The following is a 68,631-nucleotide window of genomic DNA, read 5'->3' as shown; positions in this document are numbered from 1 at the left end:
TATAAAACACTTAGAGCAGACCGCGATAGTCAGCCTCCAAGATGGCTCCCAGTAATTCTTGCCTGCTGGTATTCATGTCCCTGTGTGGTCCCCTCCCACACCCTATCATGGTTGGTCTGCGTGACCAGTAGAATATAGTGGAAATGATAGTGTGTGATGTCTGGGGCTAGGTCATAAAAGACTGTTTGCTCTTTTGGATCTCTCTGTCTGGGGGAAGTCAGCCACCATGCTCTGAGGATGCTCAAGCAGCCCGGTGGAGAGGTACCCATGCTAAGGAACTGAGGCTTCGCACCAACTTGCCAACCATGTGAGTGAGCCATCTTGGAGGTGGACCCTCTAGCTCCAGGCAAGTCTTTTTTTTTTTTTTTAATATTTTATTTATTTGAGAGAGAGAGAGAGCGCGCGCACATGAGCAAGGGGTAGGGGCAGAGGGAGAGAGAGAAGCAGGCTCCCCGCTGAGCAGGGAGCCCGATGTGGGACTCGATCCCAGGACCCTGAGATCATGACCCAAGCTGAAGACAGATGCTTAACTGACTGAGCCACCCAGGTGTCCCTCCAGGCAAGTCTTAAGATAAACTGCACTGCAGCCCCAGCCAACATCCTCACTACCACCTCCTTACAAGTACTGAGCCACAACCACCCGGCTTAGCTGCTCTTGAATTCCTGATGCACAGAAACTATTTGAGATAATCAACATTTAGTATTGTTTTAAGCTGCTAAGTTCTGGGAAAATCTGTTCTGCAGCAATAAATAATACACAGACCATGGGGTTATTCATAGTAACTGTTCAGTAAATGCCAGCCCATATTATTCCCCTGACTGTGAAAATATTAGCAACAGTGTTTTTCAAGTGTCTGTCATGTGCCAAATATGTGCCACACGCTGGCAAGTGGACTCCTACCTCTGTGCCATTGATTTTCAGCGAGCCATAGAGTTGGGGGGGCAGTCACCCAGAATCCTAGACTCTTGGGTTAAAAGACTAGAGATATCATTACTTGATCCAACTCTCATTTTACAATCGAGTAAACTGAGACACAGAGGTTATGTAATCCACTCAAGGTGACAGAGCTGATATATAGAGGAGCCTGAACTTGAACTCAGATCCACCGGTGCCTGGGCAGCCTCTCTGTAGTTGCTCTGCTCTCAAGGGCCTTATAATTAGGGACAATTGCATCTCACAGTGTATAAAGCACTTTCAATACTTTATTTTGGGATCATCAGTGCAGAGCCCCTCCAGACCCTCTAGGTGTCCCATATCCCCTGGGGCAGTCCATTTCTCTAAAGGCCATCCACACCCCAGAGCCCTCATAGCTGCCCACAGTGGTGGTCTGGACCTGAGGCCAGTGGAAGAGGTGTGTGGGGCTCCCGGCCCTGAGTGGTGAGAGCCCAGAACACTCTGCTCTCCTCCCACGGCACGTGGGCCAGGCCCAGTGGGCTTTGCCCTGGCACCTGGGGCGCTGCATCACACCCCAGACCCCACCGACCTGCTTCTGCCAACTGTTCTGTCTTTAGCTTCTGGATGAAGGACCTATCAGTTTGATCCTGTGATTTGGGATGATTCTTTGTTGAGGATGACACTGAAGCTTGTGACAGAGATCTCAAGCTGTAAGAAAAACAGTCTTTGTCCTCCCCCCGTCCTCTTCTGAGGGCGCTCAGGCACCACAGAGCCTCGCGGGGACATCCACGGGAAGAGGCAGGGCAGCGCCCACCCTCCTGGGAAGGTCATGGGGGCCGGGGCGAGAACAGCACACACGTGGAGGGGATCCGATCCACGATGTACCAAGGAAACAATGAAGCAAGCCCCAAGCTATGTGGAAATGAAAGGGGAGATGGAGGGTGGTTTCCTCTCCAGCATCACCGCCCCCAGGCTGCGTCAGCCAGTCATCCATCCCTGGAAGAGCTCCTCCGAGAACCCAGCCACTGGGGACACGGAGGGACCCTCAGGGAGCATTTCTTAATGGTCACTCCAGCTGGCAAACAAGAAACTGAAGGTGGGTGTGGCTGGTTGGGCATCACATTGCCAGTCTCTGGCGGAGTCTTCTCCAACCAACAGGCCTCAAAATCTCAGGTTTCCAAAAAGTCCTCTCTCTGGTGACAATCAAAAACAGGATAGAAGGTGGAGGTAAATCGGCCACTTTCAGCTCTGCCTACACTAGCCGTGGAACTTGTGGCAATTCCATATGCCAATCTGTGCGTCAGTTTTCCTCAAGTGTAAAATGGGGATAAGTATGACCTACTGATGGTTGTTGTGAGGACTGAATGAAATAGTGCCATGAAGCTCTTAGTAGAGGCCCAGCCACGAGCAATCAATCAATCAAAAATAATAGTGCCATAATTATTATTATCTTTCAACTCTCCTTTTCCTCTCCAGGCCCAGCCCATTGCCCCCACCGCTTTGCCTGGCCCCTACCCAGCTGGGACCCCCTTGGGCATTAAGCTCCTCCTGTGAGTAACAGACTTTGGGGGTAGTCCCAAATGACGTCTGTCTCTCAGCAGGGTGATGTTCTACAAGTCACTTGATTTCTCTGAACTTCAGTTCCCGATGTGTCCAAATGAGAATCATAACACCCTGAATCATTCTCTGACAAATTAATGGCACAGAGGAATGGGAGGGAAGGCAATTACTATAGATTAAAAGTGATCAATGAGATAAATTCACCAAAATGCCATGTATAAGACCTTATTTGGATCTCATTTGTACAAACGAACTGTAAAAAGACGTTTGAGGTAATCTGCGTCCCCTGAAAATGGTTTGGAAACTAGATAATATTAAGAAATTCTTGTTATTTTTGTTAGCTATGATAACAGCATTGTGATTATGTACAAAAAAATCCTTATCGGTTAGAAATGCTTACTGAAGTATTTATGGATGAAATTACTTGATGTCTAAGATTTGCTTTAAGTTATTTCAGACAAGGGGCACCTGGGTGGCTCAGTCAGTTGTGTCTGCCTTCAACTCAGGTCACGATCCTAGGGTCCTGGGATTGTGCCCCACGTTGGGCTCCCTGCTCAGAGGGGAGTCTGCTTCTCCCTCTGTCTCTCTCTCTGCCAGTTCCCCTGCTTGTGCTCTCTGGCGCTCTGTATCTCTCTGTCAAATAAATAAGTAAAATGTTTAAAAAAATATTTCAGACAAAAGAAGTGTGTGAGGGTGTAGATGAAGTAAGATTGGGGAACTGTTGGTAACAGTTGAAGCTGGGTTTGGTTACATGAGTTCATTATACTATTCTCTCTACTTCTGGGTGTTTGAAATTTTCATTAATAAAGAGTAAAACTGAAAAAAATTTTAAAAAAAGTAAATATTGGGGCAGCTGGGTGGCTCAGTCAATTAAGTGTTTGCCTTCAGCTCAGATCGTGATCCCAGGGTCCTGGGATTGAGCCCCACATTGGGCTCCCTGCTCAGAGGGAGGTTCTCTCTCTTCCTCTGCCCCTTCCCCTGCTCATACTCTCTCTCTCTCATTCACTCACTCTCTCTCTCAAATAAATTAAAGCTTAATAATAAATAAATAAGCAAGGAGATGTGCAAAGAGGGAAGCAGTAAAATGTAGTAGTCAAAAGCTCTGGATCAGATGCACCGCTGACACTCCTTGTTTGTCTCTTCATCTGTCAGTCCATAGCTTTCTAGTATGTTCCAGCAACTGGTAATGATACTAGTTTATAACTTCCTGGCTCTGATCCTGGCTCTGCCACTTACTGGCTGGGTACTTTGCCAAGTGACTTAACCTCTCTGAGCCTCTTTGCTCAGCTGCAAAACAGGGAAAATCATGACGTGTGCCTGAATTATTTTGATGACTGAACAGGAGAGGATGGATGGGAAGGGCTTAGCACAATGCCTGGCCCGCAATAAGCACTCAATAAATGCTTCAGCGTGAGGAGCACTGGGTTAGGAGGCAGGCCACCTTGGATGTGAACCCCAGCTCTTTTCTGCTGCTTGGGCTGTGTGACTTTGGCCAGGCCAATTAACTCTCTGAATCTTGTTTCCCCCGGGGAAAAAATGGAGATCATAATACCACCCTCGCAGAGCTGTGGGGAGGATTAAGTGACAAGACATGTTTTGATGCCCAGCATGGCCCACGTGGGAATTCCCCTTTCCTCACCTCTTGACTTTCAGCAGCGCTGGCCTGGCTGAGGCCCAGGATGGAGCGGATCCCACTGTCCATTTGTGTGGCTTTTGCACCCGGACTGCCAAGTGTGGCTGGACAAAGTCAACACAACCATGTGAATGGCTCCTCACAAATAGAAGGCTGTGGTTATGAAACACCAGTGAGGCACAGCCCTTCCAGCCCTCTCTAGGGCACTTCCTCCTGCACTGGCTGGTCCGCCCACTCATGCTCCCCGTCCCCCTGCTGAGCCTCAGAAGTTGGCCTCAACTCCCTCTTGACCGAGGTCATCAACCTTTCTCTCCACTTCCCAGCACCTGATTCTCACCTCCATCCTCTCCTCTTTCCTGTCCTCCCAACTCAAGACATAGAGTGTCCTTCTCCTTTTTGAGGCCTGAATTGTTCACTCCATCACCCCCCTTCCAATCTTCCAGTACTTTCTCTCCAATGTGTCAGCCAAAACAAACTCGCTCAGGTACCTTAATCTTTCCCAAGTCTGACAGTGACCCTATTTCTCCCTCATTCACTAGTCCACTCATTGAAGAAGTATTTGTTGAGGGCGCCTGGGTGGCTCAGTCGTTAAGCGTCTGCCTTCGGCTCAGGTCATGATCCCAGGGTCCTGGGATCGAGCCCCACATCGGGCTCCCTGCTCAGCGGGAAGCCTGCTTCTCCCTCTCCCACTCCCCCTGCTTGTGTTCCTGCTCTCGCTGTCTCTCCCTGTCAAATAAATAAAATCTTAAAAAAAAAAAAAAGAAGTATTTGTTGAGGGTGCCTGGGTGGCTCAGATGGTTGAGCGTCTGCCTTCGGCTCAGGTCATGATCCCAGGGTCCTGGGATCGAGTCCCGCATCGGGCTCCCTGCTCCTTGGGAGCCTGCTTCTCCCTCTGCCTCTCTTTCTCTCTCTGTCTCTCATGAATAAATAAATAAAATCTTTAAAAAAAAAAAAAAGAAGTATTTGTTGAGGGGCGCCTGGGTGGCTCAGTCATTAAGCCTCTGCCTTTGGCTCAGGTCATGATCCCAGGGTCCTGGGATCGAGCCCTGCATGGGGCTCTCTGCTCAGTGGGAAGCCTGCTTCTCCTCTCCCACTCCCCCTGCTTGTGTTCCCTCTCTCACTGTGTCTCCCTCTGTCAAATAAATAAAATATTTATTTTTTTAAAGATTTTATTTATTTATTTGAGAGAGAGAAAATGAGAGATAGAGAGCACGAGAGGGAAGAGGGTCAGAGGGAGAAGCAGACTCCCCGCTGAGCAGGGAGCCCGATGCGGGACTCGATCCCGGGACTCCAGGATCATGACCTGAGCCGAAGGCAGTCGCCTAACCAACTGAGCCACCCAGGCGCTGTAAATAAAATCTTTAAAAAAAAAAAAAAAGAAGAAGTATTTGTTGAGTGCTTACTGTGTGCCAGGTACTGGGGGTACAGAATCAACAGAGACAGTCTTTACCCTCAAAGTCTTCAAGGTCCAAAGGGAGAATCAGACTCACAAACAGATGATGATAAGATGACAGGTGGGAAGAAAAGATGGACCCATGTTTGATGCAGAGATTGACTAGGTGTGCAATTGGGGGGGGGGACGGGGAGCCCAAGGTGAGCTCTCAGCTTTTTGGTCTGTGCAAAATGGATGAATGGTGGCGTTGTTGGCTGAGACACGAGGCAAGGAAAATGCAAGGAGGAGCTAGGTGTTGGGGGAAGATGGTGCGTTCTGTTTGCGGGTATGAGGAGTTCGAGGTGCTGTTGGGACATCCCAGGAAGGATCTCCAACAAATTTTCCGCTTAAGGGAGAGAGAGGTCTGAACTGGAATTAGAGCTGTGAGAATCATCGGCATCTAGGAGGTGGAGTCTTGAATGTATACAGAGTGTTCTCTGCTGCAAGTAACAGAGTAATTACACTATGATGACATTTGTTATCGCAGATCTTAGATAGTCAGGAGGGGGGCAGGTCCAGGGATGGGCAAATCAGTAGCACAGTGACTGCATCAATGTCACCTGTGCTTTCTACAGGCTCTCCTTGCTGTTTTCAGGGAGTGGATGTCTCCCTGAGACTTGTCCCCCCTTGGCTGCAAGCTAGCTGCCCCACCCTCTCACAGCTCCATTCAAAGGCAAGAATGAAGCTTTCCTTTTGCACTGCACTTTTTATGAGGGAGGAAATCCTTTATCTTTAGCCCACTTCCATGAACCTTGGGTCTCCCAGGCCATACCTATATCACTTAGGCAAAAGGCAATGGGATTACCATGATAGGTTTAAGCTTTAGTCTCGTGTGGCCTTGGAGAGGTCCACCTGCCTGGAGAACGGTGCTGTCTGATATCTGAACAAAACTGAGGTGTGAGCAAGGAAGAAGGGATGGCCTTTTTTCAACCCTCCCCCTCTTCCAACCCCTAGCTGGCCTGGCAGCGTTGACCTGAAGTTCAGTAGAGATAGGAGGAGCTTGGGGGACACCGGGGTGGTTCAGTGGGTTGAGCTTCAGACTCTTGATTTCGGCTTGATCCTGATCTCGGGGTTGTGGGATCGAGCCCCACATCTCGCTGGGCTCTGCGCTCTGCAGGGAGTCTGTTCCTCTCTTTCTCCTTCTCCTTCTGCCCCTCCCCCTGCTTACAGGCTCTCTCTCTCTCTAAAAATAAATAAATAAATCTTTATTAAAAAAAAAAAAAAGGAGCTTGGGCTCCTGAGTCAAGCAAGCCTGGGTTCATGTCCTAGAGCCATTTCTTGCAAGCTGTGTTACTTCATGCCAGTTATTTTATGCTCTGTACTGGAGTTTCCTCATCTGTGGAATGGGGATAAAACAGTTCTTACGTTGTGGGCTTTTGCAGTGATAAAATGAAATAACTCGCACGAAGCACTTTGCACGGTGCCTGGCACTGGGTAAGTGCTCAGCAAAAACTAGCCATTAGCATTTTGGCGGGGACCACCCTCTCCTTAAAGTTCCCCAGCCTCATGGGGCACCTGGCTGGCTCAGCTGGAAGAGCGTGCGACTCTTGATCTCGGGGTTGTGAGTTTGAGCCCCACGTTGGGTGTAGAGATTACCTAAAAATAAAACCTTAAAAAAAAAAAATTCCCGGGGCGCCTGGGTGGCTCAGTTGGTTAGGCGACTGCCTTCGGCTCGGGTCATGATCCTGGAGTCCAGGGATCGAGTCCCACATCGGGCTCCCTGCTCAGCGGGGAGTCTGCTTCTCCCTCTGACCCTCTTCCCTCTCGTGCTCTCTGTCTCTCATTCTCTCTCTCTCAAATAAATAAATAAAATCTTTAAAAAAAAAAAATTCCCCAGCCTCTTGCCCTCTGGGCCTCCTCCTCTTTCTATGACTGGTTCTTGCCCCCATTTCCTCCCCTCACCCCTTACTCACTAGATGATGGCTTTAACCATCAACTCTTCTTCGGGCTGAGGTGATCTAACTTTCTCTCCTACTGCTCTCCTTCTGTGAGACCCCGATACTCTTGTATGCTCCACAGTCCCTTAGGCCCATCCTTGAGGCCCGCTGTCACTGCTCCCACCTTGCCCCAGCACCCGACAGTGGCTGGACCCTATAACCTTTTGCCTGAGATTCTACCTCAAAAATAGCCATCAGAACTACTCTAGTGACTTCTACCTGCCAACACAGAAGATGTCCAGAAGAACATAGAGAAACATTTAAAATTTGTGCAGAGAGCAGAGGGGAACATCTGGAAAACCTCTAAGTGTCCAGATAAGGCTTCATGGCACCCCATAAGAGCTATTTCTGTTTGCCTCCCTCCCTGGGCTGTGAGCTTCTCAGGGTAGGGAAAAGGATTACTCACTTATCGGTCACCTGGTGCCTGATGTATGGTTAGTACTCAGAGAAAGGTCCAATGAATGAAAAAGATTCCTGGCTTTGCCACTGGCTTTCCAAGTGACTTTGAATAAGGTCCTTTCCTTCTCTGGACCGCAGGGTCAAAATCTATAAAACAAGTATTATGTCTCAAGGAAACCCTTTCAACGTTAGAGTGAACTTAGTGGCCAGGGATGCAGGAGGGATGGGCTACCTGGGGTGGGGTCTCAAGGTCTCTAGCAATATTCTGTGCTCAAGGATGGGCTCAGAGAGAGGGGTTGCCCTGACCCCTCTTCTTGGGAGCTACTCGGTCGGTACTCTAGAGGAGGGGGTTTAGGTCAGTGAGGGATCACGGCCTATTAATCCTGCAAATCCTAGTGGCTCACTCTTGGGGCCCCTAGCTGGCTTACCAGCCTGGTATGGGAGACCAGTTTCTGGGGAAAACTCGGGTACCCTGTCCTCCCCGCCACGCCTGCCCACGAACAGGCTGTTCTTGTTTACGACCCTCCTTCGGGAGAACAGCCATTGCTCATCCCTACATGTGATTTGAGAGGGCCTGTCTTTCAGGCCTGGAGGAAACTCAAGCCCCAGCCAGCCACTTGGCATCGGAATGTTCAGCTGGTCCCCTCCTGGGGCTCATGTGACCGAGACCCAGCTATAAATATCAGAGGGGCCTCAGACCAAGACAGAATTCGGGCACCAGGAGAAGACAAAGAGGCTCTGGGTGGGTATTTTGTGACAAAGGCAAGAACCCAGGTCTACGTAGAGCGAGGCAGGTGAAGGAGGCAGCCAGGTGAACCCCCACACCTCCTGACAATATGGATTATAAATCAAGCCTGATCCAGGATGGGAACCCCATGGAGAACCTGGAGAAGCAGCTGATCTGTCCTATCTGCCTGGAGATGTTTACCAAGCCGGTGGTCATCTTGCCTTGTCAGCACAACCTCTGCCGGAAGTGTGCCAATGACATCTTCCAGGTCAGTGCCGGGCAGCGCCAGGTCCTGGGCCCCAGGTGGCCGCTCAGTATTCCTGGGGTGAAAGCCATTGTCTCTTAGTCCAGGACTTCTAAACCAGGGCTGGCTTTCTCCCGTCCAGAGCGAAGCCCCTGCAGAGGCCTCTGGGCTGAAGGGGGCTCAGGGGCGGCGGCTCTGGCTGCCCCATTCCTCCTCCAGGACGCCTGTTTCCCATTCCCACCCTGCCCATAGCTCCCCCACCGCTGCCCTGAGCCCGCAGTCGACTCTCCAATCAGGAGTCAAATGCCTCAAGCGATAAGTGGGAGAGGCAGGCGGAGAGGAGAGAGAAACCAGACCTCTGGGGCTGGAGCCAGCTCCCTGGTGGCAGGCGGCCCAGAGCTTTAGGAGGAGGAGGGAGGCCAGGAAGCCCTGGGCAGTAGAGGCATCTTCCCTCTTTGAGGCTGGTTCCCTATAATATGGGGCTGGAGGGGATCCATCTCCTTGACAAAGGAATGGGAGGAGTGGCCTGGCAGGGAGGCAGGACTCAAGGTTCCCAGAAGCACTTTACAAAATGTTGTCTCACAATTTTATCTTTGAATTAGCAGCCCTATGAGCTAGGTCTAATAATAATGCCCGTTGAGTGAATGGGTTGGAGGCTTGGGGCAACAAGGTCATTCAGAGGATAACCGTGACTTGAACCTATGTCTGACTCCGAAACTTGCTTAGGTGTTTCTCAGGTGCTCCCCGTTGTAAGTGGGCTGGCTCTCATCTCAGGATGGGGAGCTCCAGGTCAAATGGTTTGACATGAATGGTTGGTGGAAGCAGGAAGAAGGACAATTGGAGACTGTCCCAGGCCTCACCTCTGCCCTTGCCACCTGCAGGCCGCAAATCCTTTCTGGACCAACCGGGTTGGCTCCGTGTCCATGTCTGGAGGCCGTTTCCGCTGCCCCTCCTGCCGTCACGAGGTGATCATGGATCGTCATGGAGTGTACGGCCTGCAGAGGAATCTGCTGGTGGAGAACATCATTGATATCTACAAGCAGGAGTGCTCCAGGTCAGTCCGCCCGGCTGCCGGGAGCCCATCCTTCCTCCCCAGCCGGTCTGGGCCCAGCTCTCCCAGGCTTCTTCCCATCTGCCAGGGATCCAGTGCTCTGGCTGCAAGAGCTACACTCCCCAGTCCAGAGAGCCATCTCTCTCTTCCTTGGGCAGAGCAGAGGCTCATCTCTATCCCCCAGCACGGGCTCTCAGTGTCACTCAGTGAACAGGAAGAGCCCACACATTAGGTTGCCCTCCCAGGAGAGACTGAGACAGGAACCAGGGGAAGGGTGAGATGTGACAGGGAGAGGGACGCACTGGGGCCAGCTAAGTGGCCGCGACAAGCAGAGAAAAGCACCCAGAGAGAACACAGCAGGGTCTCTCTATAGTGAAGGTAATAGCTGTCATCACGGGCCCTGGGGAAGCTTCCTCCTGCTGATCCACAGCAATCCTGTGGACCAGTCACGACCTTCATCATCCCCATTTCACGGTTGAGGAAGCTGAGACTCAAAGAGGTGATGTCAATTGCCCAAGCTTTCCCAGCCGGGAAGAGAAATGGCAGAGAACAGCCTCATAGATCTGGCCCCAAGCCTCCCTGTTTGTGAAATAGCAGCTCCATCCTGGGTAGAACTTGTGGGAACGCAATTTGTGCAGTGTGGCCTCAACCCGGGGAGAGACACGGCCACCAGGGGGCTCTTTACTAATCCGGACAAGACTTCCAGGCTCCTGCCCTCAGGCCCTTTGGTCTGAAACCGTCACCCAGTGCTGCCTGCAGGCAGTGTCCTGCCCAAGCACAAGGGACAGACCAGTCTTAGGGAGAAAAATCCCTCACCGGGCGAACCGTTGGTGAGTCCGACTGTCACTAAGACACTGTGGGAACTTGAGTGAATCTTTGGGACTTCATTTTCCCTGTCTGCAGAAGAGGACGGTAAGGTTTGTTATTGTGACTCTCAAATAGGGTTTTGATGGGAAATGTTAAACGTATCAAATATTTATGGAGCACCTCCTGTGTCTCAGCGCCGTACTAAGCATTTTCCGTGCATGACCCCCGTTTAATTCTCACAGTAATCCATTTGGCATTCTTACCCTCATTTTCCAGTGAGGAAATGGAGGCGCAGAGAGGGTCAGAGGTTTGCCCAGGGCTACTCAGCAAGCAGTGAAGCTGGGAGGGAGCCTGTCTAACTACTCCATGGTGAACGTTCTGAACTGGTATTGCCTCTGTGTTGCTAGAGTTCAACATTACAAAAGTGCAGATAGAGTGCTGATCATTCTTTTTTTTTTATGATTTTATTTATTTATTTGACAGAGAGAGACACAGCGAGAGAGGGAACACAAGCAGGGGGAGTGGGAGAGGGAGAAGCAGGCTTCCCGCGGAGCAGGGAGCGCGATGTGGGGCTCGATCCCGGGACCCTGGGATCATGACCTGAGCCGAAGGCAGACGCCCAATGACTGAGCCACCCAGGCGCCCCTGATCATTCTCATAATAATAAAATCAATATGGCCCCTAAGTATGGCAGCCCCCAGCCCCGAAGGGTCGACCTATGAAGAGCATGTTATGTCTGAACACTTCGGGGCCTTTCCTCATAGTCGAATGGCAGGGAGAGCTGCCCTTTTTGGAGGGTCTCCTCTGTGCTAAGCTCTACACACATCCCAGTAGCTTTGGGATAAAACCAAGGCTCAGAGAGGTGAAATCACTTGCCCAAGGTCACAAAATGAGTGAGTGGCAGAACAGTCTGGATTTGAACCCAGGTGCTGATGCCTGGGCTTGGGAGAATGGGCATCGGGGATGGCAGTGGGCATGGGCACCAGACCCTCAGGATCTTACCTCACCTCTGCAGTTACTGCCATTCCGGACCTCCCCTCCCCGGGCGGGGGTAGAGCCAGGTGGCAAAGGGAGACCCCTTGCCAGCGGGAGGGGCCCTGGGCTCAAAGATGAAAGCTAAGTCTGGAAAGGGACTTATTTAAGAACCTGGAGAGGTAATAATGCCTGGGGTGTGACCAGTTGTGCAAGGCTGTTCAGAGGTGAGGCGTTGACATGGGCGGGGTACAGTCATCACTGACATTTGTGAGATGCTTGCTGGGTTAGGGGCTGGGAAAGCAGCAGCAGTGTAGACATGGGGTTGGCTCTAAATGAGTGTAGAGTCTAGCTGGGGAGGGAGGACTTAGCCCCCCAAAACTGAGCCTCAGATGGGAAGTAACTGATGCCCCGAGAGAAACACAACATACCGGAGTCCCTAAGTAGAGAATGCGACCGAGGGAGAAAAACATTCTAAGAATGTGTGTTTAGGAAGGGAAAAAAACCTTCTCGACTTTAAGTCAAGGCTTAGGGCTGAGCTGTTAGCCATCCCTGGGCTGCCCGGGTTCTGGTCGTGTGACTTGGGGCCCACACATTTCTTCTTTCTCGGAGCCTGGGGCCGCCCTCATGGCATGCTTACTGATGTATTCTCTCCACCTGCACTGAATCACCACCTCCTCCCTGCCACACATACACAGCAGAGATGAGAAGAACCAGCAAGTTTCCCTGCTTCGATGGTGGTTACAGCCTGGTGGATTAAATATAGAAATCAGTGAGGCCATGAGTATAAATTACTTTGCTCAGAGTCCGGCCTGCCGTAACCAAGCGCTATGGGGACTATAATTAGAGCAAGTGCGCTCTTGCCCCCCCACCCCGCCCTGACTTAATGGGTGACCTTGGGCAAGTCAATTCACCTTTCTGGGGTGTAGTTTCCTCTTCTCAAAAATGTCTCCCGTCCCAACCCTGGGATTCTATAAGCTTTCCCATGTTCGGCTCTGGTGGGGCCGAAGGCCAACTCTATCACTGGCCTCGGAGTCCGAGGATTTGAGGACAGTCTTGGTGTCGCTGGCTTTCCTGCTTCTGGGTCTCCAGAAAATGAAAAGGACTGGGGAAGCCAGTCACTGAGGGCTCAGGCTCTAGATCCGGGGTGGTCCCCTGGAGCTGGAGAGGAGACAGGGACTCTGGACACCGCCCCCGCCCCCGGTCTGATTTGCGATTCTTCTCCACTGCAGTCGGCCCCTGCAGAAGGGCAGCCACCCCATGTGCAAGGAGCACGAAGACGAGAAAATCAACATCTACTGCCTCACGTGTGAGATGCCCACGTGCTCCATGTGCAAGGTGTTTGGGGCTCACCAGGCCTGTGAGGTGGCCCCGCTGCAGAGCGTCTTCCAGGGACAGAAGGTACTGGCCAGTGCTGCCTCTACCCCCAGCCTGGGCCTGTGGGGCACGGCCAGATGATTCAGGATGTGGATTTGATCCCTGTCCCTCTGCTGAGCCGGCCTTTCAGGAATAGTCCCTCTGGAGGGACTTCCCAGGCCACAGAGGGAGGTGGCTGAGCTCATGGGTTATACTTATACCACTTGAGAGCACCTGGGTGTGGCCACAGGGGAGAGAACAGACCCCTGGGTCAGGCCACCAGGGTCCTCTCAGGCCACGACTTCTAAATCCCAGGGTGCCTCGGGCCCCAGATACCTCTTCCTGTGCTGATTACCTCTCCTGCGGCAGAAAGTGGCCGAGAACCTTCCCCCGGGGCCCCCAGGCCTGTGGGAGTCCCATCATCCTGCCCATGCAGTAAGCGGTGGCCCCTCTTTCCGTACATTTTTCCCTGCCTCCCACTCTTCTCTTGATCTCTCTCTTCTAGAACTCTCCAACTCTATTTCTTTTCTGCATCCCTTCTTTCCTAGAAACAAACTCCTCCTCTGACAGTACGTTGCTGTTGTATTTTGCTCATGTCCACTTTTCTGGGCCTCATTTGTAATATCAGGGATGCAGTATCTCCCTGATGTTCTCTGCTCTGGACCTGAGCAGCACCTCAGAAAGAGGCTCTTTCTAGCAGAGAGGGGAAGGAGGGTGCCACTCCCGAGAAGACAGGCCCTGAGACTATTTCTGTTTCTCCTTCTCTTGATCCGACCCCCCCCCCTCGCCCCGCCCCACCATCTAGACTGAGCTAAGTAACTGTATCTCCATGCTGGTGGCGGGGAACGACCGTGTGCAGACCATCATCACTCAGCTGGAGGACTCCTGTCGAGTGACCAAGGTGAGGGGGAAAAGAGCTCTGTCTGTGGTCCGAAGCCTCTCGGTGCAGCCTGGTCTCTGGAGTGAAGGCTCACCTGGGAGTGGTAGCTACTGGTTGGGGCCTGGAGGCTGGGGTGTTCAAGAGGGGATGGTGGAGTGAGGACCAACTAATCCATTCATCCACTCATTTACCAAATGCTTCTGGAACACAGCTGTGTGTCAAGCCCCATCAAAGGCTCTGGGGATGGGGTGGTGACCAAGACAGACCTGATTCCTGACTTCAAGGAGCATCCCAGCAATAATTCTTAGTATTTCTTCAGCACTGGCAGATTTCAGAGCATTGTCTTCAGGGTGTGGTAGACTAAAGCTTTTCAAACTTTAAAGTGCATTCAGATCACCCCGGGATCCTGTTAAAATTCAAGTTCTGATTCAGTAGGTCTGGAGGGAGGCATGAGGTTTTGCATTTCTTTCTAACAAACTCGCGGGATTTGCCCAGCTTGCTGGTCCAGGGACCACACTGTGAGTAGATAGACTGCGGAGGCAGAAGGAAACTTTTCTATCTCCGCAAAAGCATCCATAATTTTCCATCTCCACTTGGGGTGGGGCCTGGAGATGAGATTGGGGGGAAAGGATCATCATACTCCTGGTGGATGGAGAGTTGTGTGAAGGATGGTTTCAAAGGAAGGAGGGATGCATAGTTACTACTCATGAGATGCTTCCAGTCTGATGAGATACTATTATTATGCCTATTCTACAGGTAAGGAAACTAAGATGCAGTGTCTGTGTTGGAGAGAAGGGAGCCTCAAGGAGGAGGAGCTGTTTCTCCGCCCCTGCTAGGACGAACTGAGGCAGAGCTTCCTGAATCCAGTCTTGATCCTAAAATGGGGGCCGGGGGGAGGGACAGAGTGACTTGGGAGCACACAGGGGGCCCAGAATCAATCACCCCATCTGACCCTGGAGTCTCTAATTTTGAGGAGGGGGCTAGCTTTCTCCATGACACCAGCCTCCAAACGTTACTGGTCTGCTAAGGAGCTATGAGACCTCAGCAAGTGCTTTCTTTTTCTAAGCCTTCATCTCGCCTTCTGTAAAATGGAGGTGTAGCAAGGTATCTTCCAGCTTCAGACCTGTGACTCCTAGCACACCCGGGGATAGGGAGGAGGACCCCACAGGGTGTGACTCTGAGATTTCTGTCCCCAGGAGAACAGTCACCAGGTAAAGGAAGAGCTGAGCCAGAAGTTTGATGTACTGTATGCCATTTTGGATGAGAAGAAGAGTGAGCTGCTGCAGCGGATCACGCGAGAGCAGGAGGAAAAGCTCAGCTTCATCGAGGCCCTCATCCAGCAGTACCAGGAACAGCTGGACAAGTCCACTAAGCTGGTGGAGACGGCCATCCAGTCCCTGGACGAGCCTGGCGGGGCCATCTTCCTCATGGTGAGCAGGATGAGGAGGCTGTGGGCAGTCACTTCAACTCACCGGCTCTGACTAAAGTGCAAGTCATGCTCCATCAAGCCATTTAAAGCTCTAAGCCTCAGTGTCCTCATCTATAAAATGGGCATGCAATGATTCCTCCCTTCTTTCCTCTTAACTGATTTTGTGAGGATCCCATAAGAGATGTTTGTGAAATGGCATTGTAAGGTGCAAAATGCAGTGTCCACATAGAGCCTATTCACTGAGCACATTCTATTAGTCAGCCACAGAGGCAGAGGTGATAGAGATGAATGGGACACAGCCCTGCCCTAGAAAAGCTTGCTGGGTTGGGGGGGGGTACATAAGAGGATCAATGATAAGATTTCACAGCTCAATAAAAATTTCCTAAGCATATACTGTGGACCAGGCTTTGGGCTAGAGACTGGGTATAAAAAGGTGATTAGGGTATGATTCTCATCTTGGAGATTGGGGGGTTTAAGAGTGTTTAGAATGATACCCAGAAAATCCAAGCATCCTGCCATGACAATGGAAGGGTTCTAGAGTGATGCCCAAAACCTGTGCAGTCCATGAACAGAAGGAAAAGACCCAAGTGCTGTTCAACTCAGGGCAGGGAGCAGGTCCCAATGAGGCTAGGGAATGGCACCAAGGGCCCATCTGTGGCACCATCACTGGTTTTGCTGATTTCTTGGGGCCACTTCTTCTGTACTCCTAACCCTTTGCTCTCTCTTTCTCCCCACAGAGTGCTAAGCAACTCATCAAAAGGTCAGTGTCTCTCCAGGACTATGATCCAAGGCCCCAGCTCCCACCAGGGCCTCTGATCTCTGTCCAGTGGGCCTCCCCCTTTGCATTAGGTTGGCTGGGAGGGTCTTGGCCCAGGCTAGCTTTCCTGGCCTTTGCATCCCCTGCCTTCTTGCCCCCCCCCATTCTGCCTGTGACTGGAGAGGCAATACCCCACCCTCCAGGGGGAGCATCTAGGTGCAAGGCAAGGGTGTGGGCACACATACGTGCACTGATATGAATTGGAGCTAAGACACCCCTTCTTTCACTGAGGCCCAGAAATCTCATCCTGCCCCCCTCTTTCTCTCTTCCTCCCCCACAGCATTGTGGAAGCTTCCAAGGGTTGCCAGCTGGGGAAGACAGAACAGGGCTTTGAAAATATGGACTACTTCACTTTGGACTTAGAGCACATAGCAGACGCCCTGAAGGCCATCGACTTTGGGACAGGTAAGGGAGGTGGTGGTGGCATACGTCTGTTTCCCTCCTTCACCCCTGGCAATCTGCTTCCCTGCCGCTGAGCCCCACCTGGAGGCAGGTACAATAGCAAACAGCCAAACTCATATGGCCAACTTCAGCATGAGCCCAGAGCCCGCACAATACCTGGCACATAATTTTGCTCAGTAAATTATGTACGGATCCACTGCAGGGAGGCATGGGGCAACAGAGCATATGGCAACTGGAGTCAGGCAGATTGAGTTCACATATTGGCTCTACCACTTGTTATCTGTGTGAACTTTGGTGAGCCCCTCTCCCTCTCTGAGCTGCATTTTCTTTTTCTTTTGTAATTTTTATTTATTTTAACTAATCTCTACACCCGACATGGGGCTCAAACTCATGACCCTGAGAGCGAGAGTTGCATGTTCCTCCGCCTGAGTCAGCCAGGTGCCCGTGAACTGCATTTTCTACCTTTAAAAATTAGAGGTGGTCCTATTAATAATGACCACATCATGGTGCTCTGGCAAAAAGTGAGAGAGAGAGCGATGCAGAGGAGTTTGTCAGGTACTAGACAACAACTAGTTGTTACTGCCTCAGGCTGGTCTTAGCTTCAGCTTCTTAATGTTGCCATCTCTGATACTCGGGCACCTTAATTTACCTGTATCATGTCCTCATTTCTGTTTGCAATTACTCTATCATAGAGTACCTATAATAATTATAACAACACAACCATAACAATAATAAGGGAAAAGTAATAAGGGGAAATGAGGAAACCAGATGAAGAGCAAAGATTTAATAATTTGCTCAAGGGCACACAGTTGCGAGGTAGCTATTTGGCAACAGAGAGAGAGCAGATCCAATTTTGCTAGGTGTTGTATTGCTTTGAGAGGAGATGCTCCGAGGACCAGCTGAGAAAGACAGAACTGGCACGTCTCGTGTTGTGTCCCATAAGCTTTCCGAATCTGGTGTTGAAGCTATGCTCAGAGCTCCAAAATACCCTGCTCGTTATATTCTGTCATTTAACTTTATGAGGTAGTTTCTATCGTCATTTCCATTGTGTAGTTAGGGAAGTAAAGCCAAGAGAGGGTCAGTAATTTGCTGGAGGCCACACAGCTAGTAAGTAGCCCACGAGGACTCCACCAAGGGCCATCCGGCTCCCAAGACCCTGAGGTGGATTCCATGAGACAATGCATGTAAGACGTTTGGTGCACGCACACACACGCACGCAGACACACACGCACACGCAGACATACATACACAGATACACACACGCACGCACACACACGCACACAGACACACACACGTGCAGACACACACGCGCGCACACACACAGACACACACACGCAGACACACACACAAAAGACACTTGGCACAACACTTGGCACATAGTAAGTGCTCGGCAGATGCTGCTAAGAGCAGTTAATTGTGATAATAATTAAACAACAACAACAAAAAACCCTGAGTTACGCACAGGTCCCAGCTATGTAGCTGGAAATTGAGCTGACATTTTGGAGGCATGAACTCTTTCAAACCTCTCCCTACACACTCTTGACAAATGCCCTGGCTCTCTGGTGACCCCCTCAGGGGCCCAAAGCATTAAGGAAGAGGCTTGGGAGAGGGTGGGGGATGGAGAACAGACAAGTTCCCTGTTAGTGGAGCTTGAAGGTGATGTCCCAGGATGGGAAGGTGAGGACACAGGTCGCCGTCTGTCAGCTTCAGAGAGCTATCAAGGAGATGGCCCCAGGAGTGGCCCCCACCCCACAGCCACCCCTTTGTAGGCTGTGGAATGAGGAAAACTGGACAAGGAGTGCTAGGCAAGCAGATTTCAAAGGCTGAGCAAATTCCTCCAAGACAAGGACTCTGATCCCTGAGAACCAGGGAGTCCATTCTTCCCAGGTGAGGTGTCTCTGTCTAACTGGGGGATGTGCAGAAGCACCAAGTGTGCTTCCCCCAAAGTCCCCTCTGGTTACTGGCAAGTCAAGTGATAGATGCTGCTGTTGCTACTAGAACAAATGGGTGTGTTGAACCTCCCTCCTTTGGAGGGGTGTGGGAAGGAAGGAGGAGGCCAGTGGGAGGAGGGAGAGGACCTCTGTGCAGCTTAGGTATGGCAAGCTCATCACCTCCGGGGCCACAGATGTCACCGCATGGCCATGTGGTCCCAACTGGGTGTGGGAAGGGTTTTGGATGAATGCTGTCTCCAGCCTGGTGCCCCTTGGAGCAGCTCCTCTGAGGAACTGGCCCCATCCTAACACAGTTGTTCTTTGTCACACAGATGAGGAAGAGGAAGAGTTCATTGAAGAAGAAGAAGATCAGGAAGAGTCCACAGAGAGAAAGGAAGAAGGTAAGAAATTCATCTACCTTCATTTGTTCGTTCGTTCGTTCAGTCATTCAACAACATGAAATCCTGGCTGTGGGCAAAGTCCTGTGCTGGACTGTGGGGGTGATGCCGATCTGTGGTGATGGTCCTAATATGTGTTTTATACCTTTTGAGGGTAAAGTCCCGTTCCCTTTATCCTTAGAGAAAACAAAACAAAACAAAACCCAAACTATTTATAATAAAAAGCTCTCATTTTATATCTAAATGACCTTCCTGAGTGGAAGGCAAAATACAGTATAACAGACATAAAAGACAAGGGACTTAGGAGCCAGGCTTGGCCCACTGAGATCTTTTGTTTGGCCAACACAACATTTAAAATTTTTGAAATTAGGGCGCCTGGGTGGCTCAGATGGTTAAGCGTCTGCCTTCAGCTCAGGTCATGATCCCAGGGTCCTGGGATCGAGTCCTGCATCGGGCTCCCTGCTCCTTGGGAGCTTGCTTCTCCCTCTGCCTCTCTCTCTCTCTCTCTCTCTCTCTCTCTCTCTGTCTCTCATGAATAAATAAATAAAATCTTTAAAAAAAATTTTTTTTTTTGAAATTAATTGCCAACATTTTAAAAATTAGGAGATGGGGGCGGGCAGGTTTTTTGTTTTTTTAAGAGAGAAAAAGAGAGAGAGAAAGAATCCCAAGCAGGCTCCAGGCCCAGTCTCACAACCCTGAGATCCTGACCTGAGCCAAAATCAAGAGTTGGAGGCTTAACCGGCTGCACCACCCAGGCACCCCTGTTTTTGTTTTTTTTTTTAAGGAAATTTCAACTAAGAATCTGGATTTCCACCTTCTTGTGAAAATTTGGGAAGAACAATGCTCGCCCCCCTCCCTAATCCTAGAGAGCTGGCTCCGGGCAAGGGCCGCCCCCTTTGCCAGTTTGCTCCGCCCACCGCAGTTAGCCTGCAGGCTTTACTCCGTCACGGCCTCCGCGGGCCCCTGGGGGCATCTGATCACCCACGTGCCCTCGGGCAAGTCATTTAGAAAACTCTCTGAGCTGCAGAGCGTGGTTAAGAGCCTGGGTTCTGAATCGCAGCTTTCCCACAGACGAATGGTATAATCTTGGGCTGTTCACAACTTTTCTGAGTCTGGGGCTGCTCATCTGTACATGGGGGCATGATATTACTGACTTCAAAGGATTCTAGGGAAGAGTAAATGAGATCATCATTTAGCACAGCGGCGCATAGAAAGGACGTGTTTGCTAATTAGCACGTTTGCTAATATCATTTTTCAAGCCAAGTTACTATTGGAACTAAATTCCAATCCAGTTGAAAAATACAGGATACTCTTTTGGAGTTTCGTATTGGATGTGCAATCCATGGTGTTTTGACAACTAAATTCTATTTTGGTTTAAAAAGGCAGAGGCCAGGCAGGAACTGGAGTCTGATAATTTTGTCACTGGGGCTTGGTAAGCCCTGGATTCCACTCCCCCCGCCCCCCCCCCCCCCCCCCCCGGGCCCGGTCTCACCTTGTGTTTCTTTGTCTTTTTCTTGTAGGACACCAGTAAGGAGCTGGATGAAGGAGAGACCTTCTGGATGCAAAGAGACTGGGGAGGGTGGGGATGGGCCCAGCTGCCTTGATGACAGGCCCAGGGTGGGAGGGGTCGGGGCCCCTGGAGGGGCAATGGGAAGGCGTGTCTTCTCTCTGCTGGGAGAGAGCAGGGACTAGTAGTAGGACCCCCACTGCTGTATCCAGCAGCCACTGAACCAGAATTGGAAACATGCTTGAAACAACCACACAGGACACTTTTCTACGTTGGTGCAAAATGGAATATTTTGTACATTTTTTAAATGTGATTTTTTTTGTATATACTTGTATATGTATGCCAATTGGTGCTTTTTGTAAAGGAACTTTTGTATGATAATGCCTGGTCATTGTGTGACCGGCTGGTGTTAGAAAGAGGGGAGGGAAGCCAGGCTGACAAAGCTGCCCTCTTCCTTTCCCGGGAGGGAGAGCTGGGTAGCACTGACAGGCCTAGAAAGTGCTGTACCGGTGTCAATGCCCATCCCTGACATAGTGGATGGCAACTGAGTTTGTGTTACATGTTGTTTCAATAAATGCACAGTGCTCTCTTTCTGTTATTACCAAAAGAGCTGGGGGTTTCATTCAGCCTGTTGTTCTGGAGAGAAGAGCTCAGAGAGGGGGTGGACGGGGGGCGTTGGGTGGGGGTCAGAGGGCCTGACCGGATGTGTGCTGCAGGCTCAGTCGGTTTCCATCCCATCAAAGAAGAAATTCTTTAAACTAGCATTTCCCAATGGGAGCGCCATGGAAAACTGGCCCTGAGAGGGGGTCCTCAAGAAGCTGGTTCAATGCCTTGTTCTCTGGTTCTCCAGAACACTGAGACTGAAGCAAAGCCTCAATGCTGAAGCCTGGGTGCGACCCCAGGGGGCAGCCAGAGTGAAGGGAAGTGGCAGCGGGATAGGAAAGGAGTGAAGCACATGCGGGACATTACTGAGCTGGCCACAGCTTCACCAAGAGCCCCCCACCCGCCACCGCGGTTCGCTCAGTCACGTGAGATGTTTCTAGCAGGTCATAAAGAACACAGCACGGCTCAAAGCAGTGCATCAGAGGGAAGGGGGAGGGAATTTCGTCTCTGTCTCAGGATGGAAGTCGGCCTCCCAGAGTGTTAATTCCCTTGCACCTGCCAGGTGGCACCACCTGACCCCTTGGGGCAGCTGCAGCGGGGGAAGGGGGAGGCTCGAAGGCCCACCCGACTGCAGGTGGAGGGAGCAGAGCCTCCGGGGCGCAGTTAGGTTGGAGCTGTTGCTGCTACCACCACAGGGGGCGCAACAGCGGCTCGGCGGGAGCCCAGACTTAATGCAGGGAACGCCAGCCACCCAGCCACCAGAGCTAGGGGATGGATGAGGCCATGACCAAAGCCGAAGTAGCATCCGGGGTCTCCGTGAACAAGGAGCCAAGGGGCCAGCAGAGAGGTCAGGCTGAGAGGATCCGAGGAGGCACATTACTGGGTCTGAGTCACTGCAACTTATACATTTGAGGAACACCGCAGAGTCTGCCCCATTTTTTCAACATTCAGCAAGGTAAGGGCTCTGAGCAGTCCTGCCATAAAGAAAACTGTTTAACCTTAGACAATGATCAGAACATCTAGTTCATGGTGTTTGAAATGCTGCCTCTTGATATTTCCTGGTGGACTGAGTATTTAACCCAGCATTTCCCAGCTTATTCGTTCATGTGACATTGTCCAGAACTAGTGTCCTGTGGAGCTCCCTGTATGAAAGTGCTTTAAACCCATCACACCTCTGGGGCGCCTGGGTGGCTCAGCTGGTTGAGCGTCTGCCTTCCGCTCAGGTCATGATCCCGGGGTCCTGGGATCAAGCCCCACATCGGGCTCCCTGCTCTGCGGGAAGCCTGCTTCTCCCTCTCCCACTCCCCCTGCTTGTGTTCCATCTCTCGCTGTGTCTCTCTCTGTCAAATAAATAAATAAAATCTTTAAAAAATAAAAAAAATAAAATAAACCCATCACGCCTCTGCCCATTTTCACTTCTGGGAGTTTTTCCAAGGCTAACTCAGTCCCTAATTTTGAATTTTCAAAATTTTCTCTCATTTCCAGTCCTTTCTCAAGTTATTATTATTATTTTTTAATCAATTGTGGTGTCTAAATGGGGTGTCTCTCCTGAGAGGATGAGGACCCCCAAATGTGGGGTGACTGACAGGGTGGAAGTCGGTGGTGCGGGTGGTGACAAGAATTCACCTGAGGCGGGACGCCTGGCTGGCTCAGTTTATAGAACATGTGACTCTTCTTCTTCTTTTTTAAAGATTTTATTTATCTGAGAGAGAGGAGAGAGCACGAGCAGGGGGCAGTGACAAGAGGGAGAGGGAGAAGCAGACTCCCCACTGAGCAGGGAGCCCAACATGGTCTGCATCCCAGGGCCCCAAGATCATGACCTGAGCTGAAGGCAGGCTCTTTTTTTTTTTTTTTAAAGATTTTATTTACTTATTTGACAGAGAGGGACACAGCAAGAGAGGGAACACCAGCAGGGGGAGTGGGAGAGGGAGAAGCAGGCTTTCCGCAGAGCAGGGAGCCTGATACGGGGTTCCATCCCAGGACCCTGGGATCATGACCTGAGCTGAAGGCAGATGCTTGACGACTGAGCCACCCAGGCACCCCTGAAGGCAGACTTCTAACAGACTAAACCACCCAGGCACCCTGAGCATGCAACTCTTGATCTCAGGGTTGTGAGTTCAAGCCCCACATTGGGCATGGAGCTTACTTAAAAAAAAAAAAAAAAAAGAAACCAGAAGAGACCCTGAATAGCCAGAGGAATATTGAAAAAGAAAAGCAAAGCTGGCGGCATCACAATTCCGGACTTCCAGCTCTATTACAAAGCTGTCATCATCAAGACAGTATGGTACTGGCACAAAAACAGACACATAGATCAATGGAACAGAATCGAGAGCCCAGAAATGGACCCTCAACTCTATGGTCAACTTATCTTTGACAAAGCAGGAAAGAATGTCCAATGGAAAAAAGACAGTCTCTTCAACAAATGGTGTTGGGAAAATTGGACAGCCACATGCAGAAGAATGAAACTGGACCATTTCCTTACACCACACACAAAAATAGACTCCAAATGGTTGAAAGACCTAAACGTGAGACAGGAGTCCATCAAAATCCTAAAGGAGAACACAGGTAGCAACCTCTTCGACCTCAGCCGCAGCAACTTCTTCCTAGAAACATCGCCAAAGGCACGGGAAGCCAGGGCAAAAATGAACTATTGGGATTTCATCAAGATAAAAAGCTTTTGCACAGCAAAAGAAACAGTCCACAAAACCAAAAGACAACCGACAGAATGGGAGAAAATATTTGCAAATGACATATCAGATAAAGGGCTAGTATCCAAAATCTATAAAGAACTTATCAAACTCAACACCCAAAGAACAAATAATCTAATCAAGAAATGGGCAGAAGACATGAACAGACATTTTTCCAAAGAAGACATCCAAATGGCCAACAGGCACATGAAAAAGTGCTCAACATTGCTCGGCATCAGGGAAATCCAAATCAAAACCTCAATGAGATACCACCTCACACCAGTCAGCATGGCTAAAATTAACAAGTCAGGGAACGACAGATGTTGGCGGGGATGTGGAGAAAGGGGAACCCTCCTACACTGTTGGTGGGAATGCAAGCTGGTGCAACCACTCTGGAAAACAGTATGGAGGTTCCTCAAACAGTTGAAATTAGAGCTACCATTCGATCCAGCAATTGCACTACTGGGTATTTACCCCAAAGATACAAATGTGGGGACCCGAAGGGGTACGTGCACCCCGATGTTTATAGCAGCAATGTCCACAATAGCCAAACTGTGGAAAGAGCCAAGATGTCCATCGACAGATGAATGGATAAAGAAGATGTGGTATATATACACAATGGAATATTATGCAGCCATCAAAAGGAATGAGATCTTGACATTTGCAACGACGTGGATGGAACTGGAGGGTGTTATGCTGAGTGAAATAAGTCAATCAGAGAAAGACATGTATCATACGACCTCACTGATAGGAGGAATTCTTAATCTCAGGAACAAAGTGAGTGTTACTGGAGTGGTTGGGGGTGGGAGGGATGGGGTGGCTGGGTGATAGACATTGGGGAGGGTATGTGCTACGGTGAGTGCTGTGAATTGTGCAAGACTGTTGAATCACAGATCTGTACTTCTGAAACAAATAACACAACATATTTTAAGAAAAAAGAAAAAGAAGAAGATAGCAGGAGAGGAAGAATGAAGGGGAGTAAGTCAGAGGGGGAGACGAACCATGAGAGATGATGGACTCTGAAAAACAAACTGAGGGTTCTAGAGGGGAGGAGGGTAGGGGGATGGGTTAGCCTGGTGATGGGTATTAAAGAGGGCACATTCTCCATGGAGCACTGGGTGTTATGAACAAACAATGAATCATGGAACACTACATCAAAAACAAATGATGTAATACATGGTGATTAACATAACAATAAAAAATTTAAAAAAAGAATGGAAAAAAAAATTCACCTGTCGCAGAACAAAGGAGATAGAAGTTTACTGATTACTGAATACAAGGGAGCAGAGGTGAGGCTGTCTGCAAGGGGGCAGTGGGTGGTAGCTGTTTATAAAGGGGGAGATGAGGAGGTGTGGTGATGTATGGACTCTTCCCCCTTTTTGGTAGCTGTGTCTCGTTGTAAGTAGCGCATTGGCTAGTTCGGGCCTATGGGTATTTTGAGGTGGGTCGCCTGATGAGCCTGTCTGTATTCAGCCAGGTGGTTGCTGTGAGCCCTTTCGACATTCCATCGCTCAAGCCCATTTGCCTAAAAGCGGCCTCTACCCCCATCCCCGACCCCGACAGATGGACAATGACAAATCTTTGGCATTTAGGTGGAGGTCTCATCTTCAGTAGCTTCTTCCTGCTGAATGAGGGGCATAAAGATGTCCTTACCTAAACTTGTCAGTCCATCAGGGGGTCTGTGCAGTTATATACCAGAGCATGGTATTATCTTAATGTGCGGATAGGCGATTTGAGTGAAATTCCTTGGCGGCCAGGTCCATGAGATTTGGGGAGGGGACCCTCCTATGGTAGGGGTTGGAATCCCTGTTGAGCCATCAACGGGGGAATTGTTGGATTCTAGAAGAGACAAATTTAACAAAGAGATTAAAGAGAGGGGGACCAATAATTAGGAGTAGGGGTATTGAGGCCAGGGGTCCTAAGAAGGGAAGGAGTTAGAGTAGTCATGAGGAGGTTTCTTTCCAGGAAAACCATCCTTGCGTTGCATGGCCCCAGAAGGAGGAAACCAAAAGAAGGTTATGATGAGAAAGACAAAGCTTAGCCCCAAAAGGGGTGAGGACTGTATTGTGAGAGCAGAACACCAAGGGAGGGGAGAGCTCCAGGTAAGTTATGATTTCTGACCAAGTAAATTTGGAGAGGTCACCCTGAGGGAAAAGGTCAAGAATAAAGTCTTGGAATTGGAAAGGAGAAATGGTGAGAGTTTCAGGAGGAAAGTATTTAGGGAGTTTTCTAAGACAATATCATAGAATGATTGAATGGAAGAGAGTAGGGATTAGCAATGGGCCAGATTCATGGGTCTCTAAGCCTCTAGGTGTGTCATTTGAATAACAGGTGTAGATCTCCAACAGTGTACTTAGAGGAGGGCTCCTTATCCAGGGCTGGAGCAGTCTTGATTCTGGAAAGATGGATCCACGGGGAGAAGCCGTGATGTTTTTCTGCTATTAGAGCGGTCAAGTGAATTTGATGGGGCCAGGCCCACACAGGTTCAAGTGGCTTTTTGTCCTGCAAAGAGTGTTAAGGTATGTATACTCAATCCCTGGAAGTAAGTTTTGGATGTATGTTACCTGAGAAAGAGGGGTCAGGTTTTGGATTGTACTGGTTTTGATGGTCATTAATGGCGGAGACAGTTTGCCCTAGGGATATAACATACTGTGTAATTAGAATAACAAAAAGAAAAAGAAGCCCAACTAAGAGTCCTTTGATAGTTGACAAGAATCTTCCTCAAGTCCAGTAGTTTAACCAATCATTAAAGGAGAGAGAGAGATCTTTTAAAGCACCAATTTGAGTATTTTTTTAAAAAAGATTTTTATTTATTTGACAGAGAGAGACACAGCAAGAGAGGGAACACAAGCAGGGGGAGTGGGAGAGGGAGAAGCAGGCTTCCCGTGGAGCAGGGAGCCCGATGTGGGGCTCGATCCCAGGACCCTGGGATCATGACCTGAGCCGAAGGCAGACGTTTAACGTCTGAGCCATCTAGGCGCCCCCCATTTTGAGTATTTATGTCAGTTAGTAACCCTGTCACATTTTGTCCTTTGGAGTATATACATAACACTCTGTTTTAGTAAAGTATGTTCCTCCTTGAGCTGCAGTCAGGATATCAAGGGCCATTAAGTTTTGGAGGGCTACCTTTTGAATTTGTGGGTGACTATAAGTTGGGTTTGGTTAAAGGTGGCTGTTGTATGCTTGGCTAAAGCCTCCATTTACAATTTTATATTGTTAGACGTAGTTCTTGGGACAAATATGGCTAAGGGATAAAACCATCAGGAAGCCCTCTTTATTTGAGGTCTAGCCTTAACAATATCCTAATTATGAGGAATCCCTGTCAAATGGTAGAACATTTGTCCGGCGTATGGGCATCCAGAAGTGTATCATCCAGTCCAATCATAAGGAAAGTGGGGCCATCTATTTTCTCTACAAGTCCATAGTTAACCACATGGAGTGGGGTACACTCTGGCTTTTAGGGAGCCATTTTGTCATCCCAGCCACACAGAATTGGTCAAGGTGCTAGTTGGGTTATACGATTGTTGGGGAATCCATTCCATTTTCCAGTTGTTCAAATAATCATATGTCCATGGGGTCCTGTTATTATCCCCACAGGATAACAAGCACAGAGATTGTCTATACATGAGCTACTGTGGCAATTTCTCTGAAGTTTACCTCAAGTTGTCTAGCTCAGGCAAACAGCAAACATCCAGAGACAGGCAGAGCTAGGATTTAACATCCACAAAGGTGTGCTATGGAATCATTATTTTTCTCTCTGAAATCACCCTTATTTCCAGAGATAAGCAAATCAAGAATAACTCATTTGGACAAACCATGAGAGACGATGGACTCTGACAAACAAACCGAGGGTTCTAGAGGGGAGGGGGGTGGGGGGACGGGTCAGCCCGGTGATGGGTATTAAGGAGGACACGTTCTGCGTGGAGCACTGGGTGTTATGCACGAACAATGAGTCGTGGAACACGACGTCAAGAACTGATGGTGCGATGTATGGTGATGAACATAACAATAAAAAATTTAAAAAAAGAGAGAAACTCATTTGAAAAACAAGTCCAATTTTAACAAACTTGACCTAATCATTTACAGAAGCTTAGCAAGAGTAGTGATTGATCATTTAGATCTTTTAAAATTTGCTTTGCTGGGGCGCCTGGGTGGCTCAGTTGGTTAAGTGACTGCCTTCGGCTCAGGTCATGATCCTGGAGTCCTGGGATCGAGTCCAGCATCAGGCTCCCTGCTCAGCAGGGAGTCTACTTCTCCCTCGGACCCGCCCCCCTCTCATGTGCTCTCTCTCTCTCAAATAAATAAATAAAATCTTAAAAAAATTTTTGCTTTGCTGGAACTCTTTATAAGGAACCTCAATTGAACTTTTAGTAGCCTCTCTAGGCCAGAAGCCAAGACCAAATACTTGCCATCAGTCATGCTTGTGATACCTGTGGATTTGGGCAAATTCCTCTTCTCGAGGTCCCCAAAATATCCTGAGGTTCCTGCACCTACCAGGAAGTGACATTCTTTACTCACCTGGTAAGGTTTCTGAGAACCCTGTAAGCAGGTATCAGGTCAAATTTTCAAGGGGTTTTTTTGGCTTCATGTTTCATAAAGTCAGCCTTACTTCCTTAGAGCTGTCTGGTGATATCTGAGTCTATTCAGGTCTCTCTCAAAAATGACACTCCAGTTAACGCCTTTGTAAAATAACCAATGTTCCCAATGGTGTCCTGTTACAAGGAGAAGAGATTTTTATTGAACTTAGGAAAATAACTATGATTGCCATGAATGAAAGAATACTCACTGAGACTTTTTGAATTTCAGAAGGTTCAGATAGAGAAGTTAAGTGCTTCAGGGCACCCGGTGGCTCAGTCGGTTGAGCTTCTGACTCTCGATTTCAGCTCAGGTCATGATCTTGGGGACGTGAGATCGAGCCCCACATCAGATCAGGTCTGCTTATGATTCTCTCCCTCTGCCCCCCACCCCCTGCTTGCATGTGTGCATGCGTGTGCGTGTATATGCGTGCATGTGCGCTTTCTCTATCTAAAAAAAACAAACAGGGCGCCTGGGTGGCTCAGTTGGTTAAGCGACTGCCTTCGGCTCAGGTCATGATCCTGGAGTCCCGGGATCGAGTCCCGCATCGGGCTCCCTGCTCAGCGGGGAGTCTGCTCCTCCCTCTGACCCTCTTCCCTCTCATGCTCTCTCTCTCTCTCATTCTCTCTCTCAAATGAATAAATAAAATCTTTAAAAAAAATAAAAATAAAAAATAAAAAAACAAACAAACAAAATTTAAATATCTTAGGAGGAAGTTTCCTTAATCTGGAAGAGCAAACATTAGAGAGCCAACAATGTTTTGTTTTGTTTTTTCAAGATCTTATTTATTTGAGAGAGAGGGAGAGAGCATGAGCAGGGGGAGGGGCAGAGGGAGAGGGAGACAAGCTGACTGCACTGAGCAGGGAGCTCTACTAACCCAGGACCCTGGGATCATGACCTGAGCCAAAGGCAGACACTTAACCCTACTGAGCCACCCAGGTGCCCCAAGAAAGCCAGCAATATTTTAATTTTTTTTAAAAGATTTTATTTATTTATTTGACAGAGAGAGACACAGCGAGAGAGGGAACACAAGCAGGGGGAGTGGGGAGAGGGAGAAGCAGGCTTCCCACGGAGCAGGGAGCATGTGGGGCTCAATCCCAGGATCCTGGGACCATGACCTGAGCCCAAGGCAGACACTTAACGACTGAGCCACCCAGGTGCCTCCGAGCCAGCAATATTTTATTATTTTTTATTATTTTTTAATTTTTTTTAAAGATTTTATTTATTTGACAGAGAGAGATAGCGAGAGCAGGAACACAAGCAGGGGGAGTGGGAGAGGGAGAAGCAGGCTTCCCGCTGAGCAGGGAGCCCGATGTGGGACTCGATTCCAGGATCCTGGGATCATGACCTGAGCCGAAGGCAGACGCTTAACGACTGAGCCACCCAGGCGCCCGAGCCAGCAATATTTTAAAGAGGAGTCACAAAAACTATAATCATTTTCCTCAGTTCATTTAGTTCTATGTTACTAATTTTTGTTCAGTTTGAATGCAGCTTTTTAGTTCTGGAAATTCTTACCCATTTCAGTTTTATGATCTTAAAGATATCAAATACCTGTATTTGTCAAAAGCCCTTTTTATGAATCTCCTTGAATATGAAACACATTTTGCAAAAGCATCAGAACAATAACTATAAATGACAAAGAACTCAGAAATGGACATTGTTAATGACCTGATATGAGAGTTCATTATGATGCAGTTGACAAGGAAATTCAGTTATTTCTGTGACACATCAAATCTCAGTGAAGTTTGTTAAAAACTGTAGAAAGTTTCAAAGCACCTGTCTAAATAGGATTTCAGATCATCAAAGACCTGCTAGAGACAAAACATAGAAACTGGTTTTTCTGGGCAGACAAAGGAAAGAAAAAACTTTGTTTACATTTTCTTATCAAGAACAGACCAACAATCCAAGAAAACTTAGTCTCTTTAAAAGAGAGAAAGCAGAATTTCAATCTTATACCAGTGTACTTTTAAAATTCACTCATTTCGGGGCGCCTGGGTGGCTCAGTCGTTAAGCGTCTGCCTTCGGCTCAGGTAATGATCCCGGGGTCCTGGGATCGAGCCCCACATCGGGCTCCCTGCTCCGTGGGAAGCCTGCTTCTCCCTCTCCCACTCCCCCTGCTTTGTGTTCCGTCTCTCGCTGTGTCTCTCTCTGTCAAATAAATAAATAAAATCTTTAAAAAATAAAATAAAATTCACTCATTTCAATCTTAGTTTGTCCTGACCACACATAAAATTCCTCTCCAAAGATTTCCCTTCATAAACCTTCCACAACTTTCTTTTGCATTCGGATTTTGTCCCAAGCCATTTCTCTCCAAACAACGGGTTTCATTTTAGGACAAAATTACTTTCTTTTTCCCTTCAACAAAAATGTATTTCCGTTCCTTACATCTTTCTTACACATCTCTTACTTTCCTGCTTACAGAGTTGCTTCCCTTATTTCCATCAGTCTTAATTACATTTAGCAGAATTTTGAACTGTTAGGATCCTTAGCCTCCAGCAAAAGCTAAGTAGTAGCCAATTGTGAACTGCTACATCAGAATTCTTTAGATGGCAAATTTATGAATCAATTAAGCACAAAGCCTATTCTTCAAATATCCTTAGTTCCTCTGCAATAAGAAGTCAAAACCACAAACCTACATTCAGTAATCAATGCTTTAGCACTCCATTCTATTTGGAAAAGACCTAGATGTCCGATGAATTCAATCCAATCTATCATCCAAGCAAAACTTTAAAGTTTCAGGTTACCAAAGACTATCTTAACAATTACCCATGAAAACTTTGAGACAGAAAAATTAACCATCATTTTAAGTCATCATTTTTCTGACAAATTGCAACAGAGATAACACAAGCTTATTTGACCTTCAGCAAAACTTGGTAGAATAAAGGTTCTAATTAATTTAAATACCGACTTACGTTCCACTTGGGTTCACTTAAAAGTCAGTCAATTTGTTCCCCATTGCCAGTTTTTAACTGGGGCACTGGTGGGGAAATCTGAAGTGGGCGGTTTAAGTCTGAGGGGGTGCTCTTCACTCCTTGACAGCGACGGTAGAAGGAGGAGCCGGTGGATGGTATAGGAACCAGTTATGCAGGCGGCACCCAAGGTGGTGCTGAAACAGGAGGAGAAGGAGGCAGAAGAGATGATGTGCTGCCAGAGGGCAGAAAAAGAGGGTTCCTGGTTCTAAAGCTCACCAGTTCGGACAGATGAGCAAACGCCATGTTTTTTCACCAACAAGAGGGAATAGGCAGTCCCTGTCAGGCCGGAGAAGACAGGAAGCATCCCTGAAACAGAAGGAGTTTTGACAGCTGCTTGGGAATATTCCTTAAAGTCCTTGTTTGGAGGTAGACTAACCACAGTTGGCTCCAATTATTATAGCCATGAACACAGGAAACGAATGAGGGAGAAGCCCCCACAGACAGCAAGAGGAACCTGGGTCTATTGGGAGGAGGAACAGTGAGAAGAGTCAGCATCCAATATGTCAGGAGGTGGCTGGTTAGCAGTCAAACACATTCTGTAAGAGGCTCTTAGGTCAAGGTCCTGATTTAGGGCTATGAAACTGAACAAGACCTATATGGGACTTCCCACCATTTAAGTTCAGCAAAGGAGGTCAAGCTGGAAAATAGTATTATAAGAAAGAGGTCCGTGAGAGGGTCATATCTCTTGATCTGGGAGTTTGTCAAATTTGGTCCAGCTTTTAAGAACACAGCCCAAGGTGAGTCCAAAGGAAGAGAGGGGGTCCCATTGTGAGAAAGACTGGCTGCCGATCCCCGAAGGGGTGCCCTCACCAAAGAGAATGGAGAGCCCACTCGTGGTCACCATTTCATTCAGGAGCTCTGCTGAGCTGAGAACGGACCAGACCTATATGAGGCAACTGATCCTCCTGGTGGTGTCCTACCACAGAAAGGGGTAGTGGCAAACGGCATGGCACTTCCTGTGGCGGTGTCCCCTGGCAGCAGGTAGAGCCTGATGCTATTTGGCCAGACCGGGTGGGAAAAAGGAGGGGGAGGACTGACCACTCAGATGCATGGGAACACGTTTGCCCGCTGATCAAGATGGCAGCTGGGCCCTAGCAAACAGAGGAAAAGGGGCAGAGGCTGAAAGAGGCGAGGTGGCTTAGAGCCAGCCAGCATCAGGAAAAGGTCCCAACCGAGTCCCTAACATGGGGGGTTCTCTGGGGGAGCAGCCAATTGTGCTGGACTTTGGGAGCAGACCTCGGGAGGGAGTGAGAAAGCAGAGGAAAGGGGTCCTTCCTCACAGGCCCGACAGTCTGACCTGTTCGACCTTAGACCTTCAGACCACACCAGGGAGCCATCCTGGCCGCAGGGCTTCAGTTATCTGGGAGGTACCAGGGTTACCAGGGTTAGACTGAAGCGGGCCTGAAAAGAGAAAGGAGAGGGAGAGAAGGGTCCCTCCCAAGGGCAGAAGGGGCAATCTCTCACCCTTCAGGCCACGGGTGGTCCAACTGGTTCCCCCTCGGGGCTTTGGATCTCCTTAAGCAGGAACCTCAGAAACAAGTTCAGTTCCCCAAGGAGTGCTAGGGTTGGTCCACTGAGGGAAAGTCCTGAGAGATTCCCAGAGAATCCGGGGAGAGTCCCAGACCAGCAAACGCTCCTCATGCAGTGTTCCCCCAGATGTGTGTTGGGTGGGGAGGCCACCAAGTCTCTCCATATGGGCCACCAAATGTGGTATGTAAACGGGGTGTCTCTCCTGATCAGATGAGAGCCCCCAAATTTGAGGCGACTGATGTGGGGGGTAGCTGGTGGTGCAGGCGATGACAAGAATTCACCTGTAGCAGAACAAAGGAGATAGAAGTATACTGATTACTGAATACAAGGGAGCAGAGGTAAGGCTGTCTGCAAGGGGGCAGTGGGTGGAAGCTGTTTATAAAGGGGGAGATGAGGAGGTGTGGTGATGTATGGAATCTTCCCCTCTTTGGTAGCTGTGTCTCGTTGTAAGTAGCGCATTGGCTAGTTCGGGCCTATGGGTATTTTGAGGTGGGTCGCCTGATGGGCCTGTCTGTATTCAGCCAGGTGGTTGCTGTGAGCCCTTTCGACATTCCATCGCTCAAGCCTGTTTGCCTAAAAGCGGCCTCTACACAAATTGTGTATTACACACAAGTAAACAAAACAAGCTGTAGAGTTTAAGAAACTGCTGCATAAAAGAAAGAAAGAAAGAAAAAGAGAAAGAAGAAAGAAAAGAAGAAAGAAAGAAAAGAAAGAAAGAAAGAAAGAAGGAAGGAAGGAAGGAAGGAAGGAAGGAAGGAAGGAAGGAAGGAAAGAAAGAAAGAAAGAAAGAAAGAAAGAAAGAAAGAAAGAAAGAAAGACAGAAAGAAAGAAAGAAAGAAAGAAAGAAACTGCTGCATAATGAAGTTCTGTGTTGCTACTGTGCAAGGCAAGAAAAAGAACATTGCCAGCCCCTGGAAGTCCCATGTGGCCCCCTCCTTGGAGGTAGCCATTATCGTGTCCTTTTTTGATAATCACACACTTGTTTTTCTTTATAGTCCTGAAGTATCTTCCTATAGAAGACCGAAGGCATTTGCAGCCAGAAAGAGAGAGGTGTTCATTATTTTGAAATCACAAGAGTCAGTATTACAACCTGTCCACATTCTGCCTCCAGATTTCTTCCGCAGTTTGCTGATAACGTGAGAAACAGGCCTATCAGTCCACTATCTTGTCACTTATCACAGAGAAGAGGGAAGGCAGTCAAAGCTAGTCAAGTTTTAATTCCAGGGAGGTATGTCTTGATTGCAAATGGGATCTACTTTGCCCCACAAAGGGCTCTGCTTGTCCTCCCAAACCAGAACACTTAAGGGTAGTAGGAAGGGTTCTTGATCAAAAACTTAAAGATCATGCTGTACGAGAGGAAAGCTTCAAAGGGGTTAGTCCAATGAATCCTCAATATGGTTTCATAGCCTGCTGCACTAGAATCACCAGAAAAGGTTTATTTTTCCCTAAACCTCTAATTCGGAAAATTTCAAACATAGGAAATAGTATAACGTACCCATCAGTCAGTTTCAACAGGTTTTGACACATTTGTTTCTTCTCTATCATTCCCCAGTCCCAGCACTGGGATTATTTGGGGACAAATCCCAGATATCATATCATTTTATCCTTCAACACTTTAGATAAAGTACTCTTTTTAAAAAAAAAGATTTATTTATTTGAGAGAGAGCATGCGCTGGAGTGGGAGGAGGGGCAAAGGGAGAGGGGGAGAGGGAATCTCAAGCAGACCATGCTGAGCGTGGAGCCCAACACCGGGCCGGATCCGACAACCTTGAGATCGTGACCCCAGCAGAAATCAAGAGTCAGATGCTTAGCAGACTGAGCCACCCAGGAGCCCCCGGAAATGATATTTATTTAAAATAAAATTCCTCAGGGGGCGCCTGGGTGGCTCAGTCGTTAAGCGTCTGCCTTCAGCTCAGGTCATGATCCCGGAGTCCTGGGATGGAGCCCCGCATCGGGCTCCCTGCTCAGCGGGGCTTGAAGTCTACTTCTCCCTCTCCCACTCCCCCTGCTTGTGTTCCCTCTCTCGCTGTGTCTCTCTCTGTCAAATAAATAAAATCTTTTTTTTAAAGATTTTATTTATTTATTTGAGACAGAGAAAATGAGAGACAGAAAGCATGAGAGGGAAGAGGGTCAGAGGGAGAAGCAGACTCCCCGCTGAGCAGGGAGCCCGATGCTGGACTCGATCCCGGGACTCCAGGATCATGACCTGAGCCGAAGGCAGTGGCTTAACCAACTGAGCCACCCAGGTGCCCACAAATAAATCAAATCTTTAAAAAAAATAAAATAAAATTCCTCAGGTTGAGGTCTGAGAACTGCTAGGTCATTCATGTAGACCTCCTGGCAATCTCTGGAGCCAGGTATATAATAATATAAGTGGACCTAGCGCTCTTTCACTATATCAAAGTCTTGGCTGGTCAAACTCTTGCAAATCAATTAAAGTGCATCTTGGAAAGTATTAATTTAAAGGAAATCTGACAATTTTTTTAAAGATTTTATTTATTTGACAGAGAGAGACACAGTGAGAGCAGGAACACAAGCAGGGGGAGTGGGCGAGGGAGAAGCAGGCTTCCCGCGGAGCAGGGAGCCCGATGCGGGGCTCTATCCCAGGACCCTGGGATCATGACCTGAGCCGAAGGCAGACGCTTAACGACTGAGCCACTCAGGCGCCCCTGACAATTTTTTTAATAAAATGAATATATACATCTGAATCCAATTTGTAAATCTGCATTTATTGAGAACTTACAATGTGCTCTGCATCGAAGGAAACGAAGGACATAAAAATACGCTTTTTAAAGCATAAACATTTTTCCATCAAATAAATTATAAGATTCTTTTTTTTAAAAAGATTTTATTTATTTATTTGCAAGAGAGAGCGCGTAAGGGGGGGAGCAGAGGGAGAGGGACAAACAGACCCCTCAATGGGACGCTGGACCCCAGGACCCTGGGATCGTGACCCCAGCCGAAGTCAGATACTTAACAGACTGAGCTACCCAGGCACCCCATGTTATAAGATTCTGATTGAGTTGGTTTGATGCAGCGTTTTGGGAACCTACATTTTAACACGTTTTCCAGGTACTGCTGGATCTACTGGTTCTTAGACTATACCAGGAAAAGCACAAAGCTTAAGGTAAACGTTTTTCACACCCAGCGTCCAGAGGGGGTGGAAAGGCACTCAGTGGGTACCCAGTCTAGGTAGGCACGGTGCTGTCACCCTCACTCCTTGCACTGATCTCCAAATAAAATGACTCTTGTCCGGGAGAGACTGAAGGAACCCTCTTTATCCCCCGTGGTGTGGGCAAGTGGCTTGCACCTCAGACACTTGTCTATGTGAGGGGACATAGCCAGGCCATGGTCACCTAGACCAAGGGCATTGGGGATGATGGAGTGACTGGGAGAGAGGTCAGCAGTCCAAAGTTCTTTCTATATAATGGGCCCCTATCAGAGTCCACCCATAAGGCTAGACCATAACGTCCTGACACCCCCTACCCCCTGCCCCGGAACGGAACCGCCGTGAGAAGACGCAGCTTAAATTGGGGGGGCGGGGCACCGAGCCAACACAGACAGGCCAGCTTCTCCCGTGGAACACCATGTCCAGCGCCTTGCTGGGGCTTCTGTGAGCTGTTGCAGGGCAGGGAAGGGAGGGTGGTGGTGGTGGCCGTTCCTCGCAGATGGTGACTGCTGCTGAAAGGCCACAGGGCTCTAGTAGGGGTGGAGATAAAGCTACTCCAGATAGTGATCGGAGCGCGCGGACCGCAGGAACTGGCGCTGCTTCGGTGGCTAGGAGGGGTCCATCAGTCACAGCCAGTCCTAAGGAGGGCTCCTGCCCCAGCCCGAGGGCACGCATGTCCCGCCCCCAGGAGACCCCTAGCCTGAGCGGAAGAACGCAGCCAACCTCGGGAGTCTCCAGCCTAAAGGGAAGACACGCCTAGCCTCAGGAGCCACATTCCTGCTCTCAGGGGACCCAAAGCGGATTTCCGCAAACCCCCAGGTCCGAGGACGCCTCGGCGGGATGCGGCCAGCCGCGCGCGGGGGAGAGTGCGCGCAGCCGTCGCCCAGTCCCAAGTCACGCGGGGTCGGCTCGTCGGGCCCCAGGGGCGCTGGAGACGGGGTGCTTGGGGGCAGCGCCGGGGAACCCTTTGCAGCCGGCCTCCCCTCCCCCTTCCCCGCGGGCTTTTGCACACGACGCGCAGCGAGCCGCTTCACACGGGGTGGCCGGGGCCGGATAAAGCGGGCGGGCGCGGGGCGCAGCGTTCGGCGCGGACGGGCTGGAGCGGCCGGAGCGGTAGCGGGACGGCCCCAGCGCGGCCCGGGCGGGAGCTGCCTCGCGAAGCAGCCGGCGGGCGAGGGGCGCGGGCGCAGGGGCGGCGGGGGCGGCGGGGGCGGCGCGCGGGGCCTTCGGGGCAGGTGGGCGCGCGCTGCGCAGCGTCCCGCGCGCAACTTTCAGGGCGCACTGGGCGCGGCGGCCGCGCGCGGCTTCCCGGATCCAGCGCGCGGCGCGCGTGGCCGCATGGAGCCCACCGAGAAGCAGCATCTGGTGGACGCCAGGCCCGGAGCCCGGTAAGGCGAGAGCCTGCGGAGCGGCGGGGATTTGAGCGGCACCGGACGCATCTCCTGGTTTGCGGTTTACCGTGGACGGTTTTGCCGGCGGCTTGAACCGGGACCGCACAGAGGGGGCGGAGGGAGGGGAGGGAAAGGGGAAATCGAGCTTGGGCAGGGGGAACCACTCTCCCCCCCCCCCCCGCCCCGCCCCCTCGAGGCTGAGCACAGATCCTGACCCCTGCCCGCTAGTGGGCAGCCGCATGCCTGGAGCCCCGCCCTTGGCCCAACACTTTGCCCCCGGGCAGCCCCGCCCTGGGAGGCCCTGTGTCCCCAAGTGCACAAGAGGGGCATCTGCCCTTCTCCCTGAGCCTGAGCTCTGTTCCTTCTCCGTGCTTGGCTGCACTGGCCTTGCCCCTTGGCCACGTCCCAAGGTCTTTGCCTTCTCCGGCTTTGTCACGGGTGGGGTGGGGGAGGAGGGAACACCCTGGGCTAAGACCCCAAGACTCCTGGACTGGTCATTTCCCCAGCACCCCACTCCAGACACGAGTTTCTGGTCACTCCTCAGGGACTGTCGAGCTTGGAGTGCCCTTAGCTATTCTTTAAATTGGAACGTTTGCCAAGGCCCCACAGAGAGAGAGGACTGGAGTCAGCCCTCCTTGCCCCCAACTCAGAGCTGAGTGTGCCTTCTCCCATCCTCTCTGGCCAGGTCTTACACGGGATCTCTGTGGCAGGAGGGGACTGGCTGGATCCCACTGCCCCCGTCCGGCCTGGACTTGCAGGCCATTGAGCTAGTCACTGAGAATAATCATTACTGTCATGCCCAGAAGGGTCCTGGCAGTCACTTCGACCCCATGAAGGAGCGGGCCCGGCGACAGCTTTATGTGGCCTCTGCCATCTGCCTGGTGTTCATGATTGGGGAAGTCGTTGGTAAGAACTTTTGGGCTAATTAAATGAAATTGGGTGCATGGATAGTCTCATGATCCAAAAGGCTTTTCTCCAGGATGTTCCCAGTCATATTAATACTCATAGCCTCCGGGCATCTGTCTGGCTCAGTCGGTAGAGCATGCACCGCTTGATCTCAGGGTCGTGAGTTCAAGCCCCACATTGGGTGTGGAGCCTGCTTAATTAAAAAGAAACTACTAATAGCCCCACTTCTTGAACATTCACTATGCTGAGTCTTTTACATGCAGGTTGTCTCATCCAGTCCTCATGACAAGCTTGTACGGTCATGTGGGTGTTGTTATTCTTTTACAGATGATGAAACTGAGGCACACTAGGGTTAAGTTAAGTTAAGTGAGGGTTAACCCTCACACATCAGGGTTAAGTAATCTGCCCAAGATCATGTACAACCAGTGTGTAAGGGATGGCCTGAATGCCTAGAAGGAAAGAGCATTTCCTGAGCGCCTCCTATGCTTTTCAGGCCCTATTTGACCTTGATTTTCACAGTCACCCTCTAAGTCGATAGTGTCAGTCCCATTTCACAGAAGTTGGGGCTCAGAGAAAGTCTCTTGCCCATGGTTACCCGGCTAATGGGTGGAGAGGTCCCAAATCCATGGTCTTTCTCCAGAGCCCGTGGTTTCCCTGCTGCACACGCACGCAGTCTGGGAGGTTGGCTCCACGGGGAGCTGATAAGGCCCCTCCATCTCCCTGGTCCTGCCCCTGCAGGTGGGTACCTAGCTCACAGCTTGGCAGTCATGACCGATGCAGCCCACTTGCTCACTGACTTTGCCAGCATGCTCGTCAGCCTCTTTTCTCTCTGGATGTCCTCCCGACCAGCCACCAAGACTATGAACTTCGGCTGGCAGCGAGCCGGTGAGGACCCTGGTTGGGGTGGGAATGGGGTTGGAAAAGGGGGCGGGTCAAGACGTGTGTTCTTTGGTGGCTGCAACAGGTGGATCCCTGAGTGAGGCCAGGAGGGTGACTGGGTTGGGGAAGAGGTTGTCCGTTTTGGCTTCTGTCTTCTGGTAGCTCCCAGTCTGATGGGGGAGCCCTGGTTCCCTGTCCTCTGGGAACTTCCAGTCTGCAGGGAAGGAGAGTTCACCTTCCTAAGAAATGAAATGGCCAGACCTCAAGAAGAAATGACTGTGTATGGCATTAACTCTGCACAGAATTCCATGTGGAATAATTTCCCGGGCAGGGAAAGGTCAGCAAAGCCTTCTGGAAGATAGAGGCTTTAAGGCCCCTTTAGTTCATCTCTGGGCTGCACTGTCATTTTCCTCGTGGTGGGAGATGGCCCAGTCTCTCCTCAGAAGCCTCAGTTTGTCAGCTGAGCAATAGGTATATATTTTAGTAAGTCAGTTTTTTTACATGTAAAACAAAAAGGGTTGACCCAGGTGACCTCTTCAGTTCCTTCTAGCTCTGATGTACTCTGACAGATGGGTGGTGAGGTGAGGCATGACCGTGCCAGCCATACCTTCAGCAGAGCCCAGGTGGATCCAGGCCCTGACTGTGCAGGGAGAGGGCAGGGAGATCCTGGAGGGATGGGGAGTCCTCCTCAGTCTTAGGGCCCCATGCTAAGATGGGTGTTGGGGGTTGGGTTGTTCCTTAGAGATCCTGGGAGCCCTGCTCTCTGTACTGTCCATCTGGGTCGTGACTGGAGTGCTGGTGTTCCTGGCGGTGGAGCGGCTTATCTCTGGGGACTATGAGATCGAAGGGGGGACCATGCTGATCACGTCGGGCTGCGCTGTGGCCGTGAATATCATGTGAGTGTGGCCTCTGTTCCCTGTGAGGCCTCCCTCCCACTTTGCACACGAACATCTGCATGCCTGTTCTCAGTGGAAGGAGGCCATGCACAGGCCGCAGGACCAGAATTTCCCTAGTGGCCTGAGCTCTGCTTCCTGGAGCACCTCAGTCCTGCCTTAGGCCTAGGCTGAGGCCATTGAGAGCTGGGAGTCTGGGCCAGCATCAACTCCACCGCCAACCCCTCCCCCCATATGTGTGTGTGTGAGTAAACCAGGAGCCTTCATACCCGAAATGGGAAGGCATGAGTCTAGCTCTTACAGGAGCAGATGTCCCTAGGGATAGAATCCCAAGTTCTTTTTCAAGCTGGTGTGCCTGAAATTGGTGTCAGCGAGAAGCAGGGTCTGTGGAACATGGGTGTCTTGTTTGGGCTTCCTCTCCCTGGCTCAGTGGTCTTGGGCAAGTCACTTCCCTCTCTAGGCCTCAGCTTCCCCTTCTGTGAAAGGGTGGGGGGAACTAGATGACCTCCATGGTGCCCTCCTGTTCTGAGATTTGGCATCTTTGTGCCCAGATTAGCCTGGCATTGGAGCTGAGCCCATTCTCCTGTGGTTCTCTGAACCAAGGCCAGGTGGGTTGGGATCCTCACCAGGCAAAGGGAATAGACAGCTTGGGGATTAGGAGTTTTGTCCCACAGGCAGGCCAGCTCTCCTGGGGGGCCTCTAGCTGCTACATCAGCGAGCCCGTGGCTTTGTCTCTGCTTCTGCAGAATGGGGTTGACTCTTCACCAGTCAGGCCACGGGCACAGCCATGACACCGGCCAGCAGCAGGAGAATCCCAGTGTCCGAGCTGCCTTTATCCATGTGATTGGAGACTTTTTGCAGAGCATAGGCATCTTGGTGGCAGCCTATATTTTATACTTCAAGGTCAGAGCTGGGGACAGAGGGAGGGAGGCTCGGGGGTGGGTGTGGGTGGGAGAGTATAGATCATCTGGGGGCTCCTCTCTACACATGGCCCTTTCCCAGGCTCTAGCTCCCTCCCAGCTGTGTGTGGAGAGGGAAGGAACATTTACCCAATGCCCACCAAGTGTCAGCACCTCTGATCTTCACCAACAATCCTGAAGAGCAGCTGGTTGTGTTTTCTGCAGCTCAGAAAGGTTCAGTGACCTGGATGGTGTCACACAGCAGGGAAATTGTGGAGCCAGATTCAAACCCCCAGGCCTGTGGGCTGCCACTGCTTGGGGCAGATCACATAGAGGCAGAGGGGTGTAGTAAGTGCTGGGGTTCCAGCTTGGCTCCACCCCTTGCTAGCCGTGTGATATATAGTCCTTTGTGCCCACTGATCCTCAGTTTCTCCATCTATAAAATGAGATGTTGGACCATTGGTGTCTAAGATTCCTTTTAGTTTTGTTCACACTTCTGTCCCTTGGGCAAGGAGGGGTGGGAAGGGACTGTGCCGCATCCTGAGCTGTGATCTGCCCTGCCTGTTCTTGTGGACACAGGAGCAAAGGTAGAGAACTGGGAGACAGAGCCAGGGGGAGGCTTGTGCCCACCCTGCAGAGAGCCCCTCTCCCCGACTCAGCGCTGGGTGGGAAGGGGGAGAGAGGCCGAGGTGTTGGGTGGTGAGCCACGGCTCTGCCTTCCCCTTTTTCTGTAGCCAGAGTACAAGTATGTAGACCCCATCTGCACCTTCCTCTTCTCCATCCTGGTCTTGGGGACAACCTTGACCATCCTGAGAGATGTGCTCCTAGTGCTGATGGAAGGTAACCTGGGCTTGGGGCTCTCCTTTTGCTCTGGGCTCTCCAGCACTAACAAGTTTGGGGGGGGGTGCAGGGGAGTCCCAGCACATTGGCAGGGAGCCATGGTCTGGAGCCTGGCACAGGCTGGGAAACCTCCTGGGGCCCCAGGCCGGTCTTGGCATCAAGCTGAGCCCGCAGGTGTGGCTGTTCCTAGAAATGTCCCCTGGACCGAATCTTCCCTTCCCTCTAGCCGCAAGGTGTCCCCTCCCTGCTGGGGTGTGTCCTCCCTGCCTAGTCAGGTAACTTCTAGGTGGTGTCTGTAGCACCGGACGCTCCACCCCTCCCCCATACACCTCCTCAGTCTCCATTTGCACAGGAGGCAGACTGAGGCTCAGAAAACAAGATGGTGGGTGTTGGACAAGCCTCCCAAATGCCCTCCAGCTCAGTGCCTTCCTTTCTGAGGCCTCCGCCTCGGGGAGCACGTGGCTGGGCTTGGGGGGCTTCCTCAGTGCTGGCAAATGGTCCACCCTGAGTTACCACATTCACCAGCTTTCTTGTGGCCCAGGGTGGCGGGGTCATGGGGCTCTGTGCGGCCAGGGTCAGTCTGCAGTTGGGTGCTGATTTGGAGTCAGTGGGAGTGTGTGGCTGCAGGTCGGAGCATTTTCCCCAGGAGTGTGACCAACCCAGATACAAGTGACGATGTTGATGCCCCATGTGGGTGCAGGGGTCCCCAGGTTCCCTTCTTTCCTTCCAAAGAATAGTCATTGGGCACCTGCTCTGGGCCAGGCACTGTTCTAGGCACTGAGGATACGGTGGTCAACAAAGCAGACTGTCCCGTGCTTGTGGAATTTCCGTTTTAGAGGGGGACACGGGCAAGAGACTGACAAGGTCATTTCAGACAGTGTCAGGTGTGAGGAGGAGAACACAAAAGGGCAATATGATGGAGATCATTTGGGGGGAGGGGGCTGCATCAGATCTGCTGGCCAAGGCGCTCTTCTGTGAGGAGGCAGCATTTGAACAGCAGGAACCGGCAGGGGCGGGAGGGAGCAGGCTCCTTAAGCCCCTGTCCCCGCGCCCTTCAGGGACCCCCAAAGGTGTGGACTTCACAGCCGTTCGGGATCTGCTGCTGTCGGTGGAAGGCGTGGAAGCCTTGCACAGCCTGCACATTTGGGCCTTGACCGTGGCCCAGCCCGTGCTGTCGGTCCACATCGCCATCGGTGAGTGGTCAGGATCCTCAGGGCAGGGTGAGGGACAGAGGCCGCCAGAGGCCTGGGGCCAGCCCCGAAGCGCCTGATGCCCTCACACGTCTGCAGCCGCTGCTTTGAACCTGGCCCCATGCTGAGCACTTTAGAGACCTTAGTTCGTTTGGGCATCACAATCCCATTTATAGATGAAGAAACTGAGGCTGGGGCTGGGGTGGGGCGGTCACGTCACTTGCCCAGGCTTTGCCAGCGCCTAGGTGGCAGCGCATAGATTCCCAGCCTTAAAGCCACGCTGCCCCTGCTCTCGGATTGTGCCAAGTGTGGGAACCCGAGGGTGGCCCGGTGCAGGGGTGGGATCGGGGTGGGGGGGCCTTCCTGATGCCCGTACCCTGTCCTGCTGGGGGGTAGGGAATGAGCTGGGCTCCCGATCCTTCCTCAGGGCCCGAGTGAGTAAATCGTTGTCTGGTGCCTCTCCTGGTGTGTCCTCTCGGCCCCTAGCTCAGAATGCAGATGGCCAGGCTGTGCTGAAGGCAGCCAGCACCCGCCTGCAGGGCAAGTTCCACTTCCACACCATGACCATCCAGATCGAAGACTACTCTGAGGACATGAAGGACTGTCAGGCGTGCCAAGGCCCCTCCGACTGACTGCCTGGCCAGGTGCCAACTGAGGCATGGACCGGACCTGCCGCTGGTGGGGCTGAGTGTCCCCCAGGCCCAGCCAGGACTCGGGCTCCCTGGCCGTGTTATAAAGCGGGTCCCTCTCCTGACCTCTGCTCTGTGTTGAGTGGTGAAGGAACTGTCCCCTGCCTCCCCCATCTGACTAGATAGCCAGTTTAAGGATAGAGACGTGGCAAGTGTAAAGCTAGTATGACCCCGCTCCTCCAGCTTCTGGGTTGGTGCCTGGCGGGGCTAGGTTTGGATCTAATCCTCAGCTAATGCCTTCCTACCACCAGCCTCTAGAAAGGCAGGGAGGCACAGTGAGGGCTGACAGAGGGGAGACCGGCTCCAACGTCCCCTTTCCCACCTACCTTATTCCTCATGTCAGTCTGGCCTTTGCCTCATGAATCTGTGAAGAAGTCCTTCTCCCTCTGCCTCTAACAGTATGGTGTGGGGAGGCCTTGGGGGTTGGGGTTGTGAGGACCTTGCACTCTCCAACCCGTCCCCCTGAGGTGGGAAACCAGCAGGCCCCTGAGGCCTGCCCATGCCTTAGTCACTTCAGTTCTGAGCCACATGTTTCCCTTTCCTGGAGAGGGGAGGCTTCTGACTGCGTCAGGACCTGGCTGGTTTCTTCTTTCCTTATTACCCCAGCCCAGGAACCCTGTGCCAACACAATGATTCCCTTGCCCCAGATGGTGGTGGTGGGGGCAGGGCTTTCAGCATGGGTCCTGCCTCCCTTCTCTTGTCCTGATAGGGTCTCAGGGATCTCGGCCTGCCTTCCGATGTGGGATGTGTGTGGTGTGGCCTGACCTGCTCAGAACTTGAGGATGGAGGACAAAAGAGGGGTTGGTTGTACAACAGATGGGAGACATTGGCTTCCTGAGGTGTATGTAGATTCCCAAATTAGGGGCAGCTTGTGTTTACAAGATGTAGAGGGGAGACTTATCCCTAGTCTCACAGAGAAGGCAGCACCCCCACTCATTAGGTGGCCCTTAGGTCTCATCAGAGAAGGAGAGACTAAGAATGAACCTACCTCACAAGGTTGTTGTGAGGACTGGAGCCAAAGTTTGTTAAGCACCTAGTGTTGCTTCAAGAATGCGTACTTTGATCATCATGCTGGAAAGATGCCGCCTGAGGCCACGTTGCCAAAGAGCCAGGTGGGCTTCCTAGCCTCCCCAGGGGCAGCACTGACTTTGTCTTGACTTTGCCCTGATTCGTGGCAGGACTCTGAGGAAGGGTTGGTCACTCACCTTCCCCCGTGAACTTCTTTCTTCCCATCTATGAAATAACCTCTTGATGCCGTTCAAGCATTATCATCCAGGCTTACCTGTGATCTAGGTCAGTGGGTTCTTCAGCCCCTCAAAATCTGCCGGAAGTCATGTGGCCTGGAAGTCAGAGGCGGGGGGCCGCTGGTGGCTGTGTTCTACTCCCCTCACTCTCTGGGGAATCAAGCCCCTTCTCCCCTCCAGGCCCCAGGATCCTGGATCCAAGTCCTTACACCCCTCTCAAGAGGCTCTACTTTTACAGATAAGAAAACCAAAGCTCAGAGAGGTTGAGTCTACGAAGTCACACAGCCACTGTGAAGCAGGTCTGGGGTTTCTGCCTCAGTCACCCAGGCCTTCCTCTACAGCAGGAGCTGAAAACCTTCTGGGCTGCATGTTGGTATAGTGTGAGCCCTTGGGCCTGGCAGTGCCCTCCATGGGTAAGGCCATGCCAAGGCAGTTCAGTGTCTAGGTGCCGAAGTGGGAAGGGGGAAGAGTGCCTCTTTCTTTTGGCTGGGCCTGGCACTTAGAACCCTCCCTACCCTGGGAAGGCTGCCTGGGCCACAGCTGTGTGCTTCCTCACCCACCTTCAACTGTTTCTTGATCCTGGGCCAGAATGCCTTCCCTCCTCTTAAACTCCCAGGCCTCCCTCCACCTCAATAATCTAGCAGCCCCATGCCTCCCAAGGGAGAGCCCTCTCTGCACCCCAGCTGTGACTGGTTCCAGGGAGGACCTGAGTCATCCAGGGGCCAGAGGTCAAGCTGGAGGATGGGGCGGGAGGCCATGGAGAAGCCCTGGGGGACAGCATGTTCTGGCCGGCCAGGGTGAGCTAGTCACGAGAGTTTCCAAAGTGGCGGGGCCATCAAAGCAAGAAAACACCTGACACCCTGGACCTGGGCTGGACCCATCACCCCCACCTCTCTAGGGTCACCCCATTCCCCCTGTGCAGCTGCTGTAGGGGTATTTATACCCCGAGCATGAGGGGGCAAGGACACGCACTTTATTTCGGAAGTGATAATTCCAGTTCCAGGTGGATGAACCCTGGAGAACCCAGCAGCCCTTCCCCCACTCCACTGCCATGGCCAGGGTGCTCCCGACAACCACATCTCCCACCCAGCCCACCTAGAAATGGCTTCTTAGTTCTGAGTATGTGGGCCAAAGGGGTGGGGCTGTTCTTTCAAATTCTTCCCCCCAGTTTTTAGACCGCGGGCTGCAGCCCACCAACACTCCACATCCCCGTGCCCGGTCACCCGTTGACCAAAGGGGCCGCTTAGGACGCCATTCCCTTTCCGGGAAGACGGAGCGCGGTGCGGCGCTGACCTCTAGTGGTCGTGGCTGGTAATGCAAAGCGCTGAGCTGGGCCGGCACGGACCCCTGGCGTTCTCATCCTCCTCCGGCCCCTGCTCTGCCAGATCCGGCAGGAAGCCCCGAAACTGGCTTTTCAGCGCCTCTTCATGCGAAGATCGCGCCTGGCAACCCAGGGCATCTGCGGGTAGCTGCCTTACTGCCGGACTAGGAACCCGGGGGTGGGGGACGGAGTTGTCTCACTTGGCACACTGTCCACAATCCCGACTACCGCACAGGGCCAGGCACGCGGTTGATGTCTTCTATCCGTCAAATACTTGGGAAGCACCTGCCAGGCCGGAGAGAAGAGGACATGGCCCTGCCCTCCCGGGGCTTCCTGGCTGGTCCTGGGGCCTAACCCTGTACCTCGCAAAGCAGCATGAACAGTGTGGGAATCACCCAGCTGTGAAAGCGCAGAGGACCTGGGTCGGGGATGGGGGTCAGGCAAGTCCGTGGAGGAGGCAGAGATTTGAAAGGTAGAACTCAGCTTCCGCAGAGAAGCCGAGAAAGGCATCCCAGGCAAAGGATCAGTGATGGGTGAGGACACAGTCGCAGAGCAAGCGCCTGGCACCTGTGACCTGCCACTAGCGGCTGGACTGGAGGGTGGGTCGAGGCCCCGCAGCTCGGGGCGTTGGACTCATTGGCTAATAGGGATCTGACGTGTTGGCTGTCAGCCTTCATTGGCTCTCCAGATGTCCCAAGGGAGGGGGATGGACACACCCGCCCCCCCGCAGGTGCAGTGCCCCCTGGGAGCAGGGCTGGGGCTCTGCTGGTCCTTCCTAGGGCTTTTCCAGGCTGCGATACTTCTTGCGCAGCACGGACACGGGGTCCTTGAAGAGTACTGGGTCCAGACGGAGGCGAGAGGAAACCAGGGGCATGTAGCCGAACTCCACTGCCATCCGATTGATGCAGTCCTGGACTGGCGGCTGCGACTCCAGGCCCTCAGGCGCCTAAGGGGGAGGAGAAATGCGTTGGAGGTCTCTGTCCTTCTGAGCCCACCCCCATGCCCCCGAACCCTGCAGTAAAAAAACAGGATTGGGGTTACACAGTGAGAGGGAATCCCATCCCCAGCAGCGCCCTCCCGGTGCCGACCTGCCCCGCTGGATCCTCACCAGTGGAGGTCTGGCCTCCAGATGCTGCTTCCCGTAGGGCACCTTTAGAGGGGGCAGCTTGGTGACTGCTGCTACTAGGAAGTTCATGAGGATGTCCACACAGGTGGGTGCTTCATCCGCTAGGGCTCTCAGAGCCTTGGGCAGGTAGTGGGTGAAGAGGATGTGGTAATACCTGGGCAAGGCGGGATGACAGCAGCCAGATTCACCCACCACCTCTCCCTGCCAGGCCCCATTCTCCTCCCTCCTGACCTCACTCTCCCTTTGACTTCATTCCCCAACGCCTCTTTAGAAACCCCTGATCCCCCTCTCAGCCCAGGCCGCCTCAGAGAGCTCACACCAGAAGTGCAAACAACTCTCTACTGTTCGGTGCTCTGTGGGTCGTCTGCAGCAAATGGTGTCCTCCCTGCCCCCTCCCTTACAGCTCCCTGGGGCCCCCACCCCTGGGCTCTGAGGTCTGACCTCAGCCAGAATGAGGTGGGGGATCAGCTGGTTCCAAGGCCATTAAACGTGGCAGCCCCAAAGACCAGCTTCAGGAAGGCTGTGGATTAACCAGATGATGATGCTCCAGGTGAGCCTTGCTTCACGCAGCCCTCCTGTAGAACAACCTAGGTGCACCCTGCAGACCTTAGGGGCATTCTTCACTCTGCTGAGACTCCCCCGCAGAGCTCCTGGGTGAACCTACTAGAGGTACCAGGTTACACATACTTGGTTTAAGTATGTCTAAGGAACCCCTCTAAAGGGGCCTTCCAAAATTCAGTCTCTACCCCAAAGACGAGTGCTTCCATCAACTTCTGAAAGGCCTGGGACAGTCCCCAGCCCATCACACATTTATTTTTTTTATTTTTATTTTTTTCCATCACACATTTATAAAACTTTAGGGACATTCTCTTGTCTCCACCATTACCAAATCCAAATCCCTACCCTCTACCTAGCTCTATTTAAAATAACACTAGCTACCATTTGTTGACCATCTGCGTGGTTTTCTCATCTGATTATCATGTCAGCCCTGACAGGTGAAAACATTCTCCAGATAAGGAAACTGAGCCTCACAAGAAAAGACTTGCCCATCACACAACTGGGATGTGGCAGATCCGGGCCTGGAACCTGGATCTCTGGGGGTTCTAGGTTGACTGCTGTGTTCACTCCCACACCACCCTGCTCATGGTTCAAAGAAGGAGTCTCTGACCCTCTGCTCCCAGTGCCAGGCCGGCCCTCTGTACCTGTGGTACAAGGCCGCCGATGTGAGAACCACGGAGAACTCGTTGGCCCTCTCGGCAGTGTAGCCCCAGCCACCCCGGGCCTCGTCCCAGAAGTGGCTCAATGTCAGGAAGCCCACCATCCGCTCAGGGAAGCTCTGCCACACCACAAAAGCAAAGTCCACCTGGGGAGATAGTTAAGTGAGGTATGAGGAGGGACGTCCTGACCAGCTGGAGACATCCAGAGATACGGAGGCAAGGCTAGCCTGGCCACGGGGACTCAGGGGGAGAGGAGATGGGTGCGTGAAAGTTTCCAGGAGTGCTGGGGTGGGGGTAGGGTCCCATCTGGGAGCTAGAAACAATGCTTTTCAGCTGGGAGCTGAAAACTGTTTTCAAGAGTCTGCTGAAGGTTGGAAGGTTCTACTAGATTGCTAAAGAGGAGGCTGATTGGCTCGCAGGGGTGGTTTCAAAAGCAGAGGCTGCACCTCTGCGCTGGTCTTCTGCTCCTCTCTGCTTTGGGAATCCAAGCGGCTGCCCCCGGCCCCTCTGGCTCTGCCCACCCCCACCCTGGGCTCCTCTTGGGCCCCGTCCTCACCTCACTTGTGGTAAGACTGCTCTGGGCATCGAGGCTGAGGATGGCATCAGTGCTGATGGCTCTGTGCGGGAAGAAGCGGTCACTGACCTGTAGTGGGAGGGAGGTGAGGCCAACTCAGCCATCGGAACCCTCCCCAGGCTCCCACAGTGACTAAGTACCCTCGAAGCGGGAGCCCCTGCACACGGGTGTAGAAGACAGGCCAGTGACAACGGCCAGGCTGCCTGGAACTGGGACCCGGAGCTCACTGTAACTCTCTGCACTTCCATTTCCCCTTTGGTAAAACGGGCAGAGGGTATCTAGGGGTCCTTCTAGTTTGGATGCCTCTGGATTCCTCTTGTCACATTACATGCTCACCTCAACCCTGGGAGGGGCTGTCAGACATCCTCCCTTTGAAAGAAACAGGTCCAGAGAGATGAAGGGACTTGCCCAGAGCCACACAGCACGCAGGTGGCTCCCACCATCCCGGGTTCTCAGAAGCCACCCTCCTCCGGCTCCGTGTGCTGCCATCTGTTCTCATTTCCTCAAGATCCCACGTTTCTCCTCGGGCTTATCCAAGGCAGCCCACATACGCCCTCTGCCTTCCCTCATCACACAAAACCCCAGGTCTCTGGAAGCACAATCCACAAGGGCCAGGGACGGAAGACGATCATCTCTATGGGGCCTGCAGCTGAGACCCACGTCAGATAGCCCACCATCCACTCCAGGAAGCTCTGCCGCACCCACACCGTGCAAGCAGTCCACCTGGGGAGATCCTTGAGTGAGGTGGGAGGAGGGACTTCCTGACCAGCTTCAGGCCTGACTGGAAGTCCAGATCTGGCTCAGGCTCAGGCAAAGCACCCTGTGTGTGCCCTCCTGGGTTCCCTGCATGTGGGGGCTGGAGCCCTCCCTCCTGCCCCCCCCCCACTCCTCACCTTCCTCTGCCCTTCCAGGACTGTCAAGGGCACTGCTGTCTTGGGCCACCTGGGTGGGGGTGGCTTCTCACTGCTCCAGAGAACCAAGATCTAGGAGGAAAAGGGGGTGTTCCTGAAGTCTGGGAGAGCAACTGTATTTGTGAGTTTGGGAGAGTTTAGTTGGAGCCAAGGTCCTTTTCCCGCTGCCCTGTTTTTGCCTCTGGGCTTCAGGAAGGCAGGAATTCCGGTGACACGAAGGAAGCTACCTATACCATTAGAACTGGAGGGAGTCGGTGGTGGTAACCCCTCGCCTGGGCCCTGGCCCCTCACTCCATGCCCATCTTCTCTCAAAGGCTTTCATTCTCTTCTGCTCCTTCATCATTCGCTGCCCAGCTCAAATGTCCCATCTGTGGAACTGCTCTGTCTGTCCCCAGCTGAGCTTCCCACCCCTGTGAGTTCTCTCAAGAGTCTATGTGGCTTCTCTGGAAGTGAGATTTGACAGCGTGTGCCAGGAAATGCTAACTGAACGGGAATCCGGGGCTGAATCCTTTCCTGCTTTTTCTCTGCATCCTCAGCATCAAGCCCACGGCCTGGCACTGAGAAAATGACTGATGGATGAGCACATGCGTGAACGCATGTCTGTTTACCTCTCCAGCCCCCCCAAGGGGTACCTGCTCTTTACGTGATTTCATCAGTTTCCAAGGGGGGCGGCAGGGAGGAAAGGAACAAGAACGTTGGGACTTAAAGAGGAGGGCACCGACAGCACTTGAAAACCCCTCCCAGGCCTCCCCCCCGAATGTGTGGTTACGCTTGGGGCCTAGACATCTTCAAGGGCCCTGCCCTTTCCCTTGCCCCCACCCTGGATCCCAGGACCCCAGCTGGCAAGGGGAACAGACCTGGGCACAGTGCTGGGAGCCTGCCACCGCCTGGATGAGCTTCAGGGGGAGCTGGCCTGGGGCCCCCACCCAGATCAGGGCACTGAACCTGCCCACAGGCCGAGAGCCTGGGGGGAAGGAGACACAGGCTGTTAGGATGGGAGGGGACAGAACCTCCTGAAGAGTGACCTGAGCCGGGGCCTCCAGGAGCCAGGAGAGATGTGGGAGAATCAGGGACGGGCTTGGCAGGGCTTTATGGTTGCGGCTGGGACGGACTTGGGAAGAGCTGGTGAGGGGACTTCAAGTCGCCCCGTCCCCAGGGCATACCCCGTTGTAGGTAGTAGAAGGGGAAGTCCGAGGGGCTTGTGGAAAAAGTGGGCAGGGCCAGGAGGGCCCCTGGGGGGCTGTTCCACAGTAGCGAGGGGTGAGCAGATGCTCCAAAGATCCGGTCCTGAATAATCTGTGAAATGAGAGAGGGCTGTGCTGAGGGAGTGGCCGGTGTGGTCGTGGGCAGGGTCCGGGGAAGTGCGGACCTGGCCTAGCACCCCCTCCCTGCAGCCCCCCTTCAGGCTCCTGGGAGGGCAGCAGCTGCATCACTGTCTGAAGGGTTCAGGTACAGAAGTCCAGAGTAGGGGGCACTCAGTGATGGTGTCCAGAGATGGCCGATGATGGTGAGTTTGCTGCCTCCCTTTCCTTCCTCACTCATGGCAGATGTTGCCAACAAGTCGCAACATTCTTTCCGGACCCAGAATCCTCTTTAACACAGCACCCGAGGCAGCCGCTGCCCATCACCTGGGCTGACATCTTGGCACATGCATTGAAATCTATTGGCCAGAGCTGTCCCTCTACAGATGGGGAAACTGAGGCCAAGACTGGAGAAGGAACTTGTCCAAGAGCTCAGAGCCAAGTCTCAGATTCATCCCAGAAGCCTCTTCAAGGGGGAAGTCCAAACAGCAGGGTGGAAGAGGTGTCCAGAGAGAGGGGTGTGGAGAGGGAACAGGGATGAGGCAGGAGCCAAGCCCCACAGCCCCCATCATGGAAGTCCCCCTCACCTCCAGAGTGGTATGGATGACCTTCTCCACTGAGGAGAAGTAGGCATCCCATAGAAACTGGGTCTGCTGACGCAGGGCAAGGACCCGCGTGGGGGGCATCTCCTGGAGGGCAGCGACGACCTGAGGCACAGAGGGAGGAAAGGAGAAGGCATGGCGCCTTGTCGGGCTCTGACTGACTCTGAGGTGGGACCACCCAGGTTGGCAGTCTGGGAACCAGAAGGCTTCTCCACTCGGGTTTCCAAGTGGGTTAGAGCAGCCACCTTTGGCTGAGGCCCAGGTAACAATCAAGAGTTCAAGGATCCCACAGAGTTGGGCCTAAATGCCACTTAGTAACTGTGTGACTATGGGCAAACTACTCAACCTCTCTGAGTCTGTGTCCTCATCTGTAAAATGGGGATAATAATAGTACCTGCCTTATAGGGTGGCTGTGGGGATGAAATTAGACAACACAGGGGCACCTGGGGGGCTCAGTTGGTTAAGTGGTTTGCCTTTGCCTCAAGGTCATGATCCTGAGGTCCTGGGATCGAGTCCTGCCTCGGGCTCCCTGCTCAGCGGGGAGTCTGCTTCTCCCTCTTCCTCTGCCCCTCCCCCCCACTTGTGTGCGTGCGCGCGCACGCTCTCTCTCAAATAAATAAAAAGATCTTAAAAATAAATACATTAGATAATATACATTAAGTGCTTAGCATATGGTAGAGGTTCTGTGGCTGGTAGCTATTATTATTAACTACCATACCATTCTCACTTCTCAGGGGATTCAAGGCTTATGCAGGGTTTTCATAGTCAGGCAAAATTAGTTTCATCAGCTGGAAAAGTCACTGCATTTTGCTTGCCTACCCCAGCCTCCATGGAGGCACTCAGATTTTGGATTTTTTGTGGCTTTCCCTTAAATTGGTCGAGTCATGGGCTGGGCCCATGGAGATCATCTGGTCTAACTTATCCCACTGCAGAGATGGGAAAACTGAGTCTGGAGAAGGCTCAGGACTTGCTCTCAGAACCCTCAGGAGTCTCTGCCTCTCTATGATCCTATGGGAGCCCCAGAGGCTTGGGGCTTGGAGCAAAATCATGAATATACACATATGGGGAATAGGAATGAGGACTGAGATCAGCCTGGGGGCTGAGATCCCGGGCTCCTCCCATGTCCTGGGTCCAGTCCCACGCTGTGGGCAGCACCCTGAGCTACCTGAAATGGGAGCCTCTCGTCAGCTACAATGGCCGCCTTGGTCCAATCGATGACCTCAGAGAAGGGCAGCTCCCACCGAGGGCTGAGAAGCACAGGGATGCAGCCAGCCTGGGGGGAAAGGGGAGGCACCGGGAAGCCCAGTCTTATCCTACACACACTTCCCCTCCCCCAGTTCCAAATTAGCAGCTGCTTCGGTTGTGGGCAAGGGGCAAAGAGGAGAGAAAGGTGGTTTTTTGGGCAGTGGGTTATTCTACAGAGGGTGTGGTGAGCGTGGGTGCGGGCAGCTCACTGTCCCTTCCCATCGGCCTGGGCCCAGAGAGCCTGCCAGCTCAGGAGTTGGGGGGGGGGCAGGGCCAGGGGATGCCTACGTTGGGGTTGTACCTGCAGGGCTTGGAGGAAGTGCAAGGCATCAGGACGGTGGCCAGGGATGAGGCAGAAGGTGGCATTGGGTAGCGTTGCCCCAGGGTGGGTCCTAAGGAGGTACAGGAGGGGTCCCACACATATGAGGCCTGAGATAGCGGCCCCTCGCCCCACCTGGCTCCCTTCACATCCCCCCAACTCCCCACACCAATACTCCCAAATTCACAATGTGTAAATCCATCATCTGTGCTTCATATGTTAATGAACACTCACGCACACGCACAACCACACACGGAACACTGACACGAACACAAGCTTCACACCTGCCCTTCACCCATGGTGGGCTTAGTTCTGCCTCTGCCCTTGGTGGGCTCAGGCATCTCCCCCCTTCTCTTCTCTGGACCTCAGTTTCCTCATTTGCAAAATGGGAGGTGGCGGGACCAGCGGTTTCCAAGGCCTGGTCTGAAACCAAGGCATAGGCTCGCCCCCCCGCCCCCCCACTGCTCTGCCACACGCAGATTCTTGGGCAGCCCTCACCTGAGTGGCCTCCCTGCCCTGCCTTTCCCCCTATCCCGAGAGCCCAGGCCCATGAAAGGCTCCTCTGTCAGGAGGTGGGCTGGGCCCCCAGCCCGGAACCGCACAGGAAGCTGCTGCCCAGAGGCCCCCTTGCCCAGAGGACAGGCCTCCTCTGTTCCTCCCAACCCCAGGGCCACACTCGGCTGTGTGTGTTTGTGGGGGGAGGGGCTTGAGTCACAGCCTCCTGGAGCCGCCTCCCTGGGACTGCCCACCCAGGGAAGCGGTGCCCATGACCTAGCTGCCGGGAGGTGTGGGGAGGGCATGGAGGGGGCAGGACTCCTGGCCTCACAGGCCTGCTCAGAGTGGGACTGATGAATAGAGCTCAGAGGTCCCAGGACCCTCCTCAGCTACAGCCTGTCTGGCCTGAGTCTGAACCATTGAACAGATGGGGAGACTGAGTCTCAGAGAGACCCAAGGACTAGCTTAGGGTCTCAGAAAGGGTTAAGGCAGGGCTGGAACTAGAACCAAATAGGCTAACTCCTGCCCCTGGGTTATTTGAACTACCCCGGAGCTGCGGCTTAGGGGTCTCCCAGGGGCTCTGCCTCCCGCCTTCTGTCTCTCCTCCTCAGGTGGCCACCAGGCTTCTCCTGGAAGAAGCCACGCGTTAAACAACAGAACATTCTCTAACTCATTGGTGCCACAGGACCAGCCAGCTACAGCCCTCCTCCTCTCCCCAACAAAGCCCTAAGGGACTGAGAAGCCCTAAGTTCCAGGCTTCCGAGAACCCAGAGACAAAGAGCTTTCTGAATAAACTGTACTCCTCAGTCCTCACTAACCTCCATCGTTCCCTCCTCTGCGTCTCTGTATATCCTCCCTCAGCCTGGAGCACCCCAGCTCTGCCGTATAGCCCAAGGAATTCCTCCTACTTGATCTTTTTTTTTTTTAATAAATTTTTTTGTTTTAAGATTTTCTTTTTTATCTGAGAGAGAGAGAGAGAGAGAGCGGGGGAGAGAACACAAGCAGGGGGAGCAGCAGAGGGAGAGGGAGAAGCAGGCTCCCTGCCCAATGTGGGGCTCGATCCCGGGACCCTGGGATCATGCCCCGGGCTGAAGGGAGACGCTTAACTGACTGAGCCACCCAGACGCCCTTCCTCCTACTCAATCTTAAGGTCTAAGCTCAAACCTCGCCTTCTCTGGGAAGCCCTCCTTGATCTTTCCAGAGAAGGCTGGCTCCTCTCTGCTCCCACAGCCTATGTGTGCACACAGTAGTAACGAGCCACGCCAAGCTTCCCAGAGCATTGCTCTAAGTGCTTTACCTGAGGTAACTCACCCCCCTGTCACAGCACTCCCTCAGAGACCGGAGGTCTGTGTTGCTCGTCCCCTGCTTTCCAGATGCGGGAACGGAGGCCTAGAGAGGCCCCACAGCTCTGAAGTGGAGGAGCCTGCAAGCAAGGCAGCTTGCACAGCATCTCTCTGCTTAACAGTGTGGGTCCTAACCAGGATCTGCCTGCCTCTCCCACAAGACCGAGCAACTTGAGGGCCGGGGCCCTGCCTTCCTCATCTTGGCATCCCCATGGCCTAGTGGAGCACCTGGCCGAGACTGGGCACGTAATAGCTGGTCAGTGAACGGATGCCCGGCGTGTGATAAAGGATGGACCCAGGACCAGGGGGCCAGATGTCTGCAAGGTCAGTTTCGGCACCAATTCTAGTAATGAATGTCTGGCTGACAGGAGCCAGGGGGTGGCCTTGGGAGATGGTGAGATTCCTATCAGTAGAGGTAAATAAGCAGAGCTGGATGTCTGTGTGTCTCTGTGCGTGCTGTGGAGGGGACATCATGGTAACTGCCAATGAAGTCTTAGGGTTCTGTGACCATAAAAGGTGTTTGCCACAGACTCAGGGCCTCAGTGCCCAAGGATGGAGTCAATGTGGCTCTGATGGGCTCTCTTGCAGCCTGGCTATTGGCAGGGCCACGTGTGACTTCCGTGTGCCCTAGGTACTTTGGCCTTTGGGGTCTCTCTGCCATAAATATTATATATATAAATTACATTTGATAATTGCATTTGGTATAAAAAAAACACTGGGGTGCCTGGCTGGCTCAGTTGGTGGAGCGTGCAACTCTTGATCACGGGGTTGTACATATTTTAAGATTACTTAAAAATAAATAAAAACAGTAATATTATATATTAGGGGCACCTGGGTGGCTCAGTCAGTTAAGCATCTGCCTTCGGCTCAGGTCATGATCTCAGGGTCCTGGGGTGTCAGGGTCCTGGGGTGTCGGGCTCCGTGTCAGGCTCCCTGCTCAGCGAGGAGCCTGCTTCTCCTTCTCCCTCACCCCACCCCACCCCCGGCTCATGCTCTCTCTCTCTCTCTCTCTCGCTCTCAAATAAAATCTTTAAAAACATATATATTAAAACATTTTCTTCTACTTAAAAGTACGGTTTTTCCTTCTGATTTTCAAAGAAATGAAAACGTTTTCCTGGGTCCCTGAAAGTACCATGGATCCTAGGCACTGTGCCTCCTAGATGCAAAGGAGACTTTAAAACATGCACTGAATTTATGTTAAAAAAAACAACAACACAAAAACCTAAGTGAGGGAGACCATACATACACGTTGTTTGTGCACACACAGAATACCTCAGAAAAGCCATGAGAGAAACTAGAAACAGTGTTTGGCTCCAGGAAGGAAAACCGGGTGGCCAGAGACACGGGTGGGAGGGAGTTTTACTGTATACCCTTTTGTGCCTTTGGAATTTTGTACCCTGTGAATGAATTCCCTATTCATAAAAATAAATAAATAACAATTTAAATGGGTGGAGGCTTATTCCAAAGCAACAGGAGACTGTTCACCCAAGGTGGAAAAATGGCTCTGGAGCCAGAAGCGCCGGGTTTAAGCCCAGCTCCGCAGCCACCCCATCACAAACTCCAGGGAGGCCACGGTGAATCAAGGAGCTTGTCACCAAAGGGCCTTGGCTGGCTCCCTCCACCGCTTTGAGCCTCAGTTTCCTGTTCCCTGAAATGGGAATAACAATGCCTCCCTTGCAGGGTACTTGAGGGCGTGTGACTTGTGCAAAGTGGCTGGCGCAGCACCTGGCCTGGGGCGTGTTCGCTTCCTCCCCTCCCCCTCTCGCCCCCCCCCCCCCCCCCCGCCCCCGGTCGCCAGCCCAGGGAATGTGGGACAGTGGCTGTGAGATGGTGGCAGGGACGATGAATTGCCTCTTTCTCTGGCCAATACTTGTTTATTCAGGCCACCTTCCGGGGGCTGCCCTGTGGCCGGTGGCCTCCCTCTCTCCCTCTGTCCCTATACTGTTTGGCTGCTTCAGGCAGCTGCCTGACACCTCGGGGAAACTGAGGCTTACGCTACTCCAGAGATTACAAGACCTGTCCCCTGCAGGGGGGCTGAGGCCAAAGACAGACCTTGTGAAACTGCAGAGGATAGTCAGAGGCTGCCAGGCATCACACCTTGGAAATAAACTCATCCAGAGGGTGGCCCACGCAGATAAGAAAGCCTTGACAAGTTCTGGCCGATTTGGGATCAATCGGTAAACATTTAGTACGTCAGCAGTTCACCTATGGTATGCAGCTCCCTAATTTCCAGTCTCTCAAAGAAGTTCAGACTGAAATTCACCAGCGCAGTAACTAAAGTCAGCGGAAAGAAGAACTTCCTATAAGCAGGAATGGCTAAGAGCCTAATCAGAGAGGTCAGGTGGGGCCATGGTGAACAAGAGAAACTAGTTCACTGAAGGTAAGCTCTGTCTGAGCTCTGACCTTCAGGGGCCTGGGGTGGGGGGATCCCCGACCTTTCCGATCACTGCTGAGGACGCCTGCTAGGGATGGGTCCGGGCAGAAGGGCCTGGGGGCTGATGAGGCAATTGCATTCCTACCTCTGGCTGTGGGGCTCCCTGGAGGCCCTGTGCCTTGAGGAGGTAGAGGGAGTGCATTCCCAGGAGAGCCGTCTGCCTGAGAGAAGCCCCTGAGAAGCAGAGGCAAAAAGGGAGCTTGGCCACGTGAAGCCTTCCTAGCGGGGAGGTGTTGCTGAGAATAGCCCATGTTGTTCTAGCAGCGAACGGAGATACCTGAGGGAGTGAGCAAGGGGAGGACAGTTTCCAACTCAGGTTTGCCCCAGAGATGGAGAGGGAACCCTCTGCTGCCTGGACAACCTTCAAAAGGATTTGAGTTCCTGCCTGCCCAACCAGCCTTCGGACACACGGACACACCGGCCTCCTGGGGGTCCAGAGGGGTTAGGGTACTTCAGGGTTAACTGCTTTATCACCTGAGGCCTGTCACTCCAGCTAGCCCACGGAGAGGGGTTTCTGAACAACTCTCCATGTCCCATAGGCACCACACCCCCCTCTATGTCTCCAGGCGGTTGTGGGGCGGGAAGTTCTTCTGTAGGTCTGACATTCATATTTGCTGTTTCCTTAAGAGATTAATCCCTCAAATTAGACACCAGAGCAGCTTCCATCTGTGACCAGTTCTTAGTCTCCATGGCTCTGAGGCATTTGATGGGTTGATCATACACTCTTGGTTAAAACTCAGAATTCTAATGCTGAAGGCTTTGGAAACAGGCAGCTCTGGATTTCAACACTGGCTGTGCCCTTTCTGTCTGGATGGCCTCAGACCAGTTACTTAACCTCTCTGAGCTTAGTGTCTGGTACACAAACAAATGATAGCAATTAGTATTATTTTATTATAACCATTATTTATAATTTAGCACAGAGTGAGCACAATAGACGTGTACGTTAAAATATTAGGAAAGGAGGAATTGGAATAAGAGAAAGAGAGTAAGCAGGAGTGAGTCATATTTTTGTTTTTACAGATCCCCGAGGGAGAACTCCAAAACCTACTTTGGACACCCTGTGTGACAAAGAACCATCTTGGTGGGGTCTCTCTCTGTCTAACCTGATTCCCTCTTGCTGCAGCTGAGGCCAGAGTTTGCCAGGCCTAGCCGGTTCTCCTGTCTCATCTCAATCCTGCCCTCCCCGCTGGCCTCTGGGCTTAGTCCCCTTGCAGATCCCTCCCACTCAGCCCCCCCCCCCGCCCCCGGGGTAAAAGTCCACTTACTGCTCGGGTCCGCGGTCCTGCTCACAGCGCCCATCCCAGGGGCAGGCAGAGGAGTCCGGACCTGCTGTGCGCCACCCGCCCCTCTCCTCCGCCAGGGCTAGCAGGGGCACCCCAGGGTGGGGGCTGTGCTGTCCCAGCCGGCCAGGGGCCCCACCTCGCAATGGGTGGGCTTCAGGGAGAAGCGGCAGGGCCACGTCAAAGCCAGGCCGGAAGGTGTCCACCATGGGGCTGGCCTTGGCCACCATTGCCTGTCCCAGTTGAAAGGTCTGGGTGCAGAAGGCTGGGTGGAGACTGAGGACCAGATGGTTCCTTCCCCCATTCCATTGCTGGGGCACTGGGATGCACTCTCCGGCTGGGGCTTCCAGGCTGAGGAGGAGGAGGATGCAGGCCTCATCAGGGCTGACGGAGCGGGATCGAGAGCTCTCAATGGAAGCCAGGATCCTGCGGTGAGTGTCAGAGATCGGGCCAGCCACCGGGTACACGAACACCTTGAGACCACCACCCCTGCACTTGGAGACATCAAAGCAAGCTCCCCAGTCGCAGCTGCCACCACGGGGGGCTTGAGGAAGTTGAGGGTCATCTTCTGGGAGCTCCCCAGGCTGGGAGAAACTCTGCAGGAGCTCTGCATCCAGCCAGCGGGGCCAGCCTTGGGGGGCCCCTGCCCAAGGTCTAGCAGGCACTGCCAGGCGGAGAAGGGGGAAGACTCTCAGAAGGACGAGGAGCCAAGAGGCCGACAGTGCCAGCCAGAGGGACTTTCTTCTCCACGACTGCATGTGGCCACCCGCAGCCAGGGCTGGGGGAAGCAGGAGGAGCAGGGGCTTGGAGCAGGGGCTTGAGGGCGAGTCGCTGGAGCTGGGATCTGCCTTCTAGTTCAGCGCCTTCATTGTACAGATGGGAAGACTGAGGCCCATGGAGAACAGGCTGCCTGTGTAAGGTCAAACCGCAAGTCACCAGCCAGGCACCAGGAGGCCAGGTAGGACCCGGCTTTGTGGCCTTGCCTTCTTGCAGTCAGGAATCTGCTTCCTTGGCCTTTGGGCAACCAAGCCAGGCTTTGACAACCCCCCACCCCCACCCCCGCAACCGCCAGCAGGGCCCCTGCCCCTGGGCACTGCTCAGGCTGATGCAATCCCCTGACCACACTGCCAGGCGACGTCCTTCTGCCCTCCTGGCTGCACCCCCTGACCTTGGCCTCAGCAGGGAGGCAGGCAGTCTGCCAGGCCATGGGGACCTGTCAGGGCTCTCACAGGAGGTGGCTTGGCCAGGGTGTGTAGCTGGACAGAAGGGTGGCTGGCCTCCCCAATCCTCCCCTTGCCTGAGCAGCCCCTGAGTAGTCCTGGCTGCCCCTGTGCCCACGGGCAGGCACTCCCGGGCTGTGGGCCCTGCGGCAGGAGCTTAAATTAGACTCGGCAGCCCATGTGGGCTCTCAGGGTCGGCTGAGGTCAAGGCCTGGGTGCAGCCAGTACCCCCTGCCCCGGGGGGCTGGGAGTGCTCTGGGTCCTAAGTCCTCTCCCACCCCCACCCCCCGCGCTGTCCCCCTCTCAGGCAGCTCGGCCCCTCCCCCCCTCAGCTGGCCCTGCACCCTCTGACTGGCAGCTGTCCCGGTGCAGACACCGGGGACCCTGCCCCACGCTCCCGTCCTACGGCCCCCCCAGCCCTGCCGGCGTCTCGGTCTTCTCCCCGGCTCCCTCTCAGGGCAGCATCTGGCCCGACGGGACCTCCTTCCCGGCCCAGCTCCTCCCCTGCCAGCCCTGATTCGTTGCTGCCTGGGAGGCAGGGTCTCCACTTAACCCGTTCCAAACCAGTTTCCTTGAGGGTCGATAATCCTCACCCGCAGGACCCACACCTCACAGACGCCTCGTGCTATCACAGCCTCTGAATCCACACAGCAGCGCTCCAAGGCAGAGGTTTAGCACTCATGTTTCACACGTGAGAGAAGTGAAGCTCGGAGAGGGGTGGTATCTTCCTAAGATGTGGCAGGGCAGGGACTTAAACCCTGAACTCCTGACCCTCCTCCTTAGGGCTTCCCACTGGTCACCCCAGCAGGGGGGTCCGAGTGTGGGGAGTCTGTCAGTCAGCAGATGAGAAAGTCCACGGTGAGGTGTGAGGGAGGGGGAGGGGCGGGTGGGGGCGCAATGGGGTGGATGGTACTGGGTAAGATGCTCTCGACTATTCCCAGGATTAGCCCCACCTCATCCAGCTGCAGCCTTTTCAGGCCCACTTCCGGCACCTCTCACTCAGGTGTCCAGGTAGGTCTGCCGTTGCCTGGGGCTCTGGAGAGAAGGTCTTGATGCTCATCCTCCAGTCCATATGGTAAGTTCTGCCTGACGTTGAACTTGGCTATCCATTAGTCCACGGCCACTGAGGGGTTCCCCTGCTCAGTTCCTTAGTCTGTGCTCTGAGAGGGGGGTCAGGAATGGGTGATGTCACCCACTAAAGAATTGCTGAGGTGAAGGGGGAAACACAGCCCCTGGCTGCCAGGAGCCCCAGTCTGATGTGGGAGGCCATGTGGAATGGGCCGACCTAGAGCGAACTCTGCCTCCACCTCTGAACAGCTGGATGATGTGGGGCCTCTGTCCCCTCATCTCAAGATGGAGGTAAAGATCTTTACCGTGAGGTGGTTGTCAGATTAAATCTAGGCCTATCCCATGGGGTCCCTCAACAAGTGGCCACCTCCTCTCCTTTCTTGCCTTCCCCTGATCTCAGAGGGCCACTGATCTGAGCAGGGAGAATGTTTTGCCCTCCATGGGAATGTTTTGCTGTCCGTGGGCAGCACGTCCTAGGGAAGAGTACAGTTCATTCACCCAATGTCCTCAAAATGGCCAGCACAGGGGAAACCTGGCCTTTTTGCCTACAGCGTCCATCACTAAGTGATGGACTGACTTTCCCTGCACACATCAGGCTTTCCCAAGGGGAGAGAGACCTTTGCACTTGCTGTTTCCTGCTCCTGCCATTCACCCTGCTCAGCTAACTCCACCTCATCCGACAGGAATCAGCTCCCCTCCTACAGGAAGCCTCCCTGACTCTCCTCGTGCTGGGTTGGGGCCCTCCTCTAGGTTCTTATGCCACTTCTTCATCCTTCTATCCCTGTACTCATTCATTCATTCATTCATTCATTCATCCAACAACTACTTATTAAGTACTAAATGTGGGCCAGGTTTTGTGCCAGGCCCTGGAGATACGACACTGAAGAACAGTAACAGCTAACGTTCCTATTACACTTACTATGTTCCACATGCAACTCCAAGTGCAAGTGTATTAGCTCATTGAATCCTCTCCTAGGGGGCTCTGAGGAAGGTACTGTTATTATCCCCATCTGATAGATGGGAAAAGAGAGGCCCAGGCAGCTTAAGTAAGTTGCCTGAATTCCTGCAGGATTAGCCAGGATTTGGACCTAGGCAGTCCATTCCTTCAGTCATCACACCATCCTGTCTCCTGAGTGAGGCAGGTATACCCCCATTCTTGCAGAAGGCACCGTCCCTGAGGAACACCAGGATCCAGGCAATCACAGGACGAGGGGGGCAGGGAGCATGGGAGTGCACCGAGGAACACCTGCCCTAATGCTTGAAGGACACAGTATGTTTTTTAGAAGAACCAGTGTGGCTGCCTAGGTGGGAGCAGACAGGAAATGGCAGGAGTAGAGGCAGGGACTGCTTTTTTTTATGACGGTCACCCCCACAAGTCATTCATTCCCTCATTCCACAACTCTCCTTCATGAGCCTGTACTGTGTGGGCCAGGCAGGCTCTCAGGGTGGGGAACAAAGCAGACAAAACCTTGCCCTTATGGAGTTCACGTTCCAGGGAGGAGAGATCAGCAATGAACAAAACATAAATAAAAAATCTCGTGTTATTTGGCAAGAAAGGCTGTGGAGAAGGGTAGGGGGAGCTGCAGTGTTAGACGGGACAAGTGGGGAGGGGCGCCCTGAGAAGCTGACGTTGGAGGTGAGGGAGTGGGGGGGGCGGTGCAAGGTCAGGTCACTCCAGCAGGGCGGGGAGAAGCACAGGTTCTGGGGGTGGGGGGCATGGACGTGCAACATGAGAGACATGATCTCACTTGTTTTTGAGGCACCACTCGGACTCCAAGGAAGAAGTTGCCATGGGGCAGAGACAGGCGGGGAGCCATGTGGGCCCAGGGGAAACCACAAGACTGAGTGGGGAGTCGAGGTGGGGGAGAAGGTCAGGGGTCCACCTCTGAGGCTAGGAATTTTGTCTCATTCACCCTTCTCATCCCAGCACTAGGGTAATAAATGGCCAACAAATACTTGTTGAATGAGTGAATGAATGGACCGGTGGACAAAGCTGGGAGGGCGAGGAGGCCAAGGCCAGCGGGCCAGGGGCTTGGTAGGGGACTCCTGCTCCCCCAGCTCTAGGTACCCTGGCTGGCTCCTGCCTGTGTCCACACTTGCATACACGCACAAGCCAACTCCTACCTTCGCCCCTGCAGGGGAGGCCCTCAGACTGGCTGCGCCCTGGGCTTGTCTGGCCTGTGATTCACGTGGTTGCCCTGCGGCTTGGATGGAGGAAGAGAAGTCAGGGCATCCTGGCAGGCGGGACTGAGCTGGGCTCGTTCTAAAAATACATCGCCAGTCTCTGCCAAAAGCTCTGAGGGCCTCTGTTGAGCTCTTAGGGCTCATCAAAGCCACCCGGAGTTCCTGTCCTATGCCTGGGCTCTGATCAATGGCCCCGTAGCCCACACTTTGGGGAGAGGGGGGTGAGACAGGGCAGGAAGGAAAGGACAGCAGGGGGGAGGAGGGGGAGGAGAAGGCCCAGGCTCTGGTTCAGTGAGGGGAAGCTTCTGGAGAAGGCAGCACTCTTGTTTCCCGCAGGGCAGGGTCGAAGCAGAGCTTGAGTGGATTGGAGACCAGGGAGTGCTCTGGATGGCATCCCGGAGCTGGAGCACTGCAGCGTTTGCTTCGGGGCTACGGTGTGTCACACTGCGGGGGGGCTGCCGGAGCAAGGGGGTGCTCCCTGCCTGAGGGGCCAGGTATCGTATTGGCCAAGTGCCCAGGCAGGAAATGGGGGTTTGATCTGGACTATTCCCTCTTTGCACCCTGGTTCTGCCTCCCCCCTGTCTTTCCTTCTCTGGAATGGGCCTGAAATTTCCAGAAAGAATGCATCTAGTCTTCCAAGAGAAAGGAGCCTGGAACGTTAGCTCAGGTGCTCTTACCAAGCTGTGTGTGTTCCTGTGCAAGTTACTTCACCTCTCTGTGCTGCTGTTTCCCTTTCTATAAAATGCCGAGAATAGCACATTTCCTCTAAGGCTTTCTGGGAAGAGGGTTCAATGAGATCATGAATGGACAACCTTCAAAACACCATGCCTGGCACAAAGCCGGCACCTAACAAATGCATCCTCTGTCCTCCTCAGACCCCAGGAGAGGTGAGCCGGCCTGCACCAAGCTGTCCAGATGGGGTAGATCAGGGCTAGGACTTGGACTTTCTCCCCTGTGCCCATGTTCTTCCTGCTGTATCTCCATCTCTGTTCAGAAAGAAAGATACTTGGAGCTCCAGGAGACGATCACCATGGCAACCCATCTGCTGCTTCTCACCCACCACTGTTGTTTCCTCCAGCTCTGAGCTTTCTGGGTGTCTCGCTGCGGAATTCACACGTGTGGGGGGCTGGAGGCCATGGGAGGCTCTGGGGTCTCAGCTCTCACTTGCCTGAGCACTGATAACCCCAAAGCATGGCGAATCCCCACAGGACTCTATGATAGCAATCCAGCTCCAGCTAAAGTGAGTCTCCCCCTGAGGCCCCACCAGGATGCAGAGTGATTCCTCCCTATAGCAGAGAACTCACATCTGGAACCCAGAGCTAGGGAGGCCCAGGGAAGCAGCCCAGGGGCCCAGGGGATGAGAGTCAGGGAATGTAGGTCTGGCCTCTGCCACTCCCCCAGGTATAGCTGGGTGACCTTGGACCAGTCACACCCTCTTCCTGGACCTTCACTTTCTCTCCATCATCCTAACGTAGTAGCAAGACTAGCTTTTTAGAGGAAAAAGATCTGGAATTCTTACTGAGAAGTGATTCTGACAGTTTGGAAGCCCAATCCTTCCCTTTCCCATCCTATGAACACTTGACTTTGTCAGGAAAAATGTGCAAAACTTGGAAGTGAAGCAATGAGGAGACTGTGTATACTTTCATCATTCTCCTGGGGCATCATCCAAGAAGCCCCCAAGGGTCATGTGACCCCCTACGTACTGGGGGCCCAGACATTTTATAAGTATGAGAACTAAGACATGTGACCCCCTACGTACTGGGGGCCCAGACATTTTATAAGTATGAGAACTAAGACACTAAGTTGTAGGGGCGCCTGGGTGGCTCAGTTGGCTCAGCATCTGCCTTCAGCTCAGGTCATGGTCCCAGGGTCCTGGGATCGAGCCCCGCACCAGGTTCCCTGCTCGGCGGGGAGCCTGCTTCTCCCTTTGCCCCTGCCTGCTACTCCCCCGGCTTGTGCTCTCTCTCTCTCTGTCAAATAAATAAAATCTTTATTTTATTTTTTTAAAGATTTTATTTATTTATTTGAGAGAGAGAGCAGCACGAGACGGGGGAGGGTCAGAGGGAGAAGCAGACTCCCCGCTGAGCAGGGAGCCCCATGTGGGACTCGATCCTGGAATTCCAGGATCATGACCTGAGTGGAAGGCAGTTGCTCAACCAACTGAGCCACCCAGGTGCCCTAAATAAAATCTTTAAAAAAAGACACTAAGTTGTAGAAAACAGGTAAGATACAAATGATTTTTATCTGATAGCAGCAATACAAATGATTTCTGACCAGTAGAGATCATCCCAAAGGTTATAAGTCATGCCCTGTAGGGTATTTGCCAGGTTGGAATCTGACTAGCAATCTTGTTCGAGCATTCTCTGTGCTTCATGGACCATCCTCAGTGAGTCCCCTGAACCAGCTCTGTCATCCGACAGTTTCCTTATGAATGAGTGAAATACAACTTTGACACATGCTCACTATGGTATGATCATTTTTTCTAAACACTTGGACGATTATAATTTGATAGCTCAGTGAACCTCATTTTCCTCTTCTGTAAACTTCAAGAGAGGAATTCAAGGGGATTTAAGGGAGGGGCCGGTACATTTGCTCCCCAGTGCCAGGCATGATGGAGCTCTTTGGATCCATGATTTCATTTAAGCCTCAGAGTAAAATTGCTGCCACGGGCCTCTGTTGTCCCCATTGAACAGGTGAGCTTAGCAAGGTCCTGAGAGGTGATGTGACTGCCCCAGGGCTACACAGCAGGTGAGTAACAGAGCCTAGATTTGAGCCACTGCATCTCAGGGGCCTAATTCCTGCTTCAGAGGTTTATTCTGGAGCTGGATGAAGGAGACAATGCAGGGGAAAGGGTTTTGCCAACTGGACTGGCAGGTGCACATGTGAATAATTGCTGTCAGCCAAGGCTACCTTCTAACCAGCCGCACCTAGACACAGCCCAGGGCCTGGGTCCCCCGCCCCTGGGAGGTGGGTCTCTGCTTCTTATAGGGTGGGTGTCTCTTAGCTGGAGAAAGCCAGAAGGGGTTGAGGTGAGCAAGCTTCGCTGGGCCAGCCTCTCACAAACAGGACACCATCCCTGCCTGAAACTGCAGGCTGAGCTTTCAGCCCTGGCCACTCCTTTGGGGCCTGTGTTCCTGGGACAGGGGTCTTAGGGTGGAAGCTGGAGGATAGCAGGACCGGACAGGCCAAATAAAGTAAATTTCAAACCACAGTCAGAGTCATTCTGTTCCCTCCTCCTGAATGAATCAGTCCCTCTCTGAAGGCTCCAAAGCCGTGCCCAACTTCTTGAAGTTCCTCGACCCTCCCAGATCAGCCCACACCCAGACTCTTGGACCTCAGCCCTGGGTGCCAAGGAGTTAATCGACAGGCCAGCTTGGCAAGTGTTTACATAGCCATCAGGCTGCTTGGAACCCCAGGTAATTAACAGCCTGCTTTTCAAAGCCAAGGCAAGAAGATTTTTTTCTCCTCTCCTCCCTCCCTAGGGATGCCACTTGGCAGAGTAAACACAGCTTTCTGTTGGCTCTTTGAGGAGATGCCCAGCAGAGGAGTGGGAGCTGGGGCAGGTGGTAGGCTTCTAGGAGGAGATAAAGGGGGCTCAGTCCTATGTCTCTGGGAGTCTTGGCCCCGTCTCCAAAGCCTGGCTCAACCGACATTCCTTAAGACGTGATAATTATGGCTGCAATTGATGTGAGCCCATGCAAAGGCTGGTCCCCTTACAGACCTCGCCTCGTTTAATCCCTGCCACCACCGGGAGAGCTAGGTGCTCGCATCTCTGCTTCCAGATTAGGGAAGGGGGCTGAGAGGGATGAAATCACTTGTCTGGGGTCACCCGGCTAGTGGTAGTAGAGGCAGGACCAAACCATGATCTCCCGACATCAGACCTGCAGGACTTTATACTTTCCCTTATGGAAGAAAAAACTCTTTGTTGAGTACCTACTATGTGCCAGGCACTGTGCTGGACATTTTATTTCTTTTTTTGAGATTTTATTTATTTATTTGAGAGAGAGAGAAAGAGTGAGAGAGTGAGAGAGCAGGGGGAGAGTGGCCCTGAGCAGGGAGCCCGATGCGGGGCTCGATCCCAGGACCTGAGCCGAAGGCAGACGCTTAACCGACTGAGCCACCCAGGTGTGCTGGACACTTTATTTCAATCTCTACTCTGGAAGTCTCATTTTCTAGAACATCTTTACTATGCCATTAACAGAGGAGTGAGACAGTACAGTCCATGACTGGAGAAGGAAACACGGGCGTGAATCCCGGATGGCCCCCTGGCAAGTTGCCTCTTGGGGCGCCTGGGTGGCTCAGTCGTTAAGCGACTGCCTTCAGCTCGGGTCATGGTCCCAGGGTCCTGGGATCGAGCCCCACATCGGGCTCCCTGCTCGGCGGGAAGCCTGCTTCTCCCTCCCACTCCCCCTGCTTGTGTTCCCTCTCTTGCTGTCTCTCTCTCTCTGTCAAATGAAAAAAAAAAAAGGTTGCCTCTTGTAATCCCAACAGCATCCTCATCAGGTCCCTCAGGTCCTGTTGGCCCCATCTCCAAACACACCCTGACGCTGGTCTGACTCCCACCCCCTGCCCCCACCCAAATCCAGGCCGCCATCATTTTGTGTCTGGAGTGTTGCATTGACCTCTGGCGTCTGCTTTGCTCTCGTCTCACTAAAATACCATTTCCTCACAGAAGCCAGAATCCCTCCTTGGCTGTAACTCTGTATTAACCATATCTTTTAATTTTCTGTATTTTGATGCTTTGACATGGGGAGGTGCTTGCTGACCCCCGAGGGACTGCCTCTCCCAAGGCTAGCCCATTCCTGGAGATAATAAACAAGGCACTCTTTTTTTTTTTTTTAAAGATTTTACTTATTTGACAGAGAGAGACAGCGAGAGAGGGAACACAAGCAGGGGGAGTGGGAGAGGGAGAAGCAGCCTTCCCGTGGAGCAGGGAGACCGACACACGGGGCTCGATGCGGGGCTCGATGCGGGGCTCGATGCGGGGCTCGATGCGGGGCTCGATGCGGGGCTCGATGCGGGGCTCGATGCGGGGCTCGATGCGGGGCTCGATCCCAGGACCCTGGGATCATGACCTGAGCCGCAGGCAAACGCTTAACAACTGAGCCATCCAGGAGCCCCTAAAGAAGACACTCTTGAACTCACCT

The 68,631-nt window shown here is 52.5% G+C and overlaps 3 protein-coding genes across 7 annotated transcripts; 2 read left to right on the top strand and 1 right to left on the bottom strand.

The window, feature by feature from the left end:
* The first annotated feature begins 8,524 nt into the window (after window positions 1-8,524).
* Window positions 8,525-20,978, top strand: TRIM63 (tripartite motif containing 63). Of its 2 annotated transcripts, XM_027582689.2 has the most exons (9): window positions 8,525-8,851; window positions 9,709-9,881; window positions 12,890-13,058; window positions 13,819-13,914; window positions 15,090-15,323; window positions 16,060-16,082; window positions 16,420-16,544; window positions 18,805-18,873; window positions 20,391-20,978. In XM_027582689.2, exons 1-9 carry the CDS (start codon window positions 8,693-8,695, stop codon window positions 20,399-20,401), a joined length of 1,059 nt encoding a protein of 352 aa, XP_027438490.1. In that variant the 5' UTR covers window positions 8,525-8,692; the 3' UTR covers window positions 20,402-20,978. The 2 variants fall into 2 exon arrangements, with proteins under 2 accessions (XP_027438490.1, XP_027438481.1); XM_027582680.1 differs by lacking the exon at window positions 20,391-20,978 and having other exon boundaries at window positions 18,805-18,947.
* A 16,171-nt stretch (window positions 20,979-37,149) lies between these two features.
* On the top strand, window positions 37,150-43,744 carry SLC30A2 (solute carrier family 30 member 2). Of its 4 annotated transcripts, none has more exons than XM_027577693.1 (8): window positions 37,150-37,301; window positions 37,990-38,210; window positions 38,949-39,095; window positions 39,832-39,985; window positions 40,729-40,885; window positions 41,616-41,721; window positions 42,780-42,914; window positions 43,403-43,744. In XM_027577693.1, the coding sequence occupies exons 1-8, from the start codon at window positions 37,252-37,254 to the stop codon at window positions 43,498-43,500; spliced, it is 1,068 nt and encodes a 355-aa protein (XP_027433494.1). In that variant the 5' UTR covers window positions 37,150-37,251; the 3' UTR covers window positions 43,501-43,744. The 4 variants fall into 4 exon arrangements, with proteins under 4 accessions (XP_027433494.1, XP_027433492.1, XP_027433495.1 ...); XM_027577691.1 differs by having other exon boundaries at window positions 43,398-43,744; XM_027577694.1 differs by having other exon boundaries at window positions 43,339-43,476.
* A 3,164-nt stretch (window positions 43,745-46,908) lies between these two features.
* On the bottom strand, window positions 46,909-59,898 carry EXTL1 (exostosin like glycosyltransferase 1). Its single transcript, XM_027577683.2, has 11 exons — window positions 58,998-59,898; window positions 53,443-53,533; window positions 53,062-53,169; window positions 51,882-52,001; window positions 51,157-51,289; window positions 50,851-50,957; window positions 49,976-50,065; window positions 49,065-49,151; window positions 48,494-48,654; window positions 47,274-47,445; window positions 46,909-47,111 (listed from the first exon to the last, which is right to left on the bottom strand). Exons 1-11 carry the CDS (start codon window positions 59,768-59,770, stop codon window positions 46,941-46,943), a joined length of 2,013 nt encoding a protein of 670 aa, XP_027433484.1. The 5' UTR covers window positions 59,771-59,898; the 3' UTR covers window positions 46,909-46,940.
* Window positions 59,899-68,631: the final 8,733 nt, after the last annotated feature.

The sequence above is a fragment of the Zalophus californianus genome, chromosome 4, assembly GCF_009762305.2.
Source record: "Zalophus californianus isolate mZalCal1 chromosome 4, mZalCal1.pri.v2, whole genome shotgun sequence".
NCBI lineage: Eukaryota > Metazoa > Chordata > Mammalia > Carnivora > Otariidae > Zalophus > Zalophus californianus.
Note: the sequence above shows the minus strand (reverse complement) of the source record. Positions and strands in the feature narration are given on the sequence as shown.

What these genes read in the sequence shown, in the direction of transcription:
- TRIM63 (XM_027582680.1), top strand. Translation starts at nt 8,693, where the DNA reads ATGGATTATAAATCAAGCCTGATCCAGGATGGGAACCCCATGGAGAAC. An exon ending in GCGTCTTCCAGGGACAGAAG is followed by an intron (nt 13,059 to 13,818) that starts GTACTGGCCAGT and finishes CCCACCATCTAG; the next exon opens with ACTGAGCTAAGTAACTGTAT. An exon ending in GGCCATCGACTTTGGGACAG is followed by an intron (nt 16,545 to 18,804) that starts GTAAGGGAGGTG and finishes TTTGTCACACAG; the next exon opens with ATGAGGAAGAGGAAGAGTTC.
- SLC30A2 (XM_027577691.1), top strand. Translation starts at nt 37,252, where the DNA reads ATGGAGCCCACCGAGAAGCAGCATCTGGTGGACGCCAGGCCCGGAGCC. An exon ending in GCTCCTAGTGCTGATGGAAG is followed by an intron (nt 41,722 to 42,779) that starts GTAACCTGGGCT and finishes CGCGCCCTTCAG; the next exon opens with GGACCCCCAAAGGTGTGGAC. An exon ending in GTCGGTCCACATCGCCATCG is followed by an intron (nt 42,915 to 43,397) that starts GTGAGTGGTCAG and finishes CTCGGCCCCTAG; the next exon opens with CTCAGAATGCAGATGGCCAG.
- EXTL1 (XM_027577683.2), bottom strand. Translation starts at nt 59,770, where the DNA reads ATGCAGTCGTGGAGAAGAAAGTCCCTCTGGCTGGCACTGTCGGCCTCT. An exon ending in CAGGACCGCGGACCCGAGCA is followed by an intron (nt 53,534 to 58,997) that starts GTAAGTGGACTT and finishes GTACCTCCTTAG; the next exon opens with GACCCACCCTGGGGCAACGC. An exon ending in CTTCTACTACCTACAACGGG is followed by an intron (nt 50,958 to 51,156) that starts GTATGCCCTGGG and finishes CCTTCCCCCCAG; the next exon opens with GCTCTCGGCCTGTGGGCAGG.